Genomic DNA, 70,881 nt, shown 5'->3' with positions numbered 1-70,881 from the left:
TCATTGTTATATTATGTTATTGTTATTATCATAATTATTGTTGTTATTATCATAATTATTGGTTTTATTATGGCATATTAGCTGGTGACGAAAGCCTGGCGAACGGTTCGTCCGTAGCGAACGCATTTTTGTAAACGACTCGGTCACTCCGGCAGAAGAGGCGAATGCGCGGTTCACAAACTGAACATGGTTTGCTGAAATGTGAAAGTGTTGCGTAACTTGGCGCGATCCGCATGGAGTGCCAAAACAATTTGGCACAGCGGAAAGAGGGAAATGTTGTTTATTTCGTGGGATCTCCTGGTCACACCTGGGAGCCCGACCGACTCTTCATCGTTCGCCGGCCCGTTCAGCCTTTACTGGGTGACTCCCCCAGAACCGAATCCCGAAAAGGGTCGAACCACCCTCGCCTTTTCCACGTGGAACGGCGACAGGTGTGTCCGCACAGGTAACGGTAACTCGTGTGGGAAATGTGGACGTCGACACCGGACGTCATACCGGCACCGTATCCATAGCAACGCGAGAATGAAGCACACACTCGTTGGTTGTGTTTTTTTTTTTTTTTGTAATACTACTGCTGCTACTACCACGAATAATAATAATAATAATAATAATAATAATCTTTATTTGTATATAATATTAAGCCTGTCCCACGAATTCATCTGACAATCACAATGCCTGATGAACGCACTTTGAGTTAGTTGAATTTATTACTTATATAATGAACATAAACATGTATTTTTTTTTAATGGTGTATTGTTTATTTCTAGGTATACTGCTATTTTTTTTTTTTATTGCATATTTGTTCCGATGCGCGCTGCTCTAACAACCGCCTTCTTTGTCAATTTCTGTCAAATAGATTTAGTCTAAAACTGTCCATCCATCGTTCCATTTTTTTTTTTTTTTTTTTATTTAATTTATTTATTTTTATTAGGAGAGCACGCCGGGATTGCCGTGACGTCACTGGCCGCACACGCACGCACGCGCACACACGCGCACACACACACACACACACACACCTCCACACACACCTCCACATGTGGCACACCATCAAAAGCAGATGTTTCAAAACAAGCAATGATCACGCTGCTATTGAAGCCTAACGATGTAGTTTAATGCCTACGAAGTCCTCAATAAAACCAGAGAAATGTTGGGAAAGGAAAATCAACAATCATGTAGAATCACACAAACAAACAAACAAACAAAAAAAAAAAAAGTCTGTGGCAGTGCGAGGAATCAGTCCAACATTTTGGCCTTGGACTTGAAAGACACTGAAATTATATTTGTGTGTTTGTCTTCAACCGTTAAAAAAATTAAAATCAAATCAAAAAATAAACAATCATCTCGACGGAAAAAAAAAAAATAATAATAATAACGTCGACCGGCAGAGGGCGCGGAGTGCCCATGAAACGCTTCCCTGATTCCACCTCATCCTACAAGGCTGGGGCAGCTGGTTGTAGCCGTAGTTCAACGAAAAGATTTCAGGATGAAGAAGAAGAAAAGTTTCAAAATGTTCAAAAGTGTTGAATCCCGCGTTCCACTGCTGTGAAAGCGGCCCCCGAGCCCCCCAGCTGAAGGCGTACGTTTGTCATGCTCTACAGTCCGTCAGTCCTTCTACCTTCAGAGACATAGGAAAGGCATCAAGTATCATAAGCAGCCCAACGGTTAATTCAGAGTCAGGAAACGCGTGCAGACCCTTCTCGCCCGGGTGCTTTAAAGCATCTTTGAACGATTGATGCAAAAAAAACCCAAAAACAATATTACCCTGTCTTTTATCCTTTTTATATAAGTTCGATAACATTATGGCTGCTCTCACGTCCTGTTGGTGCTAAGCATGTATATACATCTCAAGAGGGACACACTTCAACTGAAGGAGTACAAATTGCTTCAATTATTTAATTTGGTAGCGTCATGCCCTAGCAATTCCTCGTTTCTCTGAAAAGCCTTAACGCAAATATAACTACGATTTACAACCTTGTTATCCCCCCCCACCCCCTGTTTTTTTTTTTTTTTTTGGTGTTGTTTTTTTTAAGAGTAGATTGATCTGGAGGACCTGGAGTGTGTTTTCGTCTTGTAACGCCCTCCCGGAATGTAATTTGGAACATGTGCCTTTTGATGGAGGTCAAACGATCACAAAAAAGTTAAATTCCCATTTTAAATATACATATTAAAAAAAAAAAAAAAAAAAAAAGAAACAATCCTGAGGTGCTCTCCTCGATAAATAAGAAATGTTTTCGATTTTTATTTTTTATTTTTTGTATAATTGTACACTGAAAAAAATAAAAATAAAGAGCTGACTGTTGAAAGCACTTATCATTTTGAAAGCGACGACCTTCGCCAATGTACAAAAACAAGACGAGATGTTCGACGTGGAAAGGAGGGACGTGGTGTCAATGGTGTGATTGGATAAAGGCAACGAAGAGACATGGAGAAGGTTTTGCTGTTAAGGCAACTGAATATTTCCGTTTCCAGCCCCAGCCGAGTGCCCCAACTGAGTTCTGCTGCTTTTCCATTAAAAAAGGCCCGTCGTGGGTGGCTTTGCTTTCAATCGTGATTTTAATACATGTGTTCAGGACTGCTTTGTGTTACCATCATGTCTTCTATGATGTACGGCAGGGTTATGGGAGAAATACGTCGTTTACTGCAACCACACCGTGAGTTGTAAGATACGCCCACAAAAAAAAAAATAAAAAAAAATAAAAATTGAAGATTTTGGTGTGGACGCAAATATAATGGCACGAACAGATTGAGGCAGACAATCATGAAGACAAAAAAATAATAATAATAATAATTAATAATAATCTTGCTACGATGACGACTGGATGCTAGAGTATTGCGGGGATTCGGGTGCCGCAGTGTTTCAATATTGTGAACACAAGCCCCTCCAACCAAAAAAAAAAAAATTTTAAAAATTCAATAAAATACAGTTTGAAAGAGTTACTGGAGTGTAGTAAGCAAAATCTCATATTTGATGCCATTTTTTTTTTTTTCTCCTTGGAAAGGAGGAAATTAGTTCCTATTCTAAAGAAGAAGGGACAGCATGAGTAGCTTAGAAAAGGTAGTTTACAAGTGGAGCAAATGAATATCTTCATGGCTGGAATACTTTTTTTTCTGGATACCGTGCGGTATGAAATGTGGTTTGTGAAACGCGCCCTCAAGTTCTCCGCTGTTGAACTTAGTCCCAGGCAGGACATGCAGAAAAAAAAACAAAAAAACAAAACAAAAGTATGCCCTCTGAGTGCTCCCAGTTGGTCATCCTGATTCCCTTAAAAAAAAAAAAAAAAAAAAAGGCTCTTGAAAGGGGCGGGGCCCGTTTTGTTTTTTTCCCTCCCCTTCAGACGCGGAAGCTCTCCCCCTTCCCGTCGATGTGACGCAGGCGCAGGTAGACGTCGGTTCCGATGCCTTGCATGGACTGGATGGACAGCGAGCCGCCCAGGTACTCTGCGTAGGCCCTGGAGGTGGGGAGGCCGAAGCCAAATCTGCCCAGACGCAAAGAGAGACGCAGAGTTAGAGATTTCAGGACCGGCTGGATCCTCTGACTTTCTAACCTTTTTTTTTTCCTCTACGTTTTGGTTATTTTTGGGTTGTTCTCTTTAGCTGTTGTGGTGTCTAGGGTCGTTTGGTGGACCAGCCCAGCCAGCGATCGCTGGTTGGTGACTGCTGCTGACTGCTCTGGTATGTTGTATTCGGCCTCCACTGAACCGGTGTTTCAGAAAATCTGCAATTTCAGGAGGGCCGTTTTCACTCAATTTCAGTACGGGATTTATCGATTTCTGCTGATGACATTATTTTCGTTGTAAATAAACTGGACAATAAATGATATAGAAAGGTTAGAAAACAGCCACTTCAGCCTCGGCTGAAGTAGTTCTAAATATTTAGGAGTTTATCTTGGAGAGGAAAAGACAGTTACGAGGTCCAAAGCTCCTTTTTGCGGCATCGCAGGAACAAGAAACAACCTCTCACTGCTACACTGAATGCAAACAACTTGAACCCTTTATTTGTCAACTGCTAAATGTCTTGCAGGCAATAGCAAACATGTCTATGTACAAAAGTAGGACAACATGCTGCAGTGCAGGTCGGATAGGGCATCAGCTGTTCTGTTTGTTGATTTGGCTGAGGCCAGCGTCTGGTGTAGATTACAGGTTTCACAAAATGATTTGGCCCCACCAGTGGTGTCACTCATGTCATTTTCTCCGTCGTGGAGGAAAAACATATTTTGACCTCCACTTTAAATTGGTAGCATGAGTGTAATTTTTTATTTTTTTTTTGAAGGTACTTCCAGTCACCCTAGGTTTGCTTTAGGTTTCCTTTGTTTTGTTCACGCAAGTGGATCGCAGTACGCTTTGAAATATGTCGGAAGGAAGAAACCTCTCTGATCTACAGGCCCCGCAGTGCGGAATAAGAGAAGCACCGCAAACACAGGCGCGCCGAGGAGGGGGGCTTACCCGTGCATGGGGCCCGACTGGGGTCCGCTGTTGGTGATGGTGTTGAAGATGTTGTTCATGCGGGGGTCCTGGGTGCTCTCCTCAGCCGTGCTGAAGTGGTAGTCCATCACCTTGTCGATGATGTTGTGGGAGATGCCGCCACCGCGGTCTGATATCCTGACATCACGGGCACAACACGCGTCAGCACCAAGAGAGCAAAGCGACAAAAAAAACCCAAACACACTCAACCCTCACGAGCTAGATTGTAAACAAATATAAATTGACCGCCATAGTTTAATTATAATTCACCTTATTTTGAGAAAACTATCCTGTCTTCAACTATCCTACTTCGTTGAAGACATTAGCGAATAGAGAACTGTAAGGACCTCTTAAAGTGAAATAAGTCACTTTCTCAAAGAAAAGAGCAGATATTACTTTTTCAAGAATACAGAACTCTTCCAAAAGATTTTTCTTCCCACCTTAAGAAATCTAATCAAGTCAAAGTGTCCTAGCCAACTGGCAGACAATTTAGCTTTATCTAAGCATTGAATCATTTCGTTTCTTCTTTAATTGTTTTTTTTTTTTTTTGCAGCGGAAACAACCGTCACGGGAACCTCCATTTCGAAAAGGACGGACCGGGCCGCCTTTAGAGGCCAGAATTGACTTCCTGGCCTTTGCTGAAGAAGACAAGTGAGGAGAATCTGTTGCTCACCGGATGACAAAGTCTGTTTCGTTATTGGCGATGGTCACCACCACATCTGGCACATTATATGGCGTGTCCAGGTGACTCTCCATAGTGGCCCTGCACAGTGAAAAAAAATGCATGTTCAAAGCGGGGAATACTGCTTACCCCAGAACTAAGTATTCAAGTATAAGTATGGTGTGCCAAGAGTCCCCTGCGACTGCATCAGAGGTTACACAGGTATATCTGTGCATTTTCAATTCCGACGGCCAGCTTGTCATATCTTACCACAAACAAAGAACTTCACGAAAAAATAATGTGATTACGTAAAGCCCCTTTCCCACATGGAATCCGTATGGAATGCTGAATAAAAAAAAATATCCGGCAAACGCAGTTAGAAGTCATTCACACGTTGGCCTACTTTGCGGAAAAGTTCCATATGGAGTCTGAAAAAATAATAAAATCGAAGAATATAACGACCTGTCTCCATAGAGACTGGACGCGTTTCAGTTTCTCGTCTTGTAGTCAGGCGCCACGGTTCGGACTCGCTTTTTTCGGAATGTTTTTTTCTTTTGCTCCGGAAAACGAATCATTTTTTAAATATTTGCACAAAATAAATATTGGTAAAAACCCCCCATTTGTGCTTTATTTGGATGTGGCTCCACCCCTGTTTTACAGAAAGTTTACGGCTTCCATTCACCCCACACACTTCTATTCACAGCTGTACCGGCAATTTGCCAGAAATTATACTAGGCCGAGAGTGGGTTATATTTACGGACTTTACGAATTTACGACTTTTACGGAACATCGAGACCGGCTTCCATTCCCACATGACGCCAATACGGAACACTGCCGGTAGATTTTCGGCTTTTGGTGCAGGTGGGAAAGGGGCTTCTGTAATAAACAACTGGTGAACCCTGAACATCAGCATGCTCAGCATACTGGCAGTGTATTCACAGCGACCCAGTAAGGGAATGCTCAAATGCTGACCTTTTCCTATCAAAGCTGATCATACATGTATGGTACAACCCAGACAGCATCACTATTATAGCATTGGAATATGCTGGGAAATTAAATACCAAACTTCGATAACTAAGTAGTTTATATATTCAGTGAGAGCATCGTGGAAGACAGATCTTCCATTTTCAATCAACATTGTATGAATCATCTTCTACTTAGAGCTGATTAATTGAAACTTAAACTGGAGAAAGCTTGGGTTGGGCAAATCTGTCAGGGCAGAGAAAGAAAGGAAAATCTAGCTTTACCTGATGCATTGTTTTGTTTATTCCTTGCAGCAAAAAGTCTCCTTTAAAATACCTATCACTCCTTTATGTAACCATATTCTCCCCCTGAATGAGGGGAGACGGCTTTGCAGCCCTCAACGGCTGCCAGAGAAATTCTCATTGCAACGTACAGCTGACCTACTGTACTTTCCAAAAGTCCAGCCATGCTTGCACATCGAGCTACTTCCTTGTCAAAATGTCGCATAAAGAGGTGAGGTCACCAAAGCCCTCTGTCAGAGATCTACGAGCAGATTAGGAAACAAACAAAAAAAAAAAACCGCAAACAAAAAGACTGAGATTCTCTCATCGAGTGCAGGGGCCAGGCCGGGGTGGCGCTGCGCATTCCATCACAGGTCTGTTACACAATGTGTGATTAATAAAAGCTGGCTGTCGTGGGCGCCAGGGCCGCTCCAAACTTCAGCGATGGAACTCAACAGCTCATATTAGATGCGAAACACTGCTCATTGTTCTCTGGAAATAACACCAACAAATTATATTTTTAACGGAGTAAATACCCCATTCCCTGTAATGCATTCGTAAAAATCTTGAAACAAAAAGTTCCAAACAATCAAGCTATTGTTAAAACAGCACTTGGCAAAAGAGTGACATACGGTTGTCCAAGATGGCATTCTTTCAGGAATGAGTATGTCAGCTGACTTGGAGTGTATTCATGTAGCTTATTGGCATGTTTTTCATAAGATATGACGCTAGGACCTATCTTATTGTCATCATAGAGAGCAAGATGAATTAAAAGCTGGTCGTCCACACAAAGATATATGACGTTGAATCCAAAAAGTATCCAGTATGGACGTTTAATCTTCACGTCTCCCAGCGTGGCCATTGTGACTGTAGACAGGGAGATAAATCGTTTTTAATCGTATTGATTACCTCATAGCGTTCTTTAACAGCTCGGGCAGGATGTAGTCCAGGGGCAGAAGGATGAAGGGGAAGCGTGCTGCCACGTGGCCGTTGATGCGGACTCTGGGAGAGCTACCATACTGATGCTCACACAGGCGGCTGTACGGAGAGACAGATGTTGGAGGGAACTTACCAAATATAATAAAATTCATCCATTCTGAAGGCAACTTTGGTGCACGGTCCCAAGTAAGAAAAAAAATAAAAATAAAAACATAATTACATTCCAGACCAGCTTAATGTTGTAAAGGTTTATTTGACATTATCTAGACAAGTGCGTATCAATCCCACAGTCGGAATGCGGGAAAAAAAATTAAGATTTTGAAGATTGCGAAAAAGTACTCCCATGTTCTAAGAACTATAAATGGTTGGCTCGCTTTGTGACACGCATTGGAAGTGATGGGCGATTGCTGTTCTATTTATGTTGGCCAAAATTGATCCGCACACACAAGTCAGATGTGAAGTTCAAAGTCTACTAATTACTTTGTGACACGGAGACAAAATAGTATATGCAAACAGCTCATTCCGGTTTGTTGATTTCATTAACACGGTCGTTGTGAACTCCAGTTTAGACATAAAAGGCAAAGTTTTTATTGGTATTTATGTGCAATTTCTTTTTAGAGAATCTTGCGATGAGGGAGAGTAATTACACATTGTGACTCGGTTCCAGAGTCAAGTAAGTAGTTCTCTGTAATAAAATGCTGAGCGGGACATACAGTAACTTCAACCCCACTCGCCTGTCTCTGCATAGAACGGGCAGACAAACCAGCTAATTTTCAGCACTTTGGTTGGTATAACTGCCATGAACAGCAATTCCTCCTCAGGGTAAATAAGCTCCGAGGCTGTGCGTGTTTGCTGTTTAAGACTTAAACCATATGCAAGCTTTGCAAAACAAAGGTGAGGTATTAAGGCGCCAGCTGTACCAGTCCTTGTTTGACTTCTTTTGAAGTTGCTGAGGAATTGTAGAAAAAGAATGCTCCTACCATTTTTATCGACGCAACAGTATTTTTTATTTTTTTGTAAGAAATGTTGCCATTTGTATCAGGGCTGCATTTCTTTTATCTAATTATTGTAAAAAAAAGGACTAAACTGCCAGTTAAATTTTCCATTACATGCTCGGTACCAAGGCACACTCAACTCTTGCATCTGAAGTATATGTTAAGAGGGTTCATGCTCTAAAAATCTGAGAAGAGGTATGTTAGGTCTGATGCGTACTGTTAAGTATTTTTTGATAGACTTGTTATTGTAACGTGAACTTTAAGCAAATTTATTCGAGGGTACCATTTTTTGATTGCGTGTGTGTGTGTAATATTTTCTTCTTTTTTGGGATTGGGAATCAACTCGAGAATCGTGATGAAACGAGAACCCATTTTTAATCGAATCCTGACCCCAAGAATCGAAATCGAATCGTGAGATTCCAAAGGTTCCCACCCCTATCCCACAGTGGCCCCAGAACATGGAGTCATCCTTAATGTGGAGGCATGTCACTGCACAGACTAGAAACCTAAACCATTCCGGAAAGTGAAAGTCACCAATGCCCCAAAAGTATGCTGATAAGATAAGGAGAAGATTAGTGAGAAAAGTGGCACACATACACTCCACGGTGTCTGCCATTGGAGCATGCGTCAAATCTTATCAGCTAAAAGCTTTGATCTAGCAGACGGAAATGGAGGCATCAGAGTGCTGGTATAAGCGTACAATAACAATGGAAGGTCATCTACTGATAGGCAAATCAAAGTGTGCAAAACGCCACACTCACCTTGCAAAGTCCACCCACTTCTCGATAATCTTTTTTGGCGAAAGGCGTCTGCAGATGATCCCTACGAAGTCGGGCTGGGGGGGGGGGGGGGGGGGGGTAGCATTAGAATGTTGTTTTAATACCTACATCACTTGGTATATGAAAAGAAAACATTCACCCTGGCATTGTGATATGCACAAGACGAGCATCTATTGGTCTAACAAACTCCAACAATGCAAAGACACACTTGATTAAGGAGAGTGCTGGACGTACGTTCTCTTCATGAAAGGAAAGATGATGTGTGGCCAACATACGGATCCCCAGGCGGGAGCAGAGGGTGGTGTCCAGGAAGTTGCGGATGATGGTCTCATCCTTTTAACACCAGCACAGCGCATAGCAGTAGGTGAGTTTATTTTGTTCAAGTTCGGTTTCAGAATTGTTTTGACACTTTATATGACAGCTCACTATTTTAGACTCCGCAGCAGCAGACTGCGTCGTGCAGAGGTCAACGAGGCAAATGCCGCCCTGCGATCGCACAACTTTGTGTGTCAAAGTTCACCGGGCATGGAACTCCAAGCGCGGAACTTTGCAGTACATTTACTTACTGGAAAGGGGTGTAGTGTATCGCACGTTCTCTAATAGACATTCGCCAAATAAACTGTTGAAAGTGAAACGAGCAGAAGCATGGGTTTGCTATTTTTTATAACCTAGGGCAGGCCTGATCCAAATGTTGGTTCCCACAAGACGAGGTAATTCAAGGAAAAGCAACGATGGCAGTCTTTGACTCCGTATTGTGTTTTTCTTTTTTCCTTTCCATTTTTTACCTGGATGTGTTTGCGACACTCCCTGAAGCCTTCAGCAAGATTTGTGACCACGTCTTTGTGGTCATCCAGGAGCTGCTGCACCAGCTTGCTGAAACGGGCTTCCGTTTCCTGGTCCTTGATCTGTTAAAAGTCGGCAGACAGCCAATCACATCCAATCCAATGCCCGACCACCTTTTGTAAAAGGGCCAATAAAAACCTTTCAAATATTAATAAATACATAAATAAAAGAAGGAAAGAAAAGCCACTGGTTCTAAACTAAATGCGACCCCCCCCCAAATAGCCCTGCACACTAAACTTATTTTGTTAGAAAACACAAACCATGTGGAAAATCACAAATTTATAGGCTGGTAAAATTACAAGATAATTCGAGTTCCTGTATAAATTTATGTGAAAACATCATTTTGCAGAAGCAGTATCTATGTAAGAGATTTGACCCAGAGGGAAAAACCTCCAAAAATGTATTTGTTTATTTTAGGTGTTACATTGTTTTGGAAATTGATGAGAGGTGTTGTGAAGAACAAAAAAGTTGTGCAAGTGAGGGTGTGGCGAGTAAATTGTACTTAAATAAATAATAATTTTAAAAAAACGTGTGTGTGGGGGGGGGGGTCACTCGCACAATTGAACTGTGAGAACAGAACATTTTGGGAACATGCCATGAACTGATTCAAAGCCACTGGCATCAGACGCCACATGTTGGTCAGTCTGACAACTCCTCCGGTTACACCCAGTCGTTTATAAATAAGATGACTCCCCAAAGGACAGACGGGAAACGTGACGCTAGAGTTCTGTGTACACGTGTGAGAGGGCGTGTGTGTGTAAGTCACTCACTGAGGGAAAGTCACTCAGCATGTGGTAGGCCCGGATGTAGAGCTCATGCTATAGGAGAGAGGGAGACATTTTGTAAGAATTCCATCTATCCACTTCCGCCTATAGCATCCATGCAGCCAACCCCCTCCCCTCCAGCCCTCTAAGGCCTCAGCACTAAACCAGCAAGTGCACATGTGACTTGCACACAGGAAAACCCCCCCCCCAAAAAAAAAAAACCTTAGGAGCGGCTGCAAGGTCAACCTTGAAATCCAATCAATTCAGATCCACTTTTGTTTTATTTTTTTTTGTGATTTTGCCCCACAACAGTGGTTGTGTTTTAATTAATTATGATACTACTACTGATATTATTAAAGGTTTAGGCATAATTCCATATAATCAAAACACTAAATTGTAGTTCATTAAAATAAACTTGAAAAACATGATTTTACTGGGGGGGGATTCAAAGCAGTCTGGGTTCATTACAGATATATACATATTTTTTTACAGAATTAGAGCTCTGTGTTGTTCCTGTGTTGTGGGGAGGGAAGGAGGGAGGAGGGAAATCTGGGTGAAAGTTCGCCCAGAGAGGAGACGTGCGGAAAGAGGAATTGGGTTATGAAACCCAGGCCCCAGTAGGAGGAGAGAAACAATGTCCCCGCTAACAGTTCCAGCGATCAGTAAAGAACGCGTCAAGACAAAACAGAACAAAACAAAAAGCTGCCTTCTCAGCAACTTTTTCACAGCAGCCATTTTGAGGGACTGCGAGCATTGAGTGTAACAAAGTGCTTAGAAGAACATCTTGGATGAAGGGGTGGTTAAATATATTCATGGTGACAAACACGAGATGTACAGACACATTGTCACTGTGTGGACTTTTGTTTTTAATGGTTCACGGGTATCTTTAGTGGCCATAGAGGCCATTTGACCGATAGTTGGGGGTCGTTCTTTACTCACCACTTTCAGAATGGTGGGGTTGCAGCCGATGATGAAGGGGAGGTTTCGGAAGCCCTTGATGCGATGTGCGATGCGCACGGGTAGCTCCTTGTGCAGGTACTTTGCACTGCTCTGCGATTGAACGTGTACACACATATTAATATGCACAGGGGTTGACAAAATGAAATAGCACTTTGTCAAAAGGGGCTTTCGACATTTTAAACATGTCATCAGATGTTAGAATCTTGGTTCTTAGAGCAATATGGAAGGAGAACATTAACATTAACTGTTAATGTTTTTAAGCTGGATACAAGTAATTTCCACACACATTTACCGGTCACGTTTCGAGCTGCACTTGTGAAACAATTTTTTTACACTCTATTGAGTGAAGTAAAGACGCAACACATCCCATGCTTGTGTGAACAGAGACTCGAGAGTGCAATGCAGGAACTTGTTTGTATTTACTTCAGCGATAAAGTTGCTTCACCCGGCTAGCTTTGTTTGCAGTCTGAGCAACACCATGACTTGGACCAACAGGGTAGTTTCTTACATATAGAGTGAGTGCACTTGGATTAAAAGGTATTTTTCAGGGCGATATCGTCAGCTGTGGTTTTGGCTATGCTTCTGTGGCATCATACATTAATACAATGAGAGCCAAATCTATACAAATTCATCATCAGATATTTACCAAGATGTGGTGTCCGTCCGGAGACTTCCCAGCATACAGCAGTGTGGCTGGGGTCAGACGCACCGAGGCCTGTTTAGAAGCATATATTGTATGTCAAAAACAAAAGCTGGCAATGTCTTATATTGGAGCAGTAGACAAACAACCCCAGGGTGAAGTCAACGCCCAAAACACACACACACACACACACACACACACACACACACACACACACACACACACACACACACACACACACACACACACACACACACACACACACACACACACACACACACACACACACACACCTAAAATAATAAAACGTAAAAGAAAGTTTAACCAAGTTCAACTTAAGTGGCCAAGTTACTGCAAAATAGATAACTTCACTGAGCATAAACAACATTAAGCAACCCAGTCTTAATCGAAATAAATTGCAGCCCAGAATAGGCTTGGGCAATCGTGCAGAATTCCAATCAGTGAACACGTGCTCGCAAGCTTATACATGTCGCAAATGCAGTCTCCTTGTTCCAGATGTGCAGGATTTACTATTTACAAGTAAAGTTTAGTAAAGTTTTTACTAAATTAAGTCCCATAGCAACGGAAACAACGGGGAGACGTGCGTACGAACAGCAAGGAGTAAGGACTTGATCAGACCCTTAACTCAGTTGTTTCATACATGTAGGAAACAAACCAAAATGAATAGATGTTAAATAAAAAGACAGACACGGGAGCCTGTGTGCATCGCTGTCTGGAGGAGAAACAAAAAAAAAAAAAACTCTGTTCCAATTCTCTGAGTTAGGTTTACATTATTCATTTTCCATACAAGTAAGGAAACAAAATAAGTCAAAATCTTTATGAGATTATATTATATATTGCTATATTATTATCACAAGATTTGCATATTGAGCGGCAGGTACTTGCAGGGGGTACTTCTTATCGGGCGCATTTTATTAAAAAAAAAAAAAAATTTAATTAATGGGCATCAAGGTAGTGGATTGTCTGGGCAAGATGTATCCATGAGGAATTCCTCATGAACCTCGGCACACCTGCCATGGCGGCACAGCGGCTATGCTGTGCTGCATCCGTTTACCCAGACCAGCAAAATGCTTAGAATCGGCGCTGGGGGTCCATGTGCCTTCACTTATTTTTTTGAGCACCTGCCCCTCAATGTCTCTGTATGGGACTGTAGAGCGGGGAAGTGAGATCCGATCACCAGTGGTAACTCGACAGCTCTGAGCGGAGAGGGGGAGAGCCTCTGCCCCCTCTCTCCCTCCCTCTCCGCTACAGTTTCAGAACATGGTAAATTGCACTTACATTGTTTTAATTCTTTGATTTTTCCTGGTGGAAAAACAAACAAAAACCGTCTGTCATCAATGACAATCGCGATGGATGGAGATGATCGCTGATGGACGATTTAATGGTTGATCGGCCCAAGCCTAGCCCAGAACCCTCAAAGCGAAACAAATGTAAGCATTGTCAAACTTAAGAGTGTGAAATGGAAAGCCTTGTGTTTGCAATTTGATATATTGTTCTTTGATAGAGGAAAAAGTGGTTTCCCTCTCAAAATGCAGGGAGAATTGTTATTGTCAATCTGCTTCGCTGCTTGATTGTGCTTCATATCACAGAGCCGCAACGTCATATCGTCTCGCCCCTGCCCAGGTATAAAAGCCAACTGCTTGTAATGAGTTGCTCAACTGTTTTGACGACGCTCAACTCGAGTTCTCATTCAGCAATCGTTGTCTCTGTGAGATGTTAGGTGCGTCGTTACCACTTGTGAGACAATGTACCAGCCGCCCACACCAAAACTAGCTCCAATGCCAGCAAATTCAAGGAAAATGCAATGACAACCTTTTCTTGATACAGTTTTAACATTGCAAATCTAGTATCCTATCTGGAATACACACATACATACATATACACACAAATAAATATACACACACACATTAAAAAAAAATTATATATATAGCAAAGTTATATCCACTCCCACTAGAACTGTGTTTAAATAAAAATAAAACACTGCTGATAAAACACTGTCCTCACGGTTTCATGCCAACTGTGTGCGTCTCTCGGTGGAACCTGACTGTTAGCGACAAGTTCTAGTAGACCGCAATAATAAGCAGAGGCTATACATGTCTGGTGGTTTTAGGGGTGATCTGGTGGTGTGCCGAGGGATAATTTCATTGTTTTGAAAAAAATATATATATATATTTAAATAAACAAACAAAACGCTGGCTTAGAAAGCGAGTGGACAGCGGAAGAATAAGGTCAACGTGTGAGACCTGGGGTTAAAATTGAGTTTAATCACTGAACCTGAAGACGCGGGTGGGGTCTGACTGTTTATATCACGACAAGGCAAATCATTACCCGCGAGAGTCAAGACGGATGCGGCGTGCGGTGCCGACACCCCCGTCTCTCTCACCTCTCCAGCTGCCATGCCTGACAGCTTCAGGGGCTCCTTCCACCAGCACCGAGTAACAACCTCCCTCCGCCGACTACGCGGTCACGTTAGCGCAGCGCTAATTAAGCTAGCCCGGCCCCGGCGCCTCCCCGGCGTTACGTTCGAAACCACGCCGGGAATCGACGCCTTATCTCCCCTTCGTCTACTTTGCTTTACCTTCTCCGCTGAAGCGTCGATGGCGGACTGGTTGTAAAACGACGTAACGGTCTTGGACCGCTCTCGCGCCAGCTCCGAGTAGCCCTGTGCGGAGGACGTGGAGCGGAACCTGGCGCTCAGCGCCGTGGACGTCCGCGCGGTGGTGGTGGCCGCCGCCGCCGTTGCTGCTGTTGTTGTTGTTGTTGTTGTTGTTGTTTTCGCCGTTGCACCGGCGGTCCAGAGCCCCCGCGCCGCCGGGCCGGCCCTGCGCGCACCGCGGCCCAGCATCTCCAGGGCTAGAGTCGTCGCCGTCACCCCGCGACGCATTCCCCCCCGCCTCGGCACGTTCGCGTTCGACAGACGCGGGGGAGGGCCGAAAAGGACCGCGGCTCGGGAAACGGGCGACCGCGCTGCTTCGACCTCCGCGCACAAAGGCACGTCCCCCAGCACGGCCGCACTCCGGAGGCTGCGGGGTTTTGTTCGAGGACGCGGCGACCCAACCAATCACCGGACGGGGATTCGAGGGGGGGGGGGACCGTACGACGACACGCCCCTTTGATTTACGAGCGTATTGCGCGACTTTGACGGGTCCCGCGGCTCTTAAGGGGGCGGCGGCTGAGGAGTCGGCTCCGCGTTCGAATTTTCCCGTCCCACCTTAAACGACGCGACTCGGGCGCCCGGCTCCGTGTGCAGCGGAGCGGGGGGGACGTCCATTCGCAGGCTGGCCCGGGTGGCCCTGGGTTCCCGATCCACGGACAGCGGATGGGATTTTTCCATTCGATTTCTGGATTATTGCAGAAAAATAAGCTCTGTAATGAGTTCATGATACTTACACGTTTAGTTCAGCAAGATAATCTCCACAAATGAACACCGCTTTCGTGATTGTTGAAGCGCGAATGCAATCGCCACAAGTATAAAGCTAACGCCAGGCTGTATTAATAATAATAATAATAATAATAATAATAATAATAATAATAAAGCTTTATTTATAAAACACCTTCAGAAACAGGGTTTACAAAGTGCGTTGACAGAGAAATAAGTAAATAAGAGTGTTAAAAGCGTAAAAGGCAAAGGAACATTAATAAACAGTAACCAATCCCGCCTGGGGCGCTGTTGGCACCGTGCTCTGGGCGGGTTATCTCCCAAACAGGAGCCTTTCTGTGTGGAGTTTGCATGTTCTCCCCGTGCTCACGTGGGGTTTCCTCCACCTCACGTCAGTAAGGACCCCCACCAAAAACACGCACCCATCATCGTCTGACCAGCGGCGGACACTTATCACCTGGTCCCCGGGCGCGTCCACGTATGCGGACGCCCACTGCTCCTGGCTGTGCCCCCGGAGGAAGGACAAGCCAGGATGGGTCAAACGCAGAGGATCCATTTCACCGGCCACCATCAAAAAGCATGTGCATGTGTGTGTGTGTGTGTGTGCAAGCATGTGTTGTAGTGTGGTGTGTTGCGTGACGAATAAAGACTGTTTCTTCTTTCTTTCTTCTAATTCATCTCGTGTAAAACCCATGTAGTTTCATGTAAAAATGGTGTTGACACAGTTTCAAAATTTGCTTAAATAACCGTCAATGACCCGACTAGCGTATATAGCTTGGTCAGGGGGGGGTGTCATTTCCTGCAAAAAAAAAAAAGTTTCAGAGCTCCTCACACATCTCTGCTGAGGCCTTTTATTTGACTTTTTGTCCTTGTGTGGGGGCGACAGTGGCCAGGGCAGTCAGACACCTGTCATTAAAAATGGGAGACGAGCTCCCCTGTGTAAATATCTGGATGAAAGACAGTTAAAGGCGAAGCAGCAGCATTGAAAAGCTCGGAAAAACGTACTCGTTGACGTAGTTAAAAACACAGAGGCGGACAGGATTGTTGTAATAAAAAACTGTGACACACACACACACAAAGATATCCTTTGTCTTAATGATTTCAGGGCTGAGTGTGTATGTTCTTGTATGGCTTGAGTGAGGTTAAAAGAACCTCGAAATCAGTAATACAAGTGTGGCTGGGGCAGCAGACATGTATGTTAAAATCACCTAAAATCCTAAAATTGTCATAATTTGACATAAAAGGAGATAGCAACTCGGCAAATTCTTGGTTAAAAACATTATTTGGTCTCGGCGGTCTATGAATTATTAAAATGATGTTCTTTTATGTGAAATGGGAGTGCTTTTAAAATCCTTTCTATAGATAACACAAACAATATGAAAACAATTATTTCATTTATTATATTGCGCGCAAATGAGGCAATTAACAGTACTGGTGTCTATAACCACATATCTGTTGTTACTTGAGTGGTTCACCTGTGCCAATGTGCCTTAAATGCACCTCCCTAATATTGTGTAGTTCCCCCTCGTGTTGCCAAAACAGTTGTGACCCGTGGGGGTATGGACGCCACAAGACCTCCGAAGGTGTCCTGTGGTATCTGGCAACAAGACATTAGCAGCAGATCCTCGCGACAAATAACCTCTTGAACTTGAAGTTGCGAAGTGGGGCCCACATGGATCGGGCTTGTTGTTCCAGCACCAAACTATACCTGAACAGTTTTTGCAGTGTGGCATGGCGCATTATCCTGCTAAAAGGGGCCACTGCCATCAGGGAATAACGTTGCCATGAAGGGGTATACTTGGTCTGAAACAATGTTTAGGTAGGTGGAGCGTGTCAAAGTAACATCCATGTGAATGCCAGGACCCAAGTTTCCCAGCAGAACATTGGCCAGAGAATCACACTGCCTCCGCCAGCTTGCCTTCTTCCCACAGTGCATCCTGGTGCCATCTCTTCCCCAGGTAAACGATGCACACGCACCACCCACATGATGTCAAAGAAAACGTGATTCATCAGACCAGGCCACCTCCTTCCATTGCTCCATGGTCCAGTTCTGACGCTCACGTGCACATTGTAGGTGCTTTCGGCGGTGGACAGCTTTCTATCATAGCAGCATTAATTTTTTCACCAATTTGTGCTGCAGTAGCTCTTCTGTGGGATCACACCGAAAGGGCTGGACTTCACTCCCCACGCGCATCAATGAGGCCATGGGCGCCCCATTTCTGAATTAACGCACAATATTATAAGTGACATCTGTTTTCATATTGTTTGTGTGAGAACTTTGTTTATCCTTCACTAAACAAGAGCCTGATACTCTATCACAATGAGGTTATGATAGAAAACAAATTATTCAATCAAGACAGTGAAGACATTATCAACGCAACGAATGACATTCGATTAAGGAGCTGTGAATATGGAGACAACTTCAGCCTCGCGTACAAGGGAGCAAAGTAAAGTAGTAAGTATCACACTAGCGCTTACATTTACTTGAAGTATTAAAGTACTTTTTCAGTGCTCTGATAAACAATAAGTTATACTTGATAAAGTGCTTACTATTGATTATTTTTTTTTATTTTTTTTACTGACTTTAATTAAAAGACTTGAGTCATTTTTCCCCACCACTGGACTTATCACATCTAACAAACACATTTATCAACACACAGGTTGCGTTCCGTAAGCATGACCGCTTAGTACTGCTGAAGAAATCAAACTACTATGTTGGAAAGGAACGGTCTAAAAATAGTTTTGTTTTTTTTTGTTAACATGTTTGTCTCAATCTAAGTATTACCTGGTTGTATCTGTTGTATTGACATGTTGATCTGCTCGATATGATCTACATTTATTAATTTTGTTTTTGTCCAAAGTGACTTCCATGAGAGGCTTACCACCGGAGCAACCTCAAAGTGAAGTGCCTGAGCACCCTGTCGCTAAATCTAACCAGATACGAGTGGCAAGGTAGTTGTAAGGAATCAGAGTAAAAAGAAAAATGTTGCTTTTTTTTGTTTTTTTCAACAATTAGTCATAGGTAAGATGATGATGATGATGATGATGATGATTTATGGGGGTGCGTTACGTAACGCAGTTTTCTAAGCATTTACTGACGCTGACGCTTGATATGCTGAGAGGTTAAGCCCATCGCTGTTCCTATTACAAGTGATCTTTGCAGCACAGAGCGTTGCTGTCTCAGAGGTAAAAGTCTCAGAGGTAAAAAAATAACAAAAACCCACAAAAAACGACAATTAATTTTACACTCTTTAATTTGAATTCTGCATTGGGTAATAAAAGACACATACCCATCTCATATATATATATATATATATATATATATATATATATATATAAAAAAAGTCCCCTTTCTGCCTGGTGTTGCTTTTAATTTCAGATCATTTTGAAGAGGATTCAGTCTCTTTCTTTATCACTGGTCCCAAGCAAAGATTTTGATGCATCACATGCCAGGTCACCGATCCAGCCGACGCCCCAACCAGGGCTCCCAAAGGAGGGGGAGAAGAATACAATGGTGTCAGTCCCTGGGGCCGACAGAGTCCATAGTGAACACAAACAACTCTAGTGGATCAGACAATTTCCATCAAAATAGGAAAAAGTAAAAGAAGAAGAGCCAAATATGCAAAAATAACTACGTTTTCAAATAAATAAACAAACAAACAAATCAGAACAAACAAAATATTGTGTGGGGTTGAAGCAAATCTATGTTTTATGTATAGGGTAGGTATTCTTTGTGTCTGATCTTGTCCTGATCACAAATTGATTTCTAAACTGTACCACAGTGTATGATGTCCCGGGTGGAATAATCTCTTAATCTTTACATTTATACACGGAAAATGCTATTTTGTTAATTATTATGATTATTAAATAATTATGATGATCCTGCACATGATCTTTGGCATATTCATCTGAATTCAATTTAAAGGCTGAATTGAAAAACAGATGAAGCCAATAAATTGTGCTTAAGAGCAGTAGCAGCATGGCCCTCAGAAATACCAAATTTCACTAAGACTGGGCTTTTACATTTCTTTTTTTTTTTTTAATTTTCAATTAATATGAATAAAACACAAAGAGGTCAGAAATGCCTCGTCCAGAAAGTAAAAATCCTTCCATGTTCTAGCTGATCCAGCTTATTCCACCTATTGGTTGTACCTCTGGGTTGTGTGAACTACAGATTCCACGTGGATCAACTCAAAATCCCAGCGTGGAATATTTCGTTTCTTAACCCAGATATGGTTCTTTGGGAGTGAATAGAAAATAGCATTCACTGTATTAAATGTAATCTATTAAAACGTACTATTATTTGAATATGACGTGATTTTTCACCCTTAACTCGTTCAGTCATTTCACTCCACTGGACGAGTCAGAGCTTGTACTTGGGACGGTCAGCCATTCACCCAAATCTCAGTAGTTACCAAGTCTTGTATCACAATGTCAACATGTTGGCGGCAGGATTTTTACACTATTACAAGGTTTGGTTCAATCAAGGCCACTTTTCACTCCTATGTGTTTACAGGGGGATTCTTCTAAAAGCAGACAGGGGAGACCTTGGTTTTTAACAATTCTGGTGAGATAAAATCAGATTAAAAGGCCTTTTTGTGTTGTTTTTTCCCCCGCAGTGCATAAAAACTGCAAGTTAAATTATTAACTATAGCTCTATCCTGAATGCCACAATTTCTTCAGGTAACAATGTGATTTGTTTTTTTAATTTTATTTTTTTTATAATTAGGGTCCTCATCTAGAGAATGTAGGATGAGGATCCTATTGTTATTGCTGTTTATTCTTCTCGTTCTTCTCCTTCTTCAGCCTTTTTGTCTCAGCTTCTTGGGGGCCTTAAGAAACTCGAAAACTCACAAAACTTTGTGCACACACGTTAGTCCTGGTCCCCCCATCGATATTGGAAGAGTGCAGGGAGCCTGCACTCTTCAACGGAAAGTGAACTTAGTTGCACTGCGCTGCAATTCTATTGATAAAGATTTGAAAACTGATTTGACACGACTCTTGACTTGAGGAAATGTTTGACTCCATCTTGACAATTTTGCTTTGTGCTCATCTTTATAAGTAAATATTGAATTGACATTAGTTTTTACTTGAGTGCAGTCTTCAGATGATACGGCAGGACGGCCAGAGGCATAAGCGAACAAAGCGCCTGGTTAGGGGCCCCGTGGCCACCAAGAGCGTTGGGGGGGGGGGGGGGGGGGGGGGGGGGGGGGGCCCTAATCAGTGGCGTCACTCGGGGGTTGAGGGGGTGTTGACCACACCAGGAAATGCGTAATGGCAAGGGGGCAATCTCCGCTCCACTGCATGTCCCTGTTCCTCCAAACAAAACCAATAAAAACAGGGCCCGGTGGCGGCACGGTGGCGCAGTGCATTGCACTGCTGCCTCACAGCAAGAAGGTCCTGGGTTCGATTCCCGCCTGGGGCGCTGTTGGCACCGTGCTCCGGCGGGTTGTCTCCCAAATAGGAGCCTTTCTGTGTGGAGTTTGCATGTTCTCCCTGTGCTCACATGGGGTTTCCTCCACCTCACGTCAGTAAGACCCCCACCAAAAACATGCACCCATCATTGTCTGACCAGCAATGGACAATTATCACCTGGTCCCCAGGCGCGTCCACGTATGCTGCCCACTGCTCCTGACTGTGCCCCCGGAGGAAGGACAAGCCAGGATGGGTCAAAAGCAGAGAATCCATTTCACCGGCCACCATCAAAAAAGCGTGTGTGTGTGCAAGCATGTGTTGTAGTGTGGTGTGTTGCGTGACTAATAAAGACTGTTTCTTTTCTTTTCCCATAAAGACCTGTGATACGGTCACTGTTTCCTAAACCATCCATCCTAATAAAAAGAAAATGACTCATTTAGTCTCACTGTACAAACTTTTCATTTATTTTTTGTCTCACTGACACAACATCAGCCTATTAAAATCACAGGGTCCCAGCGGTGAAGGACAGAACGTATTGTTCTTCCAAACGCCCAGACAGCAAATCACACTCCTGGTTGACAGTTTCATTCAAAAATAGAAAGTCTATTGTACAGGAATGCAACACACGTGGCATAACAAAATACACTTTTCTTGGCATTTTCTGATGTTTTGCGTTCTTTTTCAGGGTTGAGCCACAAATTTACCCCGCTTGACGGCAGATGTTCAAAATTAACACACGGGAACAAAAAATAAAAATAAAATGAAGTTATAAAATGTATAAAATGAACATTACAAACAAGTTACCAATGTTTCTTTTTCATTTTTTTGTTTAAGTGGTAATTTGCTAATTAATTACAAAGTCGGAACATTTAAACCGGATGTGTGACAGCATCTCGGTTGCTCTCCCTCGCCCGGGCCAAACTCTGAACACACAATTTTCATTTTGGTTATAAAAAAAACAAAAACAAAACCTCAGTAAATATTATGTGGGTCAAATCTGAGTCAATTGCATCGAGCCATTAAGTTTTATTTATTATTGGTGGCGCTCCATTAATCTTGGTTGGAACTCCTTTAATATTGCATAATCACATCCCTCAGGCACAAGTGGCGACATGTAGGACGCACAGTGAATTAGGAACGTGTGCAAGCCTGGCCTGTTGATGAACGTCATCCCCGCCCTCACCTTCAGGAGGAGGAGTGCAGCCTCTTCCACACCACCACCATGTTCTTATCACTGAGAGCCACAAGATACGAGAGCTCAGGGTCCATGGCTACACTGTTGATGGCCGGGCCCTCCACCGGGCTGAGGCCCTTTCTCACTGGGGCGGGCCACTCCAACACCTAAAAGACATGCACATGTTTTGCTTAGTCAAACCTCCACCTATTGACGATCATAAAAAAAGAAAGAAAAGGCTGAAAGGTGACTGATTTGTTGAGATATGAAAATATATTGTGCTAAGAGCTGTAAAGTGAGCGCATCATCGTGGGCAGTTAGATGATGATTAACAAACAAGTGTAACCGCACTTTGAAAATGACTACACGTTTTAGATCTAGGACAGAGTCAGGGATTTAAAGTTGAAATAGTATTTATGAGAGAATGAGAGCCCTGTTTTAATCCCGCCTTGACTATTCCTATACAGCATGTGTCTTGCAAATGGCTAGAATTTGAACACTGCCCTGAGAAAAGCAGATGCATTCGATTCCTCGACATGGCTCTGCGCCACTGGTCCCCGATGATCCCAAGTAATATAAATATGATCATTTATTATTATTAATATTAATATTAATATTAATAATAATAATAATAATAATAATAATAACACTATTTAACATCATGTGATGATAATATAGTAATATATAATATAATGTAATAATTACTTGAAGCTCTGAATATAATTTTTCATATTATTACCGATGCAAGGTTGGCAATTTTAATAGCCAGGACTTCTACTCTGTGAGGTAAGTGCTGGAGGTACGTAAGTTCAGGTAAGTTTCATTTAGGAGGATTTAAATGTATATTTAATACAACACAGTAAAATAATAATTATTAAATAATTACATTTATTAAATTAAATTAAATTATTAAATAATTATAGAACCCAGAATCGCGATTGTGGCGCCTCCCCTTGCGGCTGCCTGCGCGAGCACCTTGTGTCGATTACGCACATTTTAGTATTTTTTAGTATTTTTAGAGCTTATAGAGCTTATTGTGCGTAATCACCGGGTGTCATGACATTTCACTGCATGCAGCACTGTATGACCGTATGTATATGTATGTGACAAATAATCTCTTGAACTTGAACGGCAGGCTGAGACGCAGTGCCGGGTTGCAGGCTGAACAGACGAAGGTAATTGGAATTTCATTTCATTATTTTTTATTTTTTTTCCTCCCCTCCAGACAGCGCCGCACCCAGTCTCTTTTGTTGTTTCTAAAATGTGGATTTAGATTTCTCTGGTTTATTCTTGCATTAAACAAAAAAAAAACATGCACACTACATCTCGCACTGTGTGTGTGTGTGTGTGTGTGTGTGTGTATGTATGTATGTATGTATGTATGTATGTATGTATGTATGTATGTATGTATGTATGTATGTATGTATGTATGTATGTATGTATGTATGTATGTATGTATGTATGTATGTATATATATATATATATAATAACTTATAAAAAACGAAGGAAAAAAAAAAAGAAGCCCCTGCCCAAATATATCAATTGCCCACCCGTTACCTCAGTTGGTGGGGTGAGTTTTCCGCTCTGAGACTTGGTCCGGAGGAGGGCATCCGTGTGGTAGGTCCACAGCCGTCCTGCGTCGTCACCGCATACAACATAGGATTCCCCTGGGGGAGCCATCGTTCTTTACTCACATGCCAAGTTCACTGGACGAAAGCACGAACATGTGGTACGTAGAACTGAAATGACCGCCGAACCCCGGCCCACTTTCTCACCAGGACAGGTGCTGAGGGACAGGTAGGGCATGTCTGTGTTTGCCCACTGCAGCTCGGCGAGCAGAACAGCATGCACACGGCCGGTCTTGTTGTGGGGCCGCTGCCCGTGGGTCTGGCTCCAGCTCCACAGGTAAATAGAGGCCTGCATGTAGCTCTTGGAGGCTGTTTGAGGAAAGAGAGCAAGAATCATCATCAAGCTCCTTTTCAGATTTCCTGGCCTTATTATTATTTAAGTAGCAATCCATAACATTTGCATTTAGCAGACGCTTTTGTCCAAAGCAACTTACATGAGAGGCTAGAAACAATCAAAGCATACATTGACCATTGGAGCAACATCAAACTTAAGTGCATGAGCGCCTGTTCACTTTTCTTTTTTTTTTTTAATCTGTGCGATCAGCATGCGAGGCATACAACACATGTGGGCATACAACACAGAGTGTTTGTATGCTATTGCATCTAGGGCAGAGTTAGTCTGCAAGTGGAGTTCAAGTTCTCAACCTGCAATGCAACTCTTTATTAATTTTTAAATCATCAAGAACTGCTGCAATAACTCTGTCCTGTGGACAGCCTGTACAATGACAATAGCACCGTTTTTGGTTACACGGAACCACCACCAAAGCCCCTCTTTTGAGAACTATCGTACCATGTTTTGGTCTATATACAACTAATCACTATTCCAAGAGGGGGAGAATCACCAGGGGTGAGACAAATAAACATCGAACCAAACAACATGTACATGGAAAACATAAACAGACACAAACAACCACATGTACATGGAAAAACATAAACATAGAACCAAACAACAACATGAACATGGAAAAACAACCCCCACACCCACCCGCACCCACCGCAAGGGCAAGGCCTGCCGCACCACATCCGGCCAGACATCCTATCCAGCCGCGAGCCCTGAGCGCCCATCCACGTAGTGTGCTCAGCGCAGGGCACCTGGATGTCAGGCTCAAGTCCAAGTCACAGGACCAGACGGAATGTCTAACCAGCCCCGGCACGACGGGCCACCCCCCCGTGCAGGGAACAATGACAAGAAACGTCTTTATCCACAAATCCCAGTTTGAACATTTTGTGTTGGGTGATATGAGCTCTGTGCAAAATCTTATATTGGATGAGTTGCATTTTGGAATCGCAGGTCATAAAAAAGGTGTTGTTGCAAATAAGCTTCCACAGGTTGATATCGTTGGAAACAGCAAGGTCTCTTTCCCATTCCATGGTAGGTAAAGACAAAGTTATCTGTTTTTAATAAAAGTTTGTATATTCTGGAAAAGGGATTTTTTTAAATGACCTATATGAGTAAGATGTTCAAACATCAGAGGTGTTTGTAGGATGTTGTTTGTTAATTTGATTTTAACTTTTAGAGACCTCTGTAGTTGGAATTGCAGGAAGCTGTGGTCACCGACATTAGGTTAAGGTGAGGTTAAGGTCGGAGAGGATATAAGCAAATTGTTTTTCAAAAACGTGTTCCAAAGGAGTCATTCTTTGTCTTTTCCAAGACCTGAAGATTATTGGTCTGTTTTTAACAAGAAAATCCGGGTTGTGCCAAATTGGGGTGAATTTGTTTGAGGATGACCACTGAGTTTGAGGAATCTCCACCAGGCTGACAGAGGTGTTGCGATGAATGGATATTTAAAGCAATTATGTTTCCTTATTGATTCATAAGGGGGAAGAGTCTGGACCAGCCACCTCTCATTTGCAGACCTCAGAGATCGGCTCGGGGAGTATGGCCTGATACGTGATGCAATGCGTGCGGTTGCAGATCCTGTGCCTGCCCTGAAGTCCAGCATCAAGGAATTAAACTTGATGCGGGTAGCTACAGGGAGCCGGTGGGGAGAGAGGAAGAGAGGCGTGGCGTGCACCCTATGGCTGGTTAAAAACCAGGCACTACTGCATGCTGAATCCTCTGCAGAGGTTTAACAGTGTGCGCTGGCAATAAATAAACGCTCCCTCGCACCATGTCTTGCCCCACTGCCAGAACGACTCCGTCTCCCTCCCTAAACGCGCACATGGGGGCAGGGACCTCCACAATTGGCATAGTCGACAGGATCCGGGAAGGGCGCCGGAGGAAAGCGGGCTCCGGAGCCGATCCTCGTGCTGCAGAAGCACCTCGCAGAGCTGGAGTACGAGCGCGACTTCCTGCGCTGCCAGGTGGCGCTGGTAAATCTCCTGGCTCCTGGCACAGGGTTTTCCTCTCTTCCGTCTACCGGGATGGCCAGACCACTCTGTTACAGCGCCAGTTTTTTCTGATGTCTTCTCCCCCCTGCTAGGCCGTCCCTCATTCACCATCATGCGGCGACTACCCAGAGGGTGAAAGTATGCTCCCGGCCGTATCACCTGCCCCAACATAAACTCAAAGTTGTGCAGGCAGAATTGAAGGCCATGCTGGACAGGGGGGTGATAAGGGAGTCCACACCGACTGGTGTAATCCCATCATGCTGGTAGGTAAGTCTGATGAGTTGGTCTGCTTCTGTGTGGATTACTGAAAGTTGAACGCGGTGTCGAAATACTATGCGTATCCGATGCCCCGGGTCGACGAACTCCTTAGGTACGGCTCGATTTCTTTTGACACTGGATTTAACCAAGGGCTACTGGCAAATTCCCTTCTCGCCAGAGTCCAAGGAAAAAAATCAGCTTTCTCCACTCCACAGGGGTTGTACCAATTTGTAATGCTTCCGTTCCAGTCGGGAACAGTCCGAGACCCAAGACCAAAAAGGAGGTAAAGCAGTTCTCAGGGCAGGTTACTACAGGAGGTTTGTAGCTCTCTGTGGGAAGCCAGTGCTGTGTATACCTAACTATTCTCTCCCTTTCTGCTTGCAGACAGATGCGTCGGACAGAGGGCTTGGGGCACTGTTGTCCCAGCAGGTGGAAGGCGGCAACCGAGAGCTACCGGTGCTGTACATCAGCGGGAAGCTCTTGGAGCGGGCGTCCCGGCCATCAAGTGTCTGGCCATCAAGTCGGCAGTAGGCGCCCTCCAGAACTACCCCTTTCACCCTGTGTTCAGACCATGCACCGCTGCAGTGGGGATATCTGGCAGACGGGGGGGCGTGGTTAGGCCACGGTCTGCAGGTGACAGGGCTGGCTCTTTCCCATCACTTGTGGGAGTCTCCCATCCAATTACTGACAATTGCTATCGCCAATATCTATATACCCAAATGTTTTGCAGGAGATTAGTCGTTGTGCTCTCATGGGGTCCACTTATTTTGCAACTATTAGGTTCATCAACACCACGGGGTGTAGAGAGATTGAAATAACCAAGGCACCTCACGTACCCACTACATCATCCGTCAGAAACCTGAGGCCATCTATGGTGCGGAAGCTACAGTCCTTGTCCTCTTCCTTGTATATGGGGAAGGTGATCTCCATCTCTTCCGTCCTGGAAGAAGAAATTTGAGCTTTTAAAGAGTGACGGTACTGGCCTCACCGAGCGTCTTTCGCTATCCAGCAAGTTAAACATTTGTAACCACACCTCCATGGACCACACTGTGATGTTTAGAGCCTTTGTATAGAGCGTGAAACCAAAACACAATGAACCTACAAAATACATGCAAGTATGCACGGATGGAATAATAAGGTAATACCAAATGCACATTGAAATGCACCGGACTGTGACCGAACCCTCCCATGGTAGAACTGAGAATTGATCCTTGTCTGAATGTTGACAATAAAGTCGAGAAACTATGAGGACAGCACCCTCTGGAGGGTTTGTTTTACATCATAAATGTTCAAATATTAATTTCCTTTAGTCGATTTGAGCTTTGAATTAGCCGTGGCCACCCTTGGTGAGGGATTAGGGGAGGGGCAGGGCGGGGGGGGCAACCAACCAACCAACCGATCATCCTACACCCAGGAATGCCACCCTTCTTCAGCAGGATGGGGTTGCCCTCCGTCTACACTCACCTCTTCATGGTGTTCTTATGAAGCTCGGTGTTGAAGCAGCGCAGGCCGTCGTCGGTCGCGGCCAGAAGGTGTGTGTCGGGGGAGGCCGGAGGCAGGCAGAGATGCAGCGGGGTGCTCTTACACGCCAACACCAGCAGTTGACTGCGTGAAAAGAAATAGATCATGGACGTCATGGATCACTATCCAAATATCAATGGGCACGTTGTTGTTGTAGTTATGGGACAGGTCTGCTCTGCCGCAGCTTCTCTATATCCAACGCAGCATGCAAAAAACAATAAATAAATTAAAAATTAGGTTAAATCTACTTTTTTGAAACAGGAGAATGATGCGTTTTGGGTCTTTGCAGGTTTAATTCAAAGTCACATTGTGTTTTTAAAGTCCACAAGAAAAACTGTTTACAACTCTGATGAACGCATGTGTACAAGGAAGAACAAGAACAACAAAAATAAAATAAAATAAAATAAAATCACTCACATGGCTTTAAAGTTGTACTGGCTGTCAACTCCACCGATGTCCCACATTGTTATTTTGTTGTCATATGATCCGGCTGCATGGAGGGTGGGTAGGAGGAAAAACGTGATTAATGATGATTAGGCTAATCATTTCTCCTTCTTGTTCATAAAAAAAAAAATAGATCTAGGTTTTATTATCATTTTGTTAGGGGTGTAACGATTCAGTGATACGGATCGGAAACCGGTTTTAACGTTCAAGATGTGACTACATCGATACACAGACCCCTGGATCAATCTAAATGTACCATGAACCGGTCGATGGCCCAATTCTAAAGTTACCACTTCTCCCTCATGCTCTCTATCTCGCCACACACACAGAGACAGAGACAGAGACAGAGAGAGAGAGAGAGAGAGAGAGAGAGAGAGAGAGAGAGAGAAAATAATAAAAAGAAATAAATACAATTAAAATGTCAGATATATATATCTAAAATATATATAATTTGTATGTATATAAATTGCCAAAAATTCAAAACAGAAAACCGCAGATACTTAAGACATACTTCTATAGATTTTGCTTATTTTAATTTATAATAGAAAAATGAATGTCTACATTAAACAAATGTTATGAACTGTATCAGATTGCATCGTATCGCACTGAATCGTTCCTTATTCAAATGTATCGTCTCTGAATTGTACGTATCCAGACACCAGATCTGTATCAGATTGTCTTATAAGGGAGAGAGGCACCCCCTAAAGTTTGTACATTCAACCACCGCTTTTTGGCACAACTCTAGTGCTTACCGAATAAAAAGTTCCCCTGCCGGGGGTTGAAGTGGAGGATGGAGAGGGCCTTGCTGCTGGCGTGGAACTCTCCGTAGGCCACGTTAGCCCTCGGGTGGATCAGTTTGACCTGGCCTCTCTTGCCACCCGCTGCCAGGATGCTGCAGGGGCGCACCGGGCCACTGCCCTTCCCGGACATGAACACGGTCGACCAGGCTAGGGAGAAGAACTCCTAGTGTTGGAGGGGAGGGGTTTTAGAAAATGTATTAATTTTCACACATTTGAACTCACCAACCAGTGATAAGTCGTTAGCGCAAAAGGGGAATTGTGTTTCAAACCGGGCGGCGCTTAAAAGTACGATCAGCAATTCCCTTCTCCAAACTGGAGTCACTATCCGAAAATAAAAAGGTACCCCACCTTAAATAAAACAGCCGGTTCTTCTCCCTTTTTATACTATAATATACATATTCTATTTATTGTAAGTGGCTTTGGATGAAAGCCTCCGCTAAAAGACGTCATGTAAATAAACCACACCTCGCCCGGGACCTTGTACTTCTTCATCACCATTCCGGTTTCGCAGTCGATCACACACAGGGAGTCCCCACCACAGGTAGCCACCAAGCGGCTTCCTGCAGCGGATTCTGGGAGAGATGGAGGGAGGGAGGGAGGGAGAGAAAGAAAGAGAGAGAGCGGGAGCGAGGTTGTGAAAAGGGGGGGGGTGTGGAGAGACATTTTACTTCAAATCTAGGTTGAGGTTTATGAGTTTTACAAGTCGACTGGAGCGGCCTTCTGTTGAGAGTGTCAACCGTATTGCATTGTCGCTTGAATGCGATTGTTTGGGCTTTTATCCAAATGCATTGTTCACCGTCCAGTTTGCCTGCTGACGAGAATAAGAATTCGACAAAAAACGAATAAAAAATAAACGACAAGCCATCGCGTCCATTAATGAGGTTCCGCCTTAACTTCACTTCTAAAACCTGTCTTTGGATCGCAGAAATGACACTTGGTCTTGCTGCGGCTTCTACCCGAGACAATGATTCCTCACCGGCGGTGCTGCTGCTGTGTGGCGGCGGCTGGAAGGCGCAGGCCCACAGCTGGGTGCTGAAGTCTTCGGAGCCGTCCTGTTTGCTGTGGCACTGCAGGACGTGCAGAGGCTTCAGACGAACCGCTTCCTAGTCCAACAGCGGCGGGGGGGGGGGGGGGGGGGGGGGAAGGGTATTTTGGAGCTCAGAGTAACCACAGTAACAGATTTGACAAAAAAGCAATGACAGTTTAAAAGTTTAAGCGCAAGAGTGACACGATTTGAGCTTGTATTCTCGTGGCTAGTATACACATCCTCCTCTTTAGTTTCGAGGGAAAATATAAATCAAGAGCAAGTGGAAGCAGGATTGTCTGAAGGTGCCCTTCAATTTTTACTTTTTTTTTTTTTTTTAATAATAAAAAGGTACAAATCAAACACGCTGTGATTACCTGTGTTCTGGAGCGGCTCTTCTTTCGGGGCGATCTGGGCCCGTCTCGGCTTTGAATCGCGGCACCCTCGCCCTCTTCCTTGACGTTGGCGGCTGCCTTGCGGGGGCTGGACCTCACCGCGCTGGCCAGGCCCACCTTCCGGGGGGTGGGCCGGGGCCGGGCGGGCGTGTGGGTGGCAGTGTCGCCGTCGCCCGGGGGGTCGGCTCCAACTTTCCTGCGAGGCCTTAGGCTCGGGGTGTCGCCGGTATCCGGCGCCAATCGCCTCCTCTTTGCTGGCGAGGTATCGTTCTGAAACAAAAACAACGCTCCGATGATGAACTGCACTTGGAGGATAGTTTTCAAAATAAATGCCTAAAAATTTTTACCCCCCCCCCAGTTTCAGCAACTTATATAATGACATTTACCATTTCAAATAATATTTTTTTTTTTTACTATTTTTTAGCTGCATACATATAAGCTGAGATAAACAAAATGAACTGTTCATTCCAGGTGAGATATTAATTGCACTTAATTTTTTTGAATAATAACAAACTAAATATATATAAAATGTACATAATTGTGAAAAGAAGAAAAGGAGGTCAAGGGAGAGAATATATACCAGGGAGGGATGGTGTATCAAAGTACTGGGATGGATGAGTGTGTGTGTGTGTGTGTGTGTGTGTGTGTGTGTGTGTGTGTGTGTGTGTGTGTGTGTGTGTGTACGTAAGAGGAGAGAGGGGTTGGTGAGGATGCCTCAGGGGTGTAGCAAGCCTCACTGTTCTAACAGAGCCGTTACAGGGCTCCGCCTCGCTGATAGAATTTGAAATAAAAACGAAACGACATTGAGCCGACTCCAAAAGCAAAAGTATGATTATAATAAGCACATTATTCTCCTTTGGGTCGTTGAGCTGCCAACTGCCTTTGCTGGCTTCCTTCGGCCGCAGCAGAGACTGCAGGTGCTCCTTGGCGATCATCTCCACCTAGACACAGGACAAAATAAAAGAAAATAAAACCTCATTAAAGGCTGAAGAGCAGAGAGCCAAAACCGGTTCTACACATTCAATATGCCAGGTGAAATGATTCTTAAAAGGAACGTCACAGAGGACAAACCAGCATTATTATTATTATTTTTTTTATTTTATATAACGTCGGAGCTCACCCTCCATTTTGTGTAGTCACTGATGGAGCTGGGTCCAAATTTAACCTGGTTCCTCGCGGCCTTGACAAAGTCTCGCTCCAAGACTGCAACCTTCTCCTCTGTTACGCTGCTCGGGAGGTGGAAGTCCGTCTGCCAGACCGCGACGATCTGTTCGCCAAGACAGAATTTAGGAACAGAATACTTTAGGAAATGATCAAAGATGTTCTGGTTAAAATAAAAAAAGGGTATGCATTTTATTTTTCACTGTTTAACAAGTTGGGGTGTCACAATTCTCCAAAGACACGATTACATTTGACTTTCGATTTTAAGGCCACGATAGAAAAAAAAAAAAACACTTGTTTCTCAATAAGTAACTTTCATTTTAATATTAAAAGCTTTGCAAAACTAGACTTAAGAATAATAAACAATATGTTACTCATTACACTACTTTTAAGTTACTCACTGAAATAAGCGCAGAAAAAAAGGGATGCCATTTTTGTCAGAGGGGAATGCTGTTAATAAAGGGCAAATTACGACCATCAGCACTGATCAGGGTTATCTTTTCTCCAAACAAAGCAAATACAAAACTCAACCGCTACTGCCCTGCTGTAGATCGCAGTTCGCTCCTGAAAAAAATCCCACCTGTGCTCTACGGCAAATGCCCCGCGACCCCTGTACAGTCCGCGAGCCGGTGGTTGGGAACCTCTGCTCTAGAGGACATTCCCTCGTGATGGTCATGTATATTTCCCACTTTCATCGCCACATCAGTGGAATTACTGGACATTCTGGTCAAAGGCGCCGGTGCACTCGTGCGTTTCCCCCGACGCGGACTTTGCACGCCGTTACCGGGAACCTCTTTCTCTAATGTGCATTCGCTGTGCAACAAATTGGATGAACTAAAATTTAACTTTTTTTTTTTTTTTTGGTAATATTGGAATTTTGTTCCCGCAGCCCTAGTGCACGCTGAGGGATGCGGCTTCAGCGGACCCCTCCGCAGCTCTCCCGGCTCTGAATCAGACTTCATGAGTCGGTCCAAAGCCGGTGGCACCCCGAGTGCATGCTGCATTTGTTTACCGGTGGCTCTGACTGCCACCAATATGGCGATCATGTTGGACAATATAACCTCCAAATAATACGGGGAGAATTGCCAACCCGCTTGTAATCTCGGAGTTCGAAAGCCAACGCTCATTTTAAATAGATTTTTCGTTTTCGAATCAGAATCGTGACACTCCTATTACCAAGTAAAATGAGAAGTTAATCAGCCTGTTATACTATTTAAGTAGAGCGCTTGTTTCACGCATTATTATTTGAAACTGTACAGCTGTGCTGGAAGACAGGCGGCCTATCCGTCGTCCTGTTTTTGTACCCTGGTCCGGAGGTTCTCGCCGTAGACGTAGCGCATGTGGTTGGCGGTGGAGGTGATGTCTTTTCCGTTGTACATCTTCAGCTTGGGCAGCAGCACCATCAGCTTGTAGTTGTCATTCACCTGAGGCCGAGACACAGTCACAGGTCTTGCTCAGTGCGTAACTCAACAGTGACGACGCATTTGAAAGGCAAACCCAAAATTACACCGGTCCCTTTTTCCCCTTTTTCAATTTCAAGTCAACAATTTGTGCGAAGAGTGTTTTATTTCAGTGAGTTCCCTGAAAAACAAACAAACAAACAAACAAACAAACAAACCAAAAAAACCCATAAAATGGCTCCAAATGTTTTGTTCAATAAATGCGATAGAAGACAGTGGTCTTTAAAATGGTTTGCTTTACATTGAACACTCAAACTAGATCCCAACGACGTGCTATGGTGGGGATTCACCACACTGGAATCAGGGAGATTCAAAACCTACAACACAGATTTAGAATCTCGGAAAAGGATTAAAAAAAATAATAATAAAAAAAGTTAGGGAAAACGATAAATTAAATTTACACCAATCGTCACGACAATGCAAATTCCCCAAATCGCCACTATAATGCCGGACAAATTAAACCGCAGAGGAAAAAAATGAATTGATTATTTGTGAATTAGAATTGGGGATGGGTAAAGACACACAGCAGGTCCTTACTGTAATGTACATGTTGTCCTCCATCTTGAGCTCTTCCAGACTGGTGAGGGAGTCCAGGGTGGTGACGTCGTCCATCTCGTTGCCCGACAGGTCCAGGGAGCGCAGGGCGGGCAGCGCCAGGCCTCTGGGCAGCTCCTCGAGACGGTTTCCGGAAAGATCCCAGCTCTCAAGGGCCCGGAGCCGGCAGAGGAGCGGGATGGGCAGGTGCTCGCACTTCAGCCCCAGTCCAGAGAGGCTACAAGCCAAGGCAGGTTCATTTTGTATGTGTTTTTCAATTTTATATGGCACTATCAACACAATGTAACAAAGGGCTTGACATTAATACGTTTAAAAGACAAGAATAGAAAAGTTTGTTTATTTTATTTCTCTTGTATAAGCCGTTAGGGATTTCGCAATAATAAGAGACGTACCATTACCCAATTCATCATTAAGCAATATTTTAAGATGTGAACACATTATTTCCTTAAAGTCTGAACCATACATGAAGACCGACCCATTAATATATGCACCATTACACCCTGACTGTACACAGCAAGCGATCAAATATAAATAAATATAAATAAACAGTTCAAGCACAAGAAAAACGAAAATAATACAAGATTCCCAACTGCCTCCTAAAAAATGTTTTAATAAAAAAATAAATAGAAACAAAACTTACTTTAGGTTTTTAATTTCTTCCAGCATGCTGGCTTTCGGAGACGCTCTCTCCAGCAAAAGCTTTGCGGTTATCTTCTCCATTGCTCTGCTTTGGGAGAAACAGCAAAAAAGTACTTTGAGTTTAAATAACAACTCTTCTCACACAAATAACATCTGCTTAGTTTTACTCTGCAGTGGAAAGCAGTACCCTCTGGTAAGCGTATCCCACAATGCATCGTCGGGGGAAGTGGCAAGTAAAATCTTCTGCCTGGAGTGCCCTATAAACAACCCTATTGTCTCCCACGATACCTGAGGAGACTTCACCATTTACATCTGTACAGGATCGTCTGCTTGGTGTGAACCGAGTCTCGATGTCCCGGTGTGGCCATGAAACCCAATGTTTAGAGAACGATTGTCTTTGTCAGAACAGGACTCTTTGATTCAGGAGTATGAAGAGTTTGGTGTATTGTTTAGAATTAGTTTTCCTGTATATTGTCTTTTTTTATTGTGTATTTTTAGGTATGTTTTTATTGTTCATTTTAAGTTTATTGTATATTACCAATTTCTTCTATTTTTATTCGTATTAATTTATGATTATTATTATTATTGTCTATTAATTTGTGAGCTCCTTTGTATAACTACGTAATGTCACTCCATGGATGAATAAAGTATCGCTCTATCATAAAGTATGCGTGTCTTCTGTAAGAAGAGTTGTACAAGACACACGTCTGTTGTCCTGTATTCTCTCTCCATGTGCATGTCGCTAAAATATAATTCCACGAAGAAGTACTGAGTTATTTTTCCACAATGCACATGTAGCAACTACATATTATAACACACCGTTTTGGAAACGGCGAAACCACCAATATGGAACTGTGGAATTGGATAACCAAATGCAATAGTTTGTATTGGTAGTAGTTGGTGCACTGTACTTCAGACAAAAAAAAAAAAAAAAGCTGAAAAAGTAATGCATAAAAGTGGAAAAACAACCACATAAAACACAGAACTTACCAAATGTGTTATTTGCAGTTTGCACCAGATAAAAATCAATTACAAAAATAGCTATAGCATGGGCTACGATAAAATATATGGAATGTGTAAAGTCCAACTTAATACAGTGTTATTATGAACTACTACTATTACTATTATTATTATACTTATTATTATTATTATTATTATTATTGTATTATGTTCTTCACTTCTTAATAGTTAAACTTCGCATCTATAGCTCAAATGTAAAGGCCCTTTTTTAAATATAATACCGAATACGATGTTGGACGAGTTCTAACGTGTGGAGTAGATCCTTTCCGCAGCCGGCATTGACCACGCCGTGTTGTTATTTACCAAATACATCTGCGGGTAACACGCAGCACCGTCGCATTGTTCAACGTAGAGAGCGTCGATCTCCACATATGAGGACTTTTATTCGGCTGCTGCGTTTTGTTTACCTCCAGAATCCCAGAAGCTGCAGTTTAGGTCCCCGCCGCCGCCGCCGGACTGTTCCCGGGAAAACTTTCACGCACGACGCAGGTCTCTGATGTATTTCCGGTCGGTGCGAGCGTCTTCTTCCTGTGTTTTGTTTATAATTATTAATAATTTCCACAACTGTATTAATCGCTGGAGATACATTTAGGCAAAACGGCAGCAAAAAAAGGAATAAACACATTAAAATAACTGCGCAGTCAAGGAAGAGATACAAATAAGAAGAGGACCGCAAATAAAACAATAACTATCCACGACCACCCTCTTCTGTTACGAAATGATACATCCCATATCACAGATATAACACATGATTTAACGAAAAGTTTAATAAGGTTCGGAATTCGGTATTCAATGAAGTTCAAGTTTACAAAATATGAAAAAAAGAAAAGGAAAACATTTAGAGACTGCTCCAGAAATATATTGTGTAGACTCACAATGGAATAAAAACAAAATGTAAATACAAAGTGTAAAATAAAGCAATGTGCATTGTAAATAAAAAACAACAACATTTTATCGTTTCCAAGACCGACTTTAATGTTTATGTGATCTCTCATCTTTTTTTTTTCAAATCCCTGACAATTTATTTATTCATTGAACGGCCACGAGATGGTTTTGTGTCTCCGATTCCTCGCGCTAAACTTTGCGAGGTTCGTGTTACGTTTCCCGTTCGCCTGCGTTTCTTCGCGGTAACGTGTGTGGCAAATGGACGCTCGCAATTCTGCCCTTACGCAAATGAAATACAGAAATCCCACAATGCGACGCCCTCCGGTGCAGCAGGTGGCGCCGGGGTTCGCGACGCGCCACCGAGGCGGTAGGAACCGGCGGCGGCGGCGGCGTGGTGGACGTTGTGACCGCCCGAGCTGCGTTTATTAGGGGAGATGAACGCGGAGCCGCTGCAACGTGGCGCTCCGTGCGGCTGTAAAGGGGTCAGGAGCTGTCTGGCGTGTGAGGGGTTCAAGGGAAGAGATCAGCTCAACGACGGTGGGCCAAGGGTGAATATATCTCGTTGACGTGTCCCGTCTGTTCCAGCACATTCCCACAACACAACACAACACGGGGCTGCCACTTGACATGGAGAACTGGATAGGATCTGGGAAGCATTTGAAAAATGTACATTTGCTGCGTAATCAACTGAATCCAATGTAAAAATAATCTCACAACTCCAGCGTCAATACACAACTGTAACTAAAGTACTCCCAGGTTTAATACACAACTGTAACTAAAGTACTCCCAGGTTTAATACACAACTGTAACTAAAGTACTCCCGATTCCATACACAACTGTAACTGAAGTACTCCAAGTTTAAAACACAAATGTCACTAAAGTACTCCCAAGTTTAATACACAACTGTAACTAATGTACTCCAGCTTCCATACACAACTGTAACTAAAGTACTCCCAAGTTTAATGTACAACTGTAACTGAAGTACTCCAAGTTTAATACAGAACTGTAACTAAAGTACTCCAAGTTTAATACACAACTGTAACTAAAGTACTCCAGCGTCAATACACAACTGTAACTAAAGTACGCCAGCGTCAATACACAACTGTAAGTAAAGTACTCCCAGGTTTAATACACAACTGTAACTAAAGTACTCCCGATTCCATACACAACTGTAACTGAAGTACTCCAAGTTTAAAACACAAATGTCACTAAAGTACTCCCAAGTTTAATACACAACTGTAACTAATGTACTCCAGCTTCCATACACAACTGTAACTAAAGTACTCCCAAGTTTAATGTACAACTGTAACTGAAGTACTCCAAGTTTAATACACAACTGTCACTTAAGTACTCCAAGTTTAATACACAACTGTAACTAAAGTACTCCAGCGTCAATACACAACTGTAACTAAAGTACGCCAGCGTCAATACACAACTGTAACTAAAGTACTCCCAGGTTTAATACACAACTGTAACTAAAGTACTCCCGATTCCATACACAACTGTAACTGAAGTACTCCAAGTTTAAAACACAAATGTCACTAAAGTACTCCCAAGTTTAATACACAACTGTAACTAATGTACTCCAGCTTCCATACACAACTGTAACTAAAGTACTCCCAAGTTTAATGTACAACTGTAACTGAAGTACTCCAAGTTTAATACACAACTGTAACTTAAGTACTCCAAGTTTAATACACAACTGTAACTAAAGTACTCCAGCGTCAATACACAACTGTAACTAAAGTACGCCAGCGTCAATACACAACTGTAAGTAAAGTACTCCCAGGTTTAATACACAACTGTAACTAAAGTACTCCCGATTCCATACACAACTGTAACTGAAGTACTCCAAGTTTAAAACACAAATGTCACTAAAGTACTCCCAAGTTTAATACACAACTGTAACTAATGTACTCCAGCTTCCATACACAACTGTAACTAAAGTACTCCCAAGTTTAATGTACAACTGTAACTGAAGTACTCCAAGTTTAATACACAACTGTAACTAAAGTACTCCAAGTTTAATACACAACCGTAACTAAAGTACTCCAAGTTTGACACACAACTTTAACTGGAGTACTCCAGCTTCAATACACAACTGTAACTAAAGTACTCCAAGGGTGTCATGACATTTCACTGCATACGGCCATACATATAGTATGACCGTATGTATATGTAGGTGACAAATGTATATGTATGTTACACAACTGTAATCTCCTACAGCTTTAATAGACGGCTCGAAACCTATTTTCATTGTAACTAAATGTAACTGTTTAAAATCGTATACCCAAACACAGCCATTCTTTGCCGTATATTTAAATATAACAATTTCTAACCATATATATAAGTTTATAAAATATAAATGTAGCCTTTTCACTTCTATAACCTAACAACTAAACATGATTATTTCTAACCTTGTACTTAAACATCACCATCTCTTAACCGATCCACTAAACATCACCATTTCTAGCCTTATACCTAAACTTCACAACCTCTAACCTAATACCCAGACAAGTCAAACCTAGGGCCGTATCTATTCTAAACCATTAACATTATTGTTGTACCACAAGATCCATCTGCTTCTGAAGTTGGAATTAACAACCTCCAGTCAACCTATATAAATCTTGCCAGAGACCTTCCAGCCACGACTCTGCTGTGGCAACACAAGTTTCCTCTGGGGATCTAAGAGCTGCCGTCTAATCTCGATTTACCCTCCTAGGTTAAGCATGACTTTCACTATGACCCTGTGCTGAGGCTAGCCATGCGTGAGGCTGGCGAGCCTGCGTCGTTCCCCTTTCCCGGTGTTGTTCTGTGGAAAGACTTCCTATCGGAGGAGGAGGAGGAGCTGCTTGTACGCCAGATGGACGAAGACGTGTGGATGCAGTCTCAGTCCGGTCGCAGGAAGCAGGTTAGGTTTACATTCAATCCGCCTGAATGCATAGTTTGTTTACTAACTTTACTTCCATGTAAACTTTGGTGGTTTCCTTCCAACCAATTTGCATGAAAAGTGTTGCGCATCGAGACATCTTGTGGCACTCAGTAACAAAGTTGATTGCACAAGTTGTTTATCTCTCCGCTCTCGCTGAGCCTAAGGTAAAACCAAAGGTTTGTATAGTAAACATAAATGTGTAATGTACATTTTTTGTTTAAAGGACTTTGGCCCCAAGGTCAACTTCAAGAAACGGAAAGTGCGTCTGGGCAGCTTCTGCGGGCTGCCCGGGACGAGCCGGGACCTGGTGCTGCGTATGCTCCGGGAGCCCGCCTTGGTGGACTTCCAGCCAGTGGAGCAGTGCAACTTGGACTACCACCCCCAGCGAGGCTCGGCCATCGACCCACACCTGGACGACTCCTGGCTGTGGGGCGAGCGCCTGGTCACTATCAACATGCTTTCGGACGCCACCCTCACAATGTCCCTGGAAGAGCCCCCGGCAGAACTTGGACTGGGGCGCGTGGAGGGGGAGGCGGGGGTTGACGTGGCTGTACCTCTCCCTCGGAGGTCCCTCGTGGTGCTGCACGGTGAGGCGCGGCACAAGTGGAAGCACGCCATCCGCAGGGGAGACGTGCGGGCTCGACGGGTGTGCAGCACGTTCCGAGAACTTTCTGCAGAGTTCCTGCCCGGAGGTCAGCAGGCGGAGTTGGGTGCTCAGCTGCTCGACATCGCCCTGAGCTTCGGAGGGAGCCGGCGTCAAAAACAATGACTGAAAGCGACGGGACAGCGAAACACACAGAGACGAGGCATATCCGCAGTGTCATGTGATCATATAGCTGCTGAGTGGGGAAACTGCCGCTCTACAGACGGGAAGGAATGACAACTTTGTCGTTATTGGTAGATTTCAAGAATGCGACAATGTTCGATGGCCTGATTGTGCAAGAACTCTCGGTCAGATGACAATCTTTGATGTTGCAAAAAATGTTACCACATGAGATGCATACCGTTGCAGAAAAATTCCACGCATAACAACCCAACCAACCTCTGATCCCTCTGTCAACAGTGAAATATGAAAAGGCATCCGTGCAACAAAAGTTCACTTTACTGCAATCTGGATTTACAGGTTTAGCAAGACATTAAATCTGCAGTTCCTGGATTGTCTGTTCATCATTTTGTCAAAGAAATGAAACAGAAAACAAAAATGATAGCAAATTAATTTGTCTTTATAGGGAATTGATATTGGCAACGGAATTCAGAGTAATTGTACAACTTTACATTGTGCTTTAATAATTGAGGAGGGGTATGTATTTGGATATGATCGACCAAGAGTGTGTGCTTGTGGACGATTGATCATTTCATTGGAATTTTGTGGAAGATTGATCATTTCATTGGAATTGTCTATATCACAGTCGTTGTACTAGAAATTCAATACTGCCAATATCAGACACTATTTCTGCTTTACATTTTAATCACATGTGTAGATTAATCCATGAGAATATTCAACCAATAAACTCTGCTTCTGAGAGTAGTTCGAGAACATGGAAAGAGGATCAGATTAAGGTAAATATCATAATTACTTAGAATAGGTTTACATTTTAATAGCTTTCCCTTGTTTTGGTTTATGAAACTTAACATGGTGCATTTAATTCAGTTAATAATAATGTATTCCCTGTCTGGCGAAATAAAATAAGTTCTTGTTATAGACTTTTTTTTGGTCTGGTGAGTCTATTTGCCCAACAACAATAAAAACAAGTTCATGATATAGCAACATATTCACATCAAATATTTCTACCCAAAAAGTGCAACGTCCGACATTTGACGTGAGCGTCCACGCCGCAGCCCGTGACGTAGGACCATGACGTCACGTCGTAACAGCCCAGTTGATGACAAGTCCAGATCACCACGGAATACAGAAGCAATGGCTCTCCGTTCTGTGCTATTCGAGACATCGTTTCTCCTCGCCCTGCACCCCGATGTAACTCCGTAACTAGAAAGCCAGCCGGCGGGAGCCATGAGAGGTTGAAACGACCGTGAGGAAGGTTTGCGTTTCAAGGTAGAGAGCGGCTTCATTTTTTTTTTTTTCTTCCTCCCCCTTAACTAAATTAGCTCGTTAGCTAGCATCACGGCGGGTAGCTAAACGCGATCCTCGTTCTCAACGTTTTCTATCACATCGTTTCGTCGGGAGAACAAAACACGCAGAATGGCCACGGTCCGCTGGTTCCCGGCGTGAAGAAAATACGTGTCCAGAATTCTCATCTTTTTTTTTTTTTTTTTTTTTTCGGTTGACGGTCCAGAAGCCCCGGGGCTCCCTCCTCACCCCTCCCACCCCTCCCCGAGGTCAGCGACAAAAGCATGGCCGGAAATCCGCGGAGGGGCGCTGGTCTGATCGGCCTGATGAAGGACGCCTTTCAGCCCAGCCAGCAGCCGCTGCAAGCCCACCAGCCCGCCGCCGTTGACAAGAAGATGGTGGAGAAGTGCTGGAAGCTGATGGATAAGGTACAGCCCCACACACACACACACACACACACACACACACTCACTCACCCACTCACCTTCAAATCCAAGTTCTTCCAATGACAATGGCATGTGATCCATGTATTTGGGTTCGTGCCGCTGAGATGTTTCATCACAACGTTAACATACCTCGTCTTTTCCTAGTGATGTGGTTCCAGTTTTACGTAAAGCCTTGTCGTAATTCGTCTAGGGAGAACCATGTATTCATAGTGCCACTATTATCGTCCTCCTTCCTACCAAAACCTCTAAGTAAGTATCCTTTGTCTCTTCCCTTCCCCGTGTCCCCTCTTCAGATAGGTTGTCAGAACCATTCACCCCAACCAAAGGAAAAACTCCCACCCAAAACAAATTCAATTTGTATTTATGACCAATTTCCTTCTTTCTTCTTAACACTAATTAAAGACCAAAACTGGCAGGTGACGACCTGAAAAATGTATTTATTTCCTGACGTCACGATTATGTGCACGACATACAGCAGAATCCAATTATTGCCCAGTCCCATTGCATTACGTTATGTCATTTAGCGACGCTTTTATCCGAATCGACTTAGAATGAGTCGATTTTGTCATAGTATCAAACCACTGTATATCACAGTCAAAGCAAGCTTCTACTCTAGGAATATGCAGCGTTAGTAAAATTGAGGTTGGAACCTGACCAGCGTTTGGCGATACGGAGGAGCGGCTTCAATTTTGACCGGGGCAACGATGGGAAGCCAGTGACGTGATTGAAGGAGGGTAGCGGCGAGAGGATTTCGGTTGGTTGTACACTAGATGGGCTGCTGCATTCTGAATGCACTGTAGGGGTCCGATGGGGGAAAGGTGGGTAGTCCAGTCTGAAGAGCGATGCAGTAGTCTAGATGGGAGATGATGAGCGAAAATGAAAATGGGCAAAAATGATGCAGATGCTGTGGAGGCATAAGCTGCCAGAGCAAATTTTATCAGTGATGTTGGGCAGAGCAGGACAGGTGCTTGTCCAGAATTACCTCAAGGTTCTCGGCAGTCTGGAAGGGAGATGTGTTGGTTTTCTCGATAGTAAGCTTGTAGCTTGAATGTTATTCTCCCTTGTAAGTCGCTTTGGATAAAAGCGTCTGCTAAATGACTAAATGTAATGTAAATGTAATGGGGGCGGTCTTTCCTGGGGAGAACGAGGTCCTCCGTCTCGTCGAGATGGAGCGCCCGGACACCCATGCGTTAATTTCCTGAAGACATTCAGAGATGCGCATCTCGATTATGAGGTTCCGGGGGGGTGGGGGGGAGGAGAAATAGAGTAGAGTGTCATCTGCATAGCAGTAGTAGGAGAAGCCTTTGGAGGAGACTACCAAGAGATTTAGTGTACAGCAGAGGCCCCAGCACTAAGAGTGCAAGGTCCAAACAGGGGCTGTGTGTGTGTGTGTGTGTGTGTGTGTGTGTGTGTGTGTGTGTGTGTGTGTGTGTGTGTGTGTGTGTGTGTGTGTGTGTGTGTGTGTGTGTGTGTGTGTGTGTGTGTGTGTACATTTGTAGAGTTCAGGTCAATACCGCTGCCACCTCTTAACACCTGAGTTAAACGTCACTTTGGTTCAAAAAACTTGTATTCAAATTAAATTGTAATATTGGTAACTGCAGTAGTAACTTCAGGTTTATCGTAAATCATCCCTTTTTTTCAAATTTTTCAACCCATGCTCTCTTTTGGCGTATCATAAAGTGGGCTGTTGACTAATCAGTTTGCGCACACATGATGTAGTTATCAACTTTGAGGAAAGAAACCCAAAAAGACTATGAAAACAATATTCTTTTAGAGGCATATCATCTCATATAATGTCCCAGAGATTTCTGACATTTTTGTTTCTGCTTGATTACATATCAATTGAGCTGTCAAAATATGCTACAGGTAGAATAGATAAATGATGGGAACCAACATTTTAATAAGGCCCAGGTTGAAAAATAGCAAACTTATTCTTTGATCACGGGCTGTGTTATCTAACCACTCTCAGTGCTCTGTTTATGTCAAATGCACAGGAAAATATCTCATTCATATGAGTTAGGAATGGCAACACTTTATACTGTTTTTAATGTCTGCTTTTTCCCACACTCTAAATCAACAAACTGTTAGAATTTATTTTAAACTAATTGGCTAAGTAAATCTAAATTTGCTAAGTAAATCAACATATACATGTGATTTTGCCTCTGTATTAGTGCATTATAGTTATAATTACTTACTCATAAGTCAAATAAGTCAAATGCTTTTGGAGTTGCATAAGTGACGTAGAGTAAACCCCTAATGCATTTCCACAGAAACTATAAATGAAACAGTGACCTTTTTGACACATATCTGTCAGGGCTGTATCTAAAACACTTTTAAAAAAAATTCTCAACCAGGTGGTCCGGCTCTGCCAGAACCCCAAGGTGGCATTGAAGAACAGTCCCCCCTACATCTTGGACTTGTTGCCAGACACTTACCAGCACCTGCGCACCATCTTGTCACGCTACGAGGGCAAACTGGAGGTCCTCGGCGACAACGAGTATTTTAGGGTGGTGATTGAGAACTTGACCAACAAGATCAAGCAGACCATTAGCCTGTTTAAGGAGGCCAAGGAGAGGATGTACGAGGAGAACTCCCAGCCAAGGTAAGCTTTGGGGATGTGCAAAAGTATTTGTGTGTGTGTGTGTGTGTGTGTGTGTATATATATATATATATATATATATATATATATATATATATATATATATATATATATATATAATTGCTATTATTTCATTATTATATATATATTTTTTTTTTTATTTATATTTTTTTGTTTGGTCACAAATTGGTGGATGGTCTGAATGACTAAAGGATGTGTCTTTGTACACAAGTTCATATAGGTCTCTGAGGTCTCCAGAACATGTTTTTGAAGTTTTTTGCTGAAAATACCACTCCAGATTATGCATTCTAGCCATTCTAACATGCCTCTATACCAACCAATGTGGGTGGAGCCAGCTTCCTGGGGCCCCTAGTTCTGTGAGGGTTTGAGCACAAGTTCTGGGTTCTGTGAGCCAAAAGGGTTTGAGCTTTACTCCTGATTCCGTTGTATTTAGTCTGTAAACTTTGGCTGATTTCACCTTATCAGTCCACCAAAATCTGTTTCTGAACAAATTTAAGGGTGAGTAATAAGCAATCCAGTTGCTGAATCTTCACTCATATTCGATCTACAAGTCCTAATTTTAAAGTTATTTACAAGTTTTGTTGCCATTTTCCAAGCTTGTGGGAGACACGGACACCGCACCGCAACGCACCGGGATTCTCTGACTCTTCATGTAAATGTCGCAAAATAAATTAAATACATCTACAATAAACACACACTATTTTTTATTGGTTTTGTTTGGAGGAACACAAAACGCGTCATGGGCCGCAGCCTTCAGTCAACCTACCTCGTACTTAAAAAAAAAATAAATAAATAAAAATCTTTTCGAAAGAAACACAGCAGAATTATTTTTTTAATACTTACATTTTCATCAACTGCAGTTTTCAAGGACAATTGATATTAATTCCGCTTTCTCTTTCAAGATGTGTTCAGGTCTGTGCACAGTGTGCAGCCAGCAGAGCACTTCTAGGTGGCGCTCCAGCTGTGAGTGGAGGTACTCAGATAGGGGGCGGTTCTAATTCTACTCAAGCCAAACGTGACGCACGGTTGGGCTGCAAATGTGAACGGGTTGTTTCAGGACATGTTTTCTGAACTGACAGCTCACAAAAAACTGGCTGAGTTTCTTATTTCACAGTTGGTGTGTTAGTAGGCCCATCTGAGACACAAATGTATCTGCACAAGCACTTAAAAAGTGGGTTTTTTTCATAATAGATCCCTTTTAAGATAATTGTGGATACATAGAAACATCTGACATGTTTGCGCTTTATGTTGGGTGTTAATTCTATCTTGTTAGTAAAGCACGTTGGCAGCCAAAGGTAGTTGTTCTCCCATGAGCATTGATCAATGCTGCAATTAAAATCTTTGACAGTCTTGGAGTCCAGAGCAGACAGTCATTGGGAAAACAGGGCTGGAGAGATATGGGGGTTGTTCCATGTTGCTGGCTGTATGTGCACCTTTAGGTGCATTCAGGGCATCTACTGGCAAAAACATGCCAAGAACAAGAAGCAAATCAGAGAAGGCCATGCTTTTAGTTTGCCAGAGACTGTATGCTCAACCTGTGGTTTCTTTGTTTGAAGTGTACTTTCTATTTCTGTGTCAGAGACATTTTCCATTTAAAAATATAAATTTATAATCAATTTATGATAAATCTATATATGCATTTATAATAAAATGTATACATACATTTTGTGGCAAGTCAGCATTGTTGAAATTATATATATTTATCGTAAAATTAGTACTTTGACACTGTAAATTGTGGTGTAAAACAACTAGTCCACACTTCTCCTTACAGATGACCAGGTGATGAGTCTGTGACACTAAGGCCACACACGATAACGTTGGTACATTGGCAGGCTTTTGGATTTGACATGCAGCCGTTCTTTTTGTGGAGCAAAAAATTATTTTTGTATTCCTACCCAAAGCACCTAAACAACCCCAGTATGTGTTTGTAACATTTTTTCAACTTCCTCTATCGGTCAGATGCAGCCGCAATAAGAAAACTCCTAATTTCTTGAAATTCATTTTGCACTTTTAGGCTTGTGTGTTAGACCTTTTTATTTTGACGACAGTTTTTGATATTGGTCATCTGTGTGCCAGTATTATTTCCTGCCAGTTATGTTGATGGTTTCATTAGGCATTGGAGAGGGAGCATTTAAATACCAATGACAATTAGAACCTTATGTTTAACTAATAATTTGTTAAAAGTAGTTCAGGCATTATCACTTATATCCGATTCTCACTGCTATATTCTATACTGCTTCTTAGAAAATGCGCCACATCTAAGCCCCTTGAAATGTGTTTTTTTGTATTTTTTGTGTGTGTGATGCAAAAGCTGCGAACTTGTGATTAAAGAAGAAACGCTATCGACTGATATAGCAGGATCCACTTCCCCTTTTCACAGAAAGCCTCTACTAAGCTCTATTTCCTGGTTGAACTTATCTCTAACTCTCCGTTCGACAACGCCACCGCTGTTTTGCCATTAGAAATGGTCAGTTTGAAGAAATTCCCATTCTGCCTTTTGAAATGGAATTAACAAATGCAAAATACGACAAAATGAAATACCTTTGACAAAAATTTGTTACCGTAGTTGTTGCATGACCAATTTGGTCTGTATTCTATATTTGTTAATTCTTTTTTTGAAAAGTGGAAGCACCATTTCTTAACATTTGAGTATTTGGAGACCATGAATGGCGGGTCCAAACCAAACGACTAGAGGGAGAGGGAACAGGTGTCCCTCTAACATTACTATATTGTGACAAATAATGGACCACCTGAAAGCTCTGGATCAATACCATTAAAGACCCTTATTAAAAAATTCCAAGGATCAGCTAGAAGCACAGAAGCACTAGCTGGAAAGTATTGTAGGAGGCCAACTGGAAAGACATTAGTTTCGTTTACTTAGTGCACATCAAAGGTACGGTGGACAGTAGAACAATTGGGTAAAAGAAAAAAAGAAAAAACAGGTTTAAAAAATAACAAGAGTGGAGTAAAATTTAAAACAAAATGTACAGGAGAGATCAAAATAAAAGCCAGGTTGTTTATTGAGTGGCTCTGCCGATGAATTTCAAAAAAGTAAAATCATAATTGAACCTATTAGCACATGCATTGCACCCAATGCACACACCTGGACGCAACTGTTTCAAGGGGGATTCACGCTACACCAAAATGACCTGTACAGAGGATTAGATACAAAGAGAGGTTAAACTCCCAACCACAGGTACCACTGACCTATGTGTATACTCCACCTGCAGAGGAACATGCGCTTTGCCACACTGCTGTGCGATGGCTGTAAAAATGATACTCCAGTTTTTTGGAAAACTGGCTTTTTGTCTATGTTATTCAGATTCAGACGAGAAGGTCAAATATCAAGTTCATCCTTTTGGGTCCTGTACCGCGATAGCGATCTCAAAAGCTGAGTGATTTTTTGAAGTGACATATCTTACAGTGGTATCTGATTCCTGAAATGGTTCCTGGTGTGGAAAAGCCCTTATAATGAAACATGGTGGAAATAATGGTGTGCGCTTCACCTGTTCCAGCACAGGATGAACTGCACACTGTACTCGTGCGTCACGATGCTGAGAGCGATCTCGGTTCCCAGGGAGAGGGCTGTGCTGATGCGAGAAGTGCAGCCTGCACTGGTGGGTTCATATTGTCAACAGGACCTTCGCCGACCGGATGGTGAACTTCCGTATGCGAAAAAGATCCATTTAAGCGACCGAGTGCGATTCTACGTGAGCATTTCATGGGCGTGGTTTGTTGACGTAGCCAGTAATCTGTCCACGTCCTGGCCGGATTGCTGTCCACACTTCTTGTGAAATGTGGTCCCAATGCGAGCGATGCGGTCTGGGATGCGGTCTGGCCGATCGAGTCTGAGATTATGTCAGATTCGATCTGGTCTGTCCAGACCTGACACGACTTTTGTGATTGCATCACAAAAGTCGCATTGAAACGACAAGTGTAACCGAGCCGAATGATCCTAATCATCCATTGAAACTGTGTCGAGCCTATTTAAAGGAAGGGCATTGAATGACTGAATTCAGCGGCTTTCCTTCTGCAGTCACCAGACCTCAACCACATTGAACATCTCTTGGAACATTTGAAAGGGGGAGGGGGGAAAAAAGAAAAACATACTTGAACATCACAAGACTCCCTCAGAGAGTGTTTGTGGATCCCTTAATCAGTCTGCCATCCAAAAAAATATTGAGCAATGTCGTCTCCCAGTAAATTTTTTTTTTTACTTCTATTAATGAAAAAATATTTAATCTTGTGTGTGTGGTTGTGTGATGGCAGATTGATTTAAGAAAAAAAATAAAAATGGATTCTTTAGTAATACCCCTTTCCCAGTGCACCAAAAACCTGGTAACACCCACTAACATCCGGCATTTGTCATCTATGGGAAAGGAAAAACCCGGGTCTCAGTCTCGGGTCAAAGGACCCTGCAATAGTCACAGGTTTTTAGTCAGCTCCACCTCCGATCGACTCTGATGTGAATCGAACACCCGGATCAACCCGCTAAATTTGGCCCCTTTACCTGCCCAATGCGACATGCGTTGAAGTTCTGTACACTGGGCACAAATAGACAGGAATATCCATGTATCATTTCATATCCCATTTGAAATCCAAAATCAAGAGTTACTGACATTTTATTATTATTTTTTGTTTTCGGGGGGACTGTAAATGTTGTGAGTGTGGGGATCGCACTCTGTGGAGCCCAGCGGAGAATCCCCGCCGGGCTCCGAGCTAGTCCAGCACTGCCCCAAACCGCTTCCCGCCGCCCAATGACCGGTGCTCCACGCTGCTTCTACCGTCGTGTTGGGTCGTTCATGAATGATCCGATTGTTTTGAACGACTCAAAATACTTTTTTCCCCAAGTTTTTACAGTTTTATGTCATTGTTTTTTTTTTAGTTGCTGTCTCCTCTACTGTTTTGTTCCCAATCATACTGGAACCATGCCACGCCCCCTTTTCAATGTGTTCATGACGTCGAATGTGGCGCAACAGGAAAAAAAAGGCATTTCTCCTGGCAATGGGACAGGTGCCAATCGCCTATTTTTTAAGCGGGTTTACCCGGGTTAATCCACTAATTTTGGTGCGAAAACGGCATAATTGAAGGACTGCATTGCTCTACTTTCATTCAAACATTCAAAGATGCATCACCACAATACTTTTGTGCAAAAATATTGCTGTCTTTATTGTGTTGGCCTCGTTGACGCTACAAATCTGTCCATGGTATATTCAGTGTGAGACTCGCTCACTCACCAGCCGCTTGTTTACTCACACATGGTCTCAACTATTTTAAGCTAAACATGCAGCTACAACTTGGGAGTTCTGAGTTGTCGGACTGTGAAAAACAAAAAGCGTTTGCAAGCACATGTAGCGGTAGATTGGGGACATGATTCTCGGTGCGATATTTAGGTGGTATTTAGCAATCCTTCACATTACAGGGAGTCTTCTTATTCCTTTCATGAGCAGAAATATCGCTTCACACTTTACCCTTTTAGAATATGTGAGAGTCCGCGTTTGCTGTGTTGTTTGGTCCGACTGACCCTGAATATCTTTCTCCCCCACATCCACCGCCATCGCCCCTCTATCGGACAGACGAAATTTGACCAAGCTGTCCCTGATCTTCAGCCACATGCTGGCTGAGCTGAAAGCCATCTTTCCCAACGGCCTGTTCCAGGGCGACAACTTCCGGATCACCAAGGCCGATGCCGCAGAGTTCTGGAGGCGCTCTTTCGGCGACAAGTGAGTTTTTTTTAAGCACTCAAGCACCGTGAGACGCTTTGGCAGGTGATACGTTTCTCATTTAAACCCCAGTCCTTCTCCGCATGTCATTCCTTTTGGTAAAGTTAATTATGTGGCACAATTTGCAGTTCAACTTAAAAATCAGTGTCCTCTCACTTCTAAAACAGACTACATGCGGTTAGTCCCTTGCTGCGACAACGTGGCCAAATTTGACAAAACCGACCCTTTGACAGAAGGCTCCCTTGGTGATCATGGTTGCGCAGTATTTTTCCACGCCGGCTGAGGGAGGCCAAGGAAGGGCTGTTGCTCGGGGATGTTAATGGGATTCTTAACTCTGAGAGCCTTGGTTCTAACGCATCCTTCCTGCCGCAGGACCATAGTGCCGTGGAGGACCTTCCGTCAAGCCCTGCACGAGTTTCACCCAATCAGCTCGGGGCTGGAGGCCATGGCCCTCAAGTCCACCATTGACCTGACCTTCAACGACTACATCTCCGTCTTTGAGTTTGACATCTTCACCAGGCTTTTTCAGGTGAGGCCCGCGGTGACATTCCCAGTGTCACAAAAGGATCAGGAGTGGCCCGAGGGAAATGTGAACTAAAAAACAAATGTAACTAAAGCCCTCCCGAGTCTTAAAGCAGGGATCTGAAAATAGGGGCCGGGGGGGGGCCACATCGCCATATCTGGCCCGCAATTGAATGCAACCCCGGACAAGTTTATAATATAGCGTTAAACCTTTTACTTGGTGTTTTCAGAATATAGAACAGGATAAAACAGAATATATACATTGGTTTTTACCTTGATGTTCAATTACTCCCCAGGGAGAAGACAACCTTGCCAGCGGCCCCAAGGTTGTTTGAGTTTGAGACCCCTGTATTCTAGATTAGATTAGATTAATTCAAATATTATTTAAAGGTAATTAACACTCCAACTGCTTTGTTAGATTTTTTTTTTCGTCCGTCCGTCCCCCAAATTATTTGTTTATTTGTTTGTTTGTTTGTTTATTTATTTATTTACTTATTTATTATCAAGTCCTCTTTTTTTTACTATTTCTAAAATCTACCGTTTATACTTGAGGAACCATAAAATAATACTGGACTAATATCGCCGAAGCTAAATTCAGTGCGCATATTTTAGTTACAGCTCTTCGAGTCCAAACTTTATGTTGCCAACTGTATTTAATTATTTAACCTGTGCTATCATCAGACTTGGCATACAACACAGAGTTAGTCTGCAAGTGGAGTTCAACTTCTCAACCTGCAGTGCAACTCTGTGTTAATCATCAACCACTGCTGCAATAACTCTGTCCTGTGGACGACCTGTGGGATGACAAGAGCACAGTTTTTTGTTAAACAGGACCGCCAGCAATCCCCCTCTTGGAGAACTATTTGACCATGTATGGATCTATAAACAACTAATCGTCACTACTTCTCCAAGAGCAGGAGGGAGAATCACCACGGGGCAGACAGATAAACATAGAGACAAACAACAATATGTACTTGAGTAAACATAGAAGCATCAGACGACAGCATGTATTTGACAAAACATCGTAAGTCGTCGAAAATTGGAACAGCAATTACGGCGCGTGACCTCTGCCTGTGATAGCTACGGCAGTAAAGGAGAGAAAGGGAGAAGGGTGGAATCAGGAGGGTGTTCGGGGGCGCGTGTGTGTGTGTGTGCGCGTGCGTGATGTGTGTCGTGTCCACCGGTGAATGAGTGGTATTACAATTGCAGGGCAGTTGTGAAGCACGCCACGGCAGGAGCGTGACGGGCAAGATCGCTGCCGCCCGCCACATCCCTACTTGTGTTGCAGTGCTGCAGGAATGTGACCTAAAACCCGGAAATGAGTTTGCATTTCTGCTCTTCCGGTTCCCTTGTCTCAAAGTCAATGGGATTTTTGAATGGGTTTTTGGCTAGATGCCTGAAATTAGGGTCTGTGGTTAACACCATCTAAAAGAGATCTTCACGTTTTGTTCTAGGACATTAAAACTGACTTAAATCAGGCAGTTGCTAACAAGCGTCTAAATGAGACTGCAGAGGTTGTCGGGGACATTAAACGTCATCACGCCCGAACACAGCAAGTCATCTACTCACTACTCACTTTACAGCCTCCAGTTGTGTGTATACCTGCGCTCTTGCAAACTATTCTTAATCAAACTTTCCAGGCTTTTGTAGAAGAGGTGAGTGCACAAAATCAAATTACAAGTGCGACTGTGGTGTAGATTGTTTATAGCCCAACTTTAGCTTTTTACTTTTGGCAAATTGCATTTACATTTCAAAATCATAAAACTGATGTTAATTTATGAAGAATATCTTGCTGTACAAAACATGTAGGTATTATAAACCTTTGTTTGCCGCAGAGGTCATTTTCTGCAATAATCCAAAATCCAATGTAAAAATCCCATTGGCATTTTGTCGGGGAAACCAGGGCCATGCTCACTTCCGAGTTAGCCTCCAAAAACACGTCGTCCCAGCTCCGCTGTGTTGTACTGTGTAGTATGTACTGAGTTTGAGTTCCAGCGCTGGGAGTGATAGGCGAAGCACAACCAGATAAAGCAGGAGTGCAGCGGGCCGTGCAGCGGCCACGCGGAGCCCACGCCGGACCAGACCGCGCCCCAGCGACCGGAGTTTGACAGAAACCCAAACCCTGCTCCGTGTCTCTCCTAACATGATGTTTTTTTCCCCCAAAATTGTTGGCTAAAGAAAGATCCGGTCTTAACCGCTGCGTGGGTAGTTAATTTCAGGGTTTCCATTCACCTTTCATTCCAAACCGAACACATTAGGACGTGCGGTAGAAGAGATGAGTTAGTGGCTATTTTTGACATGGTAAGCCATGGATCATCATGGACACGTCAAACTGACTTTGTATCTCAAATTTTTTTATATACATATATTGAAGGTTTATAATCCCTTTGTTTGCCTTCTATCTGATTTGTGTAGATTGACCGTGCTCTGTACTTTTGGGGATGTAAAGCGTAAGACAGGTTTTTATTCTGGGTTTGCAGTGAATGTTTTGTGTCTCAGTGACGTGTGTGTGTGTGTGTGTGTGTGTGTGTGTGTGTGTGTGTGTGTGTGTGTGTGTGTGTGTGTGTGTGTGTGTGTGTGTGTGTGTGTGTGTGTGTGTGTGTGTGTGTGTGTGTGTGTGTGTGTGTGTGTGTGTTTGCGCCGCAGCCGTGGGCCTCTCTGTTGCGGAACTGGAACAGTCTGGCCGTCACGCACTCCGGCTACATGGCTTTTCTCACTTATGATGAGGTCAAGGCCCGACTGCACAGGTTCATTCACAAGCCCGGCAGGTAAGTCACAGATCCAACCATGAATCAAACACGTACAGGTTGTGTGTGGACAAAAAAAGGCAAGAATTTCTGAGTGTTTTCCTTACTGCCCCTCATTAATATTAATAAGATTTTACGTAAAGGATCTGTACCAATGACCAGTTATTCCAAGGGGCTGGTACCAAAGCAAAACCATTTATTATCACATGGCATTAACATTAGAAACAAAGACTGCATGAAAAACTGCAGCAACCCGATGTACCCATTTATTGAGAAGAGGTACCGGTAATGAAAAATTCCTAACGGTACCCAACCCAATTAAGTATATAACAGCATTATGTTATACAGCAGCTGCCTTCTGATTGGGAAAAATGAGGATTGTCGATCTTGAAAATCTAGAAAATTAATTTCAAACCGTGAAATTTATATATTTTGTGTTATTATTTGGGTGCACTTTTTTTTTTTTTGTAAATGAGAAATCCCAGTTCAGGCCATCTACTTCCCATTTCAGCTACATCTTCAGGCTGAGCTGCACCCGCCTGGGCCAGTGGGCCATCGGCTATGTGACGGCCGACGGGAACATCCTGCAGACCATCCCCCACAACAAGCCCCTCTTCCAGGCCCTCATCGACGGCTACAGGGAGGGATTGTGAGTTACCCCATCTATTAAACACTGGGTTATTTTTTTGTTTCTTCTTTTTTTATTTTTTTATTATTATTATTATTATTTTTTTTTCATAACACCAAGTCACGTGCGAGTTGGGTTGATTGACAAATTCACACAATTAAATCAATGGGATTAAATCTATGAGTTATCGATAAAGGGAGCATTTCTTTCTACCCAGAATCCACTTTTTGATTTTTGAAGTAGACATTAAAATTAAAAAATACCTTTGTGTTGTGGCTGTGTACTGACTTCTATCAAGGTGAGGCGCACATACTTATTTCTTTAAAGTGCTGTTACTAATACATTTTGGGCCTTTGTGTTGATATTACAGACGTGCCATTTTAAAATTAGCTGGAATTTACCTGTCTGTGCTCTTGTTTATGTTGATGGTGACCAGTTTTAAGTTGTTGCATTAACATAATGCGTTAACAACATATGAGTACTTTCGTACGTACATCATATTGCATTACAATACCACCACAAAAAAAACAAAAAAACTTTTATTCTGATTCCTTCCTGATCTTGCATTTGTATCTGGTTCCATTTAGAAACAGGTGCTCATGCACTTAAATTTGGGGTTGCTGCAATGGTCAATGTATGCTTTGATTGTTTCTAGCCTCTCTTGTAAGTCACTTTGGACAAAAGCATCTGAAGTGTGTGTGTCCGTGTGTGTCCGTGTGTGTCCGTGTGTGTCCATGTGTGTCCATGTGTGTTTGTGTGTGTGTGTGTGTGTGTCGGTGTGTGTCCGTGCATGGTGGATTTCAGCTACCTGTTCCCAGATGGCCGCGCTCAAAACCCAGACCTCACCGGGCTGTGTGAACCTTCCCCACAGGACCACATCAAAGTCACACAGGTCAGACACACACACACACACACCCTGCTCAGACAGGGGTCAACACATTTGTTCATTCTCACTGAGGGAGACTGAGTCATGTACCATGAAAAAAAGTTAAAATTGTGTGTTTATGTGGGTGTGTGTGTGGGCGCGTGAGCAGTCCGAAGCGTAATCTTTCCGCTTATCTCCTCCACCCGTCTCCTCCCCCTCTCCCCTTCCTCCGTTCATCCCTCCAGGAGCAGTATGAGCTTTACTGTGAGATGGGCTCCACTTTCCAGCTGTGCAAGATTTGCGCCGAGAACGACAAGGACGTGAAGATCGAGCCGTGCAGCCACCTCATGTGCACCTCCTGCCTCACCGCCTGGCAGGTGAGACGGGAGGCTCATCCAAAGCTCCTCACATAGAGGAGACTGCCGATGAAGCTGTACACAGAGATCCTTACCGAGTCTGTGCAGTAGCATCACATTTCACAGTTAACCAGAGAAATAGGTGCTTGATAATGACCTACTTTTAATAGTTTACTTATTAAAAAAAAAAAGGTGATTTATCTTTTTTTGTCGTCCTCATAATAAAGCACACGACTACAGGCAATATAAATATGTATGGAATGGAGAAGAATAAAAGTTTCCATTCCTCAGTGGGGGCCTTTACCCTTAACGGCCGTGAACCTCGAACCTTTTCATTCGACCCTCTGACCCACTTCTCTTCACTCACGTTCCACAGATGGTTAAGATTATTCTATAACTACTTTCCCAGGAGTCCGAGGGCCAGGGCTGCCCATTCTGCCGCTGCGAGATCAAGGGTACGGAGCCTATTGTGGTGGACCCCTTCCGCCCCAAGGCCAGCGGGGCCTCCTTCGCAGGCTTCCAGGGGCACTACAGAGCGGAGGGAGCTGAGGAGGACGAGGACGACCGTCTGGAGGACCAGCATCTGGTTATGAGCCGGCTGGCCTGCGCTAAGGTAGAGGAGGAAGGTCCGCGCCATCGCTTGCTCAAGTGGAGCAAGCGATGGCGCGGGGGTCCACATTCTCCCCCACACTCCCCTTTATGCGCTATCCTTTTGACTGCTTTAGACAAGGGTTAGGGAGCAAAGGCCACACATGTACAAAAAGCGCATAGTAAGAACAACGGCTACAGGAAAAACATTAGTACACAATGCTTTGAATATAGTTATAGTTTCATTTATTTTTTTCATATTTATTTGGTAAACGTCCACAATCGGTTCCAGCTGCTTCTTGGAACGAGATGCAAGGTGCGTCTGGATACAGGTTTGCTATGGCACAGCAGTGCCAGCAGTATGTGACATACAAGAAACATCTGGTACATATTCTTTCCAGAGTTTTGGAAGTATTTTCGGGTTTAGGTTTGTTGAGGTTCGTCCGTCTCATTGGGGCACGAAACAAGCCGCGCGCCGCTGCCAGCGTTGCCGTATCTGTACCGGAGGTTGTAGGTTGCGGCACCTCTAAGATTATCCAAGAGGTTTTCGGACTGAACTATTGCAGCGCAAAATATTTTGAGTGTTCGTCTTGACGTTCGAAATCTTTTGTGTTTGTGTTACGCAGGTCGAGCGTCCGTCCTCTCCCGTGTCCCCGCTGCCCCCCGTGCCCCCCCGGCTGGACCTCCTGCAGCAGAGGCCCCCCAGCTCCTCGGGGACCGTGGCCCTGGGAGCCACAGCCAAGGCAAGCCCGCGTTTGCTATACACGGAGGGTTGTGTTTTGTTTGGGTTTTTGCCTCTATGGTGTGAGCTGGGCGATAAGTTCGCGCAATTTCAATATCGTAATACGAGACTGCGTCAGCGTGGTGATATTTGTCACACAACACGAAAGTCATTGTTCCAGATGATCTAATCATTGTACATTTTCTCATGTGCAGTGGATAGTTGATATAAAATATCATAAGAGTCTTGAAATTTAAATATCATCATCCCACTGCCCCAGGTGAAGCTAAATGTGGGGAGTGGAATGGAATAGAATACATAGTTTGTAGTGTCTTGAAATGAATGAATCGTAATCACTATTACAAAAAAAATGAGGCAAGGTACATTTCCTGAAGAGCATATTAATCAACAATGAATTTTCTGTTAGATCCATCTAATGTCTGACACTTGGTATGAGATTTTTCAGGATATTCTCTCATACAAATATTTTAGCCTCCATCCTATCTGATACCAGTATCCGTGTCGGTGCATCCCTATTGTTTATTTAATGAAGTTGTCAGTAGTCAAAAGATCAGATTATTTCTATTTGTTTTTTTCGTTCAAAGCATTATGCTGAATGACTCCGTAGCTACCTATCTGTGGTCCCTCATAATCCCCCGCCCCCCCTTATTATTTCCATCCTCCGCTCCAGGTCCTGGCTCCTCACAGGGACAAGCCCCTCCCGCTGCCCCCAGCCCTGAGAGAGCTCCCCCCTCCCCCGCCTCCTGAGCGGCCCTCCCCCCTCCCGCTGGCTCAGGACGGCAGGCTGCAGAGGAGACCCCTGCCCTCCACCCCGGACCAGCCCTCTTGGGCTGCCAACTACATGGTCCCTCGGCCGGCGACCAAGGCTCCCCCCATATCGGGGTCTGCTCCTCAGAGCAACGGAGCCAGTGGCGAGGGCCCCAAGACCCCTGCGGCCACGAATGCAGTCTACTGTCTATCTGCCAGGTATACAGCCTTGCCTGAGCAGTGGTGAGAACAGGGTAGAGCCCAATTCCACTCTTATCACTGCGACCGTGTAGCCAAACATACTATAAGTACAACTTACGTGACTGATAATGGAAACCATGTTTTTTCCTTATACAAAATATTAATAGATTGACTGCTGAGTCAATATGGAAGCAGGATAGTCATGGTAAATGGTCTAAATACTGTCATTGCGATATTTCACTTTGGGATTTGAAATAAATTAGCAAAATAATGTATGAAAATTTCAATTGAAATAGAAATACGACAACCTGTTTTCACTTTGTCCTCATTGGGTATCGTGTGTGTGTGTGTGTGTGTGTGTGTGTGTGTGTGTGTGTGTGTGTAGATTGACGAGGAAAAAAACTGAATTGAATCCATTTTGGAGTAAAGCCGCAACGTGACAAAATGTGGAAAAAGTGACCGGGACCGAATACTTTCCAAAAGCACTGTATAATGTGATGTCATCAACTTGGCTACTTTTTGATCGGCTGACCACTACAGAGTACGGCGTGGAGGCCATATGAGTGATAAGGGATATTCAACCCCACCAGTCGACGTCATAACAACAGTCCATTTAACCTGCTAATTCATTCAATTGTTGCCACTTACTTATTTTGCTCGTCATCATTTGTACTTGAAGTTCTTCTGAACGCCCGTTATTCTATTTACACTATTTACTTGAGTGGTTCAATCCGAATCCATCATCTGCGCAGGCCCCTCCCCTGCCCGCTGAGCGAGGAGGACGCCCCCGACTGTGAAGAGAACGAGTACATGAGCCCGACGTCCCTCCCGGTCTCCGGGGCCCCGTGGGCGCTACCGGGGGCCCTGGTGCCACCGCCCTCGGCCCAGAGTAGCCGCCACAGCGACCTCTGGTATGCAAGGCAGCCGGCAGCACCGGCAAACATTAAATATGGTTCTGGACGGAGAAATACGAATCAGGCCCTGAAAAGTTTTTATAATAATTTTTTTTATTTGCGCTACTAGAATGAATAGTTTTTGGGTTTGTTTGTGTCCGCAATGGCATAGTACGTCTACTAAATCTGTGTACCATCATCCGGCGTACTCTAGTATGTGAGTGAAAATAACACACGACATCACCATACAGCAGCTCCACTGCCGTTCAGCCCAAAACTCTGATGTCAAAAGGCCTCATATCCTCCATGTTGTTAGACATTCTGTTTAGGTCTTCTCTGGCGATCCATTTTCCTTTTTTCATTTCATTTTTTTATTTTTTTTATTTACTTCCAGTGGTGGGGTGTGCGACGTTGAATTTGAGGACCCACAAGTGTACGAGTCCATGTGTAACATCAAGGGCCAGGGGGGCTCGGCCGAGCCTCCCGCAGCACCGGCGCAGGCCTCAGATTGCGGTAATGCGCCTACACACACACACACACCCCTACACCCACCCACCTACACACACACACACACACACACACACACACACACACACACACACACACACACGAGTCAAGTTAAAGGGGGGAGTTCTGGAGTGCGCTTTTATTTATTTTTTGCCTTTTAATTTACCTTTTTATTCTAGTCTCATATATATATATATATATATATATATATATGCCATATATTTTACACACACAGATAAAATTTAATTCTATTGTTTTCAATTTCTGTATGGTTTTGAAAATGTCGTGGTGTTTTTCGGGGACACTCTGACGTCAACTTGGGTGTTTGACGGCGGGCCGTGAAGGATGTTGGTTGCTTTCTTTGCGCGCGCAGATCCGGCGCGCCAGTCGCCCGTTCCCTCCAGGGACAAGGCGGAGGACACGGAGCTGGAGGCCATTTACGAGTACGACTACCCCAGGGCCCTGGCCCCGCCGCCCCCGGCCCCCGCCAGACGCACCCTCTCAGACGTCAGCGGCTGCGTCGCGGCCTTCGGCGGCCTCGGTGTGGACGCGTCGTGCCCGGTGGACGCCTGTACGTATCCCCGACTGTTTCTCCACGTCGCAATCCGCTATGAATTTCAGTCCAGCTTCACAATCGTTTAAAGTGCAATTTTATTTCTTTCTCTTTTTCCGTCCGGTAAGATGAAATTATCATCTTTTTTTTCTTGTTTCTTGTGCTACATTTCCGTTATTTCTTTTATCGTTATATATTTTTTAATTCCCTCTGCAGCCATGTTTGCCGCTGGCAACGACCTGGAACGCCCACCCAGGCCCCTCCCACGCCGGGCTAACTCCGACCGATGGACCCGGCCCCACGACCCGGAGGCCACCGCCGGCGGCCTCGGGCGTCCGGCCTCGCTGGTGGCCCCCGCCGCCGGCCCCGGGGGCCCAGCCATCAGCGGCGAGATAGAGTGCCTGATGTCCCAGGGTTACTCCTTCCAGGACATCCAGAAGGCGCTGATGATTGCCCAGAACAACCTGGAGACGGCCAAGAACATCCTGCGCGAGTTCGTCTCCGTGCCCTCGGCTGCGCATGTCGCCACGTAGCCCCCCGCCCCCTTCTACACACCGTGCCATTACAGTGGACAGCATTTACCAGATGTACTCGCCGAATTGGGGAAAACCAAGCTAGGCTTTACGTTTAGGCGAGATAAGCAAAGTGTCTTAATAGAAAAGGAAGCTTTTTACGGTGACCTCTGTGTGGCCCAGCTTTAACCCCGACAGACCTGCGTATGCGTGTCCCTCCAGTCCGGGCGCCACCTTTCCGCTAAGCTAGCACGCGCGGGCGGGCCGCGGCGTTGTGCACCCGCCGAGTTGCGCGCGGTACCTGTGCGTCCGATCAATTTGTGCAAGTTCGCGCTTCGGCTGATGAATGTGGTCGGTGTAGTCACATCGCAGTAATCCGGGGTCGTCCCCGCCTTCCAATTTCGGAAGCACGCAGATATAAGTTTTCTTCTTCGTCGGTGATGTGATGCTGTTTGCGCAACTCGGAAAAAACACCAGTGAGATGCTGCGGTCGTAACGGATGCTGTTTGGTGAAGAATCAAAGTGACATGTAAGTTCTCTGTGTACATCCAGTGTCTCTGTAACGCATCAGTCTTTAACTCGTGGTTTTTTTTTGGGGGGGGGGGGGCGAGGGTTCTTTCCCTCTCACCATTAACAAAGTGGTTTTCCTGAATATGATTCTGTTATTCTGTGAATAGCTCATTAGCTGTGTTATTATTTCTTACTAATTAATGAAGGGACTCATTCACATTCTTGAACGCTTACTGCGTGGGAACCGGTGCTTATGTCGTTGCTTTGTTTTGGATTCACATTGCACTGTTTATTCCCCCTCAGCTCCAACATCTACTTTTAGGGATTATTGGCAAAACAAACTGAAACTAAAACTTGAACAAGGCTGCGTGTTTTTTTTTTTTTTTGTTTGCTTTGTTTTTTAACCCCACGGACTCAGGAAGCCAGAACTAAAAGAAGCCCAGTAGAAAGTAAACGGAAGCAAACTTTACTCCCAAAAACCAAAAGCATTTAAACACAAAGTGTCACTTTGGGTGTCGCGAGACACCTTCCTCCTTTGTATGCGTGTGCAAGATATCCCACCGGTGCGTTAGATTTGGGTTTTTTTTTTTGTCATCGGACTCAATTTGAAGTCCCGACTTAAATGGTACTGTTTGAATCACTGTCACTTGTACATGAATAATAATAATGATGATAATAATGTAATACTGGAATTCCTTAACTGCGAAAGTGCCATTTAATGTGAAATTCCTTTGTACGGAATGATTTAGAAAGGATGGGCGAGGTTGATTTTATTTTAAACCGGTATATCTATGTCAAAGTGTCATTCTTTCGCACAATATCTTGTTCCCTGTTACAACAGAGGTTGCTGGTAAACTGTAGCGTGGCCGGTGTGTCATTAAATAATATCCACCTGTAGGAATAAATGTATGTTTATAAATCACTATTAACGCTGCCTTTAAAAAGAAAATGACTTGTCTACTAAAAAGCTTTATTTTTTTCATTGCATTATGTTCGCATGTGTAAAGATTTTATTTATTGTTTTTTTTTATCATTTATTGCGTTGCCATGTTTTCATGCCTAAGCATTAAGATTTTTAATTAAACAGTATTTTCTGTAACGCTTGATCCGTGTGGTTCTTTTCTCTTACGTTTCTCGTTCACGTGTGCCACCATGTCAATGGGAGTATCCCTTTAACATGCGACCCCATATTCCACACAACCCTTATTCCATCACATGAGTTCTATATCTCAGCATGGAGTACCAGATTAATATAACACTGAAATATGATCAGAATATAAAAAGACCTTTTGCACCTGTGTTTTGAAAGTGATGTTTAATTCATGACAATAGCAAAGTCTTCTAAAATAACATCTCAGAAGAACAACACAACTGTTTTTGACCCTGCTACCTCCTAATATTATGTACTTAAAACAAAAGGTCAGTCAGTTATAAACAATCCATGCTTTCTTTCGGTGTGGATTCCTCGTTCTATACAGAAATTTAAATAAATAGATAAACCGCTCAAAAGTGCGCAATTTTGGATTAAGAAAACAGCCACTTCGATTCAAGATAATACAAAAGTTTTTTTTTTTTTTTTTAAGTTCATAACAAATACTTACTGGTAATATTGCAATTTCCAAATGTAACTAACATTAAATGAACTAAATGCTGAAATGTAAAACATTTTTTTCCTCATTTAAGTCAACTAGTCTAAAAAAAACAAAACTTAAATTACAGATATTTTGGCTGGTGGGTGAATTCAAATGGAAACCAACAGAGAGAAGTGGAAAATATCCTCAACAATCTCTCGGGGTCAGGACCTGAAGACGTGCACCACCCGCACCACGTATTGCCGACAGATGGGACACTCTTTCATGCGCTTGCCGCAGCGGCTGCAGGTGACCATGTGTCCACACTCCAGCAGCACGCAGTCCACGGGGGAGTCCATGCAGATCCGACAGAGGTTCTCGTCCGGCCGGGTCGGCGTGGCGCACTCTACAACTAAAATGCACTTATTGTAAGTCGCTTTGGACAAATGCGTCTGAAGCTAAATGACAATGCAATGTGATGAGCGGCAGCGGCATGCAGCGTTTGAAACAATGCAGCGCTCATCGAGAGCGAACACACCTGCATGTCTCATTTTATCAGTACAGTCTTTTAACTTATTGCGGTCTTCTTGACTTGAATGAAAAGCTTTTATGATCATTGAATTATTCGTCTACCGTCTGTGGACAAATCTGAAGACAATAAAAAGGAAACACTAAATATCTCCAAAGCTGTCTTTATTAGATACTCATGAATGAAAAACGAATTGGGGGGGAAATAAATAAATAAATAAAGGCTTTAAACATCAACGTTGGGAGAAGCACCCCCCCCTGACTTGCTCCCTGAAATGTGTTTTGTGAGAAGCCCCGTTGGCTCCCTCTTTTGGCCATTTTAAATATTGCATTTTTCCCCAACAATGAAAAATCAAGAAATGTTCATCGTCTACTCTAAACCAATAAAACCAATCAACGTAATGTATTGAAACTCAGGAAATTTTACTGCAACCACTCTATGTTGCACCGATTTTGCGAGGGGGGGTGGGGTGACACCTCACCTTTGTTCTGGACGTCCTGGCATTCGTTGTAAAGGCGAGTGACGCGCTCCATCAGCTCCCACTTCTCGCAGCAGCCCTGGAAGTTGACGAAGTTGCGCGACAGGATCTCTTTGAGCTGACGCACGCTGAGGCCCCCGATGTCCTCCACCCGGCTCAGGTGGGACAGGTCGGCGCCCTCGTCGCTGTCCAACGACTGGGGCGAGGGGCGAACCAAAAGAAAGGCCAAAGCCACAGTGAATAATAAATGCGAGTGATTGACACTTTGCATTCCACTTAAATAAAAAAATAGTTCTGACGGACAACTCATAGATTGAATTTCAAATTATTAGGCATGCTTAATGAGATGGAAATACTGGGGTGATGAGCTGGAACCCCCAATTGAATAGAAGAGCAGAGCCCAACAGGTGGAGGCAGGGGAGGTGGAGGAGGCAACACAACAAGTAAAGCAGAGAGCAAAGCAGGAAGCAGAGCAGGTAGGGCAAGAGGGATTGGCTGCTTAAATAGGATGGCGCATAAGGGGCGTGGAAGTGTGTGGCGCCGTCCAGTTTTTCTGACAGAACTAGCTCCGCCTTTTTTTGACAGAATGAAATGATTCTTGGGAGAAGTCCAAGCCAACCGACCCGCGTCACCCGATCGTTTACCTCGTGATCCTCTTCCTCATCCTCCTCGTCATCGTCTCCCTCATCATTTTCTTCATCTCCGTTGCTGACATCTTCGCCATTGTCCTCGCGGCCCCCGTCCTCGTTGACCTCGCCCTCGTTGACGTCACCCTCTTCAGCGTCTTCCTCGTCGTCGTCTTCCTCGTCGTCGTCTTCCTCGTCGTCGTCGTCGTCGTCCTCCTCCTCCTCCTCATCATCATCATCACCCTCCTTCTCACCTTCCTCGTCGCCGCCGCCTTTTTCCACAGTGCCGTTGTCGCCGCCTTCTTCCTTGCCCTCGTCCTCGCTGTCATCGTCCTCCTCTTCTTCGCTGTCCTCTTCGTCTGAATCGGAGTCCTGGGGTTCGGCCGTGGATTGAGCGCCCGCCGCTTGCCGGGGAGGGTCGGGGGCGCCGGGGCCGCCGCCCTGGACCACCACCGCTCCGCCGGACGCTGCGTGTTGGTCCAGGACCAGCTGGACCAGCTCCTCCTTCTCGCGGCACGTGTCGGTCGGCACCCCGTGGAGGTGGAGGTAGTGGCGCAGTTCCCGCACCTTCACGCATCGAGGGGAAAACCGTCCGTTAAAGGAGAGGTTCGCTGCTTTTCAACCCAGGCCCCATTAAAATGTTGGTTTCCCATCATTTCCATCGCAACCTGATCCCAACCTGCGCCATGAAGGTAGGATGAGTCTGGGAGGAGTTATCTGCAGCAGGTTGGTTTTTCTTTTTTGAATGGAGAAAGTTACAAAGTAAGGACAGAATGAGAACGGTGGCTCTCTACGGTAAGTGTTTCCCTTGGAAGATTTTATCTCTTTCATAATTATTGAATAAAATGGAACTGAAATTAAACTCAACTGATGTAAGCAACAGTAGGTCGCCAGTGGGGAGCGGCACAACTTCCTGTTTGTTTCATAGCTCGGATGTAGCCAAAAGGGCCGAGGCTGTCTGACTATATTGTGATCGCCCCGTTTTCAACTTTTTTTCCTGTCTCCAGATGATGGGAACCAACATTTGAATATGGCCTGGGTTGAAAATGGCGAGCCTGTCGTTTAATAAAAAAATGAGGACAAATCACAAAAAATGGGGGGTACCTTGAGCCTCATCAGCTGGCTGGGGTTGAACAGCGCTCTGTGGAACTGCCAGCATGTGCGGCAGAGGGGCGGGCGCAGGGGCCCGGCCTGCACCCAGCAGCCTCCACAGAAGTCCTTCCTACAGTCCAGGCAGACATACTAGACACCAAAAACACCACCAGTTAGATCAGATTGTGGATGTTTACTGTCAAAGCTTTGGTTTATAGGCTTCCTGCCAACATCTTGTTCACTGTTTCCTATCTGAGGTTCATCTTTCTGCATCACTGTTAATTTCATTTGAAGTTATTGTATAGGACCGTGCGTTCTATTTTTGGACATGACCTATTTTTTAGGTCCTTTTCATTTTTATCCTTTACGGGTTATATTTGTCGTTTATCGTTAGGTTTGGTGTATACTGCCCTGTTTGTCTGTGTCGAAATTTTCCATATTGCCATTTTTATTTAATTGCTGTAATTACTTTGGCTACTGTTTTGATGTGATCGATCTATCTAGATTAAAGATTTGCACGTGAAAATTTCAAGTTTTGGTTGATTGCCATTTAATAGCAGAATTGATGTTGAGAATTGTAGGACCACCAGCTTAGTGCTTTATCTTGTTGTAGCCCTATTTCTGCGCACGCACACGCACACACACACACACACACACACACACACACACACACACACACACACACACACACACACACACACACACACACACACACACACACACACACACACACACACACACACACCATCCACTTGAAACACCCGCTATAGATGTTGAGCAATATTCTTTTCGGTGCAAATTTTTTTTCTATCAAAATCTTCAAGTTACTCCAACCCTAAAAGTTTTATTTTTACCCTTTGAAATAAATCAACAGGCCTAAATTGTGTGTATACAATTATTTTTGATAGGTCTGAGAAAATACGTCTTAACTGTAATATATATATATATATATATATATTAAAGTCAGGTTAAGATTGCTTCTACTGCAATCATTTCATTTAAGATCATTTCTACTGCAACATTTTAAGTAAAATCCTTCTTTATTTTATCATGTTTTTTCTTTGTAATACTACATCCTTCTTTTTTTGACATGATTATGTGGGAGAAAAAAAACACATGCACACATTTTCTTTATCTCACCAAAATTTGCTTCATTTAATATTCTTTCTTTTTGTGCAATTTTTTTTTCCCCACTGCTTTTTTGCTCACTGTGTACTGTGTGAATTAATAGCAGCAGATGTAGCGACCTGTGGAAAGAACATATTTTGCTGTGTGTTATGGCGGGTTATTTATAGGCGTTTTCGCACCGCAGAAACCTTTTCCATTGTTGTAAAATGTTTTGGAGGAACCGTCCCTTTTTTTGTGTCCGCATTGCAGGAACTAGGAATGTTTGTAGTTTTTAGAGCTCCGTTTTGAGGGGCTTTTTTTTAGCTCCTGCTCCAGGGCAGGGACTAACCGGCACAAGAGGAACCATCAGTGACGTTAGAGCACAGTGATTGGTCCAGACGTAAGTTCATGGTCCCTCGCCTGTTCCTCACACTGAGTCCGCCCGGTTGATTCTCATGGCTCTTGGTGCGGACGCAGCCCATGTACACTCAGCGGCAATAAAAAATAACCAATAAAAATGAAACTAGTATTTTTATTGTCGAGGTATTTATTGCATTCATTTAATTTTCTGATGTTAATTGAATTAACAGGCGGCCCGTAATCCCTGTGCGGTGTCCTGATGCGAGCCTGTGCCTTAAGAAACAAACCTTTAAATGACGTCTTGTAGATCTAATGAGTGAAGATTCAGCAACTGGGTTGATTATTTTTTTGCCTCAAATTTGTTCACAAACAAACTTTAGCGGACTCATAGGGTGAAATCAGTGAAAGTTCAAGAGTAAATACAACACAGAACTCACGTCACGTCACTTCAGAGTTCCAGTGCGGTGCGAATACAATCGGAAAAAAATCCCTTGAATGTATCTAGTTCTCGGGGGACCTCCCCAGCTCCTAGTTCCCAGAACTGCTCAGAGCGACAACGCCTTATTTTACCTTTCTTGTTATAGCATCAAAATGGCCACCACAAGCCTTGCACGTTTGGGACAGGGCAGGGGGGGGTTCATGCCCAGATTTGTGCAGGCTGGTCGCCATGATCCGCCCTCCTCTTCCACTCTGGCGACGGGATCCGGGCGCGTCCCGCTTAAAGGAGGCTGCTCATATGATCACACCTGCATATGCACAAGGCAAGATATATATATACACACATACACATACACATACACATACACACACACACACACACACACACACACACACACATATATGTGTGTGACCCACCGCAGCAAAACACGCATTTCTAATCACGCGAGGAGCCGCCAAATAAGGTGAAAAAAACTTTCTAGAAGGAAAATTAGATTTTTCCAGATGTTCCTTTTATGGGTTGTTTTTTTTTATCTCTCAACACATGTTCAAAAACCGAGTTTGATTTATAAATAGTAGAAAAATGTTAAACCGTGGAGTTAAATATTCCCGTTTACATGGGGAAACGCTGAATAACGCCGATCGATGGTTGCCTTTAAAGCGAGAGTCCAGGTGGAGACCAATCCTCTATATTCCATGTGATGTGAAGTCACAATGTGAAACCGTTTCGAGTTCAACCGTTAAAACGTACTACTTTTACACACACACGGAGACGTAATTGTGTAGGGGGCGTATACCAACGAAGAAGTAATGCTAACGTCCTTTCCGTAAACAAGACGAGGATCCGGTTTCAGTTGTCCGTGAAAACTTTCATCTCTGTGTTGTTAGGGTTTATGAGAAGCGGGTGGCGGAAGATCTAAATCATATCACGGACCTTAATCTGGCCAGTGCGATAGATCCAAGTCAGTCTAAGCAGCGTGTACTGGACTTCATTTTCAACCTGAATGTGACGATGAAATGGAATATTTTCAAGAACCGCCGGAGGAGACGGACGATACGCCCGTTGTTGTTACAACGGAAGAAGTTGATGACGTGATGAAGTCCGTTGAGGTTGTTGATGCAGATTATGAACAAGTAGTAATGCACAAGATTCTCAAGCTTACCTGCAAATGCAGCCAGCGGCAAAAAGAAAATGAAAAGGGGCCCCAAACATGCTCTCAGAGTGTAGCTGGGGTAGGGTGGGGTTAGCCCACATAACTCCAACAACTTTGAAGATATTTGGCATTCGCACATTTATATATTAAATGACACACCAAGGTTGATATACAGAGACTCATATTAGTGATAGACTCTACATTTTTTTGTGTTGTCCGAACTTTTAATCTCCTAAGTAATTCCACTTTTATAAAACATGTATATTCTTACTGTTAAATAAAAGCTTTTTAAAAACAAAAGATGTTGTGTGTCATTGAAGTTGTTCAACAAATTATGCAAAAAAAAAAGTCAAATGGCACCAAATGTACCTAAAGTCTGCGGTGGGTCACATATATGCACACTTGAAACAAACAATACTCTTATAAACAATATTAGCGCACACTTAATCTGCCAAATGTAACACATTTTGGACAACGGAGGCAAATAACCAAATGACACAATGTTAATGTAATGTGATTCAATGTAAACTTACTTAAACTTTTCTTTGTCGACCAATTGCTGCCTGCAACTGTTCTGCAGTCGTGAATGCGGCCATCCTGGGCAGGTTTCAAAATGAGACTCCATAACGTGACGAGACTCCTGGTGAAAACATTTTTTTTTTAATTAATACAAATGCTCAATTTACTGTTCACTCTTTCCATTTCACCCAAAGTGGCTGAAAATGGCCTGAATATAATAGTGAGCAGTAGTTTAAGGATACATTTTTCCATTTTTCAACCCAGGCCTTATTAAAATGTTGGTTCCCATCCTTTATAACTGTTCATAGCACGACCTCGCTGAACGATTTACTGTTGAGAAACTTACCGCTCAGCTGCAGCTTCTCACTGTGCAGTAACTCACAATATCGTCCAACAGTCTATACCGAAAGAACATGGTTAACTCTGCATTTTACCAGCTTTTCAGGTTTTCCAGACATCTGTGCTAAAATAATAGAAACAGGAAGTTGCGCCGCTTGATTTTTTTTCCTCCCAAAAACAGTTTTGACTGCATTTATGCAAGGGAGAAGCAGCAACAGAGTTTCTCAATAGCAAAGCGTTCAGCGAGGCTGTGCTATGAATAGTTATACATAATTGGAGCCAACATTTTAAAGCGCTGAAAGATAGCAAACCTACAGCACACCATCTTTCAGCATTATTTTGTCTTTGAGTGAACAAAAATTGGTCTTTGAGTGAATCAAAATGCACTGTAAAGTCAGCTTTGAAGACAAGATTAGGATTGGATTAGGTCAGGTCTGTGCACCACCCAACCAACACATAAAGAGCATCAGAATCAGCAGGAGTGGTGGATGGGAGTGGCAGGGAGGGGCTGCAGCCATGATCCTGCAGCCATGATCCACCAGGGCATGGAAGAATATACAGTACAGTATATCAGTATACACAGTATAGTACTGTAATATCATTCAATTTGGGGGAATCAAAATTCAATTCCACATTGGATTGCCTTTTTTAATTTCAAACTGTTGTATGCATAATAGGGAACGACGTTAACATTGAGATGCCACACTCCGAAGTCAATTTCCATTTTCCAAGCGTATGCATGTTCTGTAACACTTTGGAACGAGACGTTCTAATTACATTTATTTCATTTTCGTCGACGTTCCGCGGTTGGTGCGTTACAAGACGCAAATGTTCATTCTAACTGGGTAAGCAGCCTGGGGATTAGGGCCCGAGCTTCCAGTGTCACAGCACAATGCGTGGCCTGTGCGATGCTGTGACTATTGTCTGTAGCTCCCCCGCAATAAGGACGTTTCATAATTAATAAGAATAATAATAACAATCCAATGCACTATGACATCACACTCAACAAAAACAACACAAATAAATTAAACCCCATCTATTGAGAGTCACATAATTCGACGAGTCACATCTTTCTGCTTAACACTGCCATCGCGTTTGGATCAGATTGAACATCAGTTTCGTCTCCCCGACTGGTCATTTAACCCAAATCGTGATATGATTATCGTGACTGTTTTTTTAATTTTTATTTCTGAGGTCGCTTTAAGACAGTCGAGTCGCCGTGTCGGCAATATTCCGCGGACGTCTTTCCTGACACGAATTTCGAAAAGACCGGTCATTCCGTGCGTGTCGCCTGACGATGCGCGCCCGGAACCTTACCTCCCCCGGCAGCGGTTCCTCTCCTCTTTCCTTCTCCTGAATATTGCTATTATTTACGGAAGGTGAACTAAAAAGGGAGAAAAAGAAAAGGGGGACGAATCGGTATGGCCCCCGGGTTTGAGAGTGTACCGAGCGGCAGCGCGCCCCGCGGCCCCCGCTCACGCCGCGTCCTCCCGCACGTTCGCCGTTCGACGCGGCGTGCCGCAGGCGTCACTTGAACACACGCATGCGCGGAAGCCCCCCCCCCCCCCCCCCCCGCCCCCCCCCCCCGCAGTCTGGTTTTTCGGAACACGTGGAAGAGAGGGAGGACGGGAGTGCACGCACAGTCGATTAAAAATCGATTAAAGAAGGACGGATCCTCAGGGAAAATATATATATATTTGAGTGTGTTATCTGGACTATACTTATGAAAGTATATTTTATACATTGTACAATAATACACCACAATACAACATTTCACTGCATATACGTATGAAAGTATGTATATGTATGTGACGAATAAACCTCTTGAATCTTGAATCTTGAATCAATATATAATGATATATTTTATAATGTAATTGTAAAAAATTGGCGACCAAAATAACACACTTTCATCAAGTATAGTATAAACTGTATAAGGGACAATTTAAGTTGGGTTAATGTTTCAATATACTTTTTAAAAGTACACTTACAGTAATGACAGTATCAAAAGGTACACCTTAGGTATACTCACAAAAATAAGAATATATGTACTTTATTTTTATTATATATATATATATATATATATATATATAATAATTATTATTATTATTTTTCA

General features: G+C 43.6%; 5 protein-coding genes across 6 annotated transcripts; 2 read left to right on the top strand and 3 right to left on the bottom strand.

The window, feature by feature from the left end:
- Positions 1–1,089: 1,089 nt before the first annotated feature.
- On the bottom strand, positions 1,090–15,302 carry bckdk (branched chain ketoacid dehydrogenase kinase). The gene is made up of 11 exons (XM_080013414.1): positions 14,885–15,302; positions 12,292–12,360; positions 11,625–11,735; positions 10,692–10,739; positions 9,864–9,983; positions 9,313–9,411; positions 9,061–9,134; positions 7,275–7,403; positions 5,134–5,223; positions 4,443–4,598; positions 1,090–3,476 (listed from the first exon to the last, which is right to left on the bottom strand). The coding sequence occupies exons 1-11, from the start codon at positions 15,188–15,190 to the stop codon at positions 3,332–3,334; spliced, it is 1,347 nt and encodes a 448-aa protein (XP_079869540.1). The 5' UTR covers positions 15,191–15,302; the 3' UTR covers positions 1,090–3,331.
- A 6,315-nt stretch (positions 15,303–21,617) lies between these two features.
- Positions 21,618–34,571, bottom strand: lrwd1 (leucine-rich repeats and WD repeat domain containing 1; the record flags this gene model as incomplete). The annotated part of the gene is made up of 15 exons (XM_080013420.1): positions 21,618–22,441; positions 23,832–23,941; positions 24,050–24,211; positions 27,328–27,431; positions 27,956–28,096; positions 28,430–28,502; positions 29,209–29,419; positions 29,722–29,828; positions 30,233–30,359; positions 30,658–30,945; positions 31,521–31,616; positions 31,796–31,942; positions 33,141–33,260; positions 33,834–34,068; positions 34,492–34,571. 15 exons carry the CDS (start codon positions 34,569–34,571, stop codon positions 22,286–22,288), a joined length of 2,157 nt encoding a protein of 718 aa, XP_079869546.1. The 3' UTR covers positions 21,618–22,285.
- Positions 34,572–39,200: 4,629 nt separating this feature from the next.
- Positions 39,201–40,997, top strand: alkbh4 (alkB homolog 4, lysine demthylase). Its single transcript, XM_080014307.1, has 2 exons — positions 39,201–39,306; positions 39,551–40,997. The coding sequence occupies exons 1-2, from the start codon at positions 39,259–39,261 to the stop codon at positions 40,094–40,096; spliced, it is 594 nt and encodes a 197-aa protein (XP_079870433.1). The 5' UTR covers positions 39,201–39,258; the 3' UTR covers positions 40,097–40,997.
- A 624-nt stretch (positions 40,998–41,621) lies between these two features.
- Positions 41,622–61,659, top strand: LOC307240080 (E3 ubiquitin-protein ligase CBL-like). 2 transcript variants are annotated; one of them, XM_080013689.1, is made up of 15 exons: positions 41,622–41,823; positions 44,196–44,443; positions 50,038–50,184; positions 50,557–50,713; positions 53,353–53,474; positions 53,965–54,102; positions 54,886–54,973; positions 55,192–55,323; positions 55,712–55,915; positions 56,517–56,633; positions 57,303–57,598; positions 58,333–58,491; positions 58,868–58,986; positions 59,354–59,551; positions 59,750–61,659. In XM_080013689.1, exons 1-15 carry the CDS (start codon positions 41,680–41,682, stop codon positions 60,064–60,066), a joined length of 2,586 nt encoding a protein of 861 aa, XP_079869815.1. In that variant the 5' UTR covers positions 41,622–41,679; the 3' UTR covers positions 60,067–61,659. The 2 variants fall into 2 exon arrangements, with proteins under 2 accessions (XP_079869815.1, XP_079869816.1); XM_080013690.1 differs by lacking the exon at positions 58,333–58,491.
- Positions 61,660–62,015: 356 nt separating this feature from the next.
- Positions 62,016–68,525, bottom strand: LOC307239839 (E3 ubiquitin-protein ligase RNF34-like). Its single transcript, XM_080013419.1, has 6 exons — positions 68,444–68,525; positions 66,889–67,064; positions 64,864–65,001; positions 63,778–64,326; positions 63,137–63,329; positions 62,016–62,538 (listed from the first exon to the last, which is right to left on the bottom strand). The coding sequence occupies exons 2-6, from the start codon at positions 66,985–66,987 to the stop codon at positions 62,351–62,353; spliced, it is 1,167 nt and encodes a 388-aa protein (XP_079869545.1). The 5' UTR covers positions 66,988–67,064; positions 68,444–68,525; the 3' UTR covers positions 62,016–62,350.
- Between the last annotated feature and the right edge of the window lie 2,356 nt (positions 68,526–70,881).

The sequence above is a fragment of the Zeus faber genome (assembly GCF_960531495.2).
Source record: "Zeus faber genome assembly, chromosome: 14".
NCBI classification, from domain to species: Eukaryota; Metazoa; Chordata; class Actinopteri; order Zeiformes; family Zeidae; genus Zeus; species Zeus faber.
Note: the sequence above shows the minus strand (reverse complement) of the source record. Positions and strands in the feature narration are given on the sequence as shown.

Excerpts from the sequence above, each read along its gene's own strand:
- bckdk (XM_080013414.1), bottom strand. The coding sequence starts at position 15,190 with ATGCGTCGCGGGGTGACGGCGACGACTCTAGCCCTGGAGATGCTGGGC. Across the intron at positions 10,740-11,624 it reads ACCCCACCATTCTGAAAGTG|CATGAGCTCTACATCCGGGC; the intron begins GTGAGTAAAGAA and ends TCTCTCCTATAG. Across the intron at positions 4,599-5,133 it reads GAAACAGACTTTGTCATCCG|GATATCAGACCGCGGTGGCG; the intron begins GTGAGCAACAGA and ends CCGTGATGTCAG.
- alkbh4 (XM_080014307.1), top strand. The coding sequence starts at position 39,259 with ATGGACGAAGACGTGTGGATGCAGTCTCAGTCCGGTCGCAGGAAGCAG. Across the intron at positions 39,307-39,550 it reads AGTCCGGTCGCAGGAAGCAG|GACTTTGGCCCCAAGGTCAA; the intron begins GTTAGGTTTACA and ends TTTTGTTTAAAG.
- LOC307240080 (XM_080013689.1), top strand. The coding sequence starts at position 41,680 with ATGGCCGGAAATCCGCGGAGGGGCGCTGGTCTGATCGGCCTGATGAAG. Across the intron at positions 53,475-53,964 it reads TTCATTCACAAGCCCGGCAG|CTACATCTTCAGGCTGAGCT; the intron begins GTAAGTCACAGA and ends TTCCCATTTCAG. Across the intron at positions 58,987-59,353 it reads GGCGCAGGCCTCAGATTGCG|ATCCGGCGCGCCAGTCGCCC; the intron begins GTAATGCGCCTA and ends TTGCGCGCGCAG.
- LOC307239839 (XM_080013419.1), bottom strand. The coding sequence starts at position 66,987 with ATGGCGACCAGCCTGCACAAATCTGGGCATGAACCCCCCCCTGCCCTG. Across the intron at positions 65,002-66,888 it reads TTGATGCTATAACAAGAAAG|TATGTCTGCCTGGACTGTAG; the intron begins GTAAAATAAGGC and ends TTTGGTGTCTAG. Across the intron at positions 64,327-64,863 it reads GCCAGCTGATGAGGCTCAAG|GTGCGGGAACTGCGCCACTA; the intron begins GTACCCCCCATT and ends CGATGCGTGAAG.